Consider the following 72,089-nt stretch of genomic DNA (forward strand, 5'->3'; position numbering starts at 1 on the left):
CTCTCCAACACACACAGATGCCTTAATGTGCTCCTGCCAGCACGACGAGCGTCAAAACAAGCCATGGCGTCAAGCGAGCTAATACAAAAGCGTAGCGTTTGACTGGAACAAAGGGTTGTGTTTCAAGTACAGGAGGGAGGTTTAACCAACTCCTTTCACTTTGTTCCACTGAGTCAGCACCTCCCAGAGAGAGAGGGAAAGAGATGGAGACAGATAAAGCTGTTGGGGCCGGGCAAAGACAGGGACCTTTGTCTGTGCGTGGAGACTCTAGGAGATGTTTCTTTTGAACACACTTTGTTTTCTCTATCACACATGCATTCACACACACACACAAGGATGATTCAGTTCTCAGACAGTGTGATAATATGCTGGTGGGGCACCGTGTCCCCTGAACAGTGGGTAGGAGTGTGTCTCTGTAATCAGACAGACAGTCTGTGCTGGTCCTGAGGCTGGAGGGAAGGACAGTTCTTGGCTGGTGCATGTTTGCACGTTCTGAGGCAGAGTCAGATCTTTTTTTTAACACATTACACTGCATCTCTCTTGTCCTTGAGGTGAACCTTACTATCACATATCTGATTACATGATGTAATCACCACACAGGCACATTACAATAGCGCGCCCTGACCTACAATACATAGAACAATTTACAAATAAACAATTCCAATATTTTATTTCCATGGCCTTTGAAAGTCCAATCAGTGTTTGGGAGCATGAGCTTCTCCCTCTCAAAGAGAAACGAGTGAAGTAAGTCTCAAACTTGTGATGTCATAGGGCAGTGGTTTTCAAACTTTCTGTGCCCAAGCCAAACCCTCAAGGCACACCTGTATTTATATCTGTGCACAATAGCTTCTTTAATGTGTGTTATCACTCTCATCACAACGTAAGTCAATACAAATAAGAAAAAATACTGACTTCGTCTCTTTTCTTTCTGTGCCAGGTCGTCTTCACTGGTGCTGTGTTGTAATTTGCTCCGTACAATAAAGCGACCTATTGTTCCATCACGACTTTCTCCTTTTAAACGTTAACCGTCACACTGGCTGCCAATCAGGGCTTCTGATGTGTCACACACTCTCATCACAACTTTTACAAATAGGTTCCTCATGAATGTTTTTTTTTTATTAAATTAAATTAAATTAAATTGCATTTTAGCTAGACTTTGCCTCTGTATTAGGAAATGGGTGCACACTACACACTGATACATTCATTCATTTCCATATCCACTTATCCTGGTAGGGGTCGTGGGGGTGCTGGAGCCTATCCCAGCTGACATTGGGCAAGAGGCAGGGTACACCCTGGACAGGTCACCAGACTATCACAGGGCTGACACATAGAGACAGACAACCATTCACACTCACATACACATCTACGGACTATTTAGAGTCACCAATTAACCTGCATGTCTTTGGACTGTGGGAGGAAGCTGGAGTACCTGCAGAAAACCCACGCTGACACGGGGAGAACATGCAAACATTGCTCAGCTTCCATGTCAGATTCCAGCCTGCTTCTCCAAACTGAGGGCATGCCGAATGCCATCTGCTGTATGCAATATGCTGTCTACATGCTGTAGGACCCCATACAGCCCCACTTTCTCTGAACTATCCCTTTAAGTTACCTCCTGCCTAACAAACTTTTTACAAATCTTGTGTCTTGGCAAGAGGGTTCAACCAGTTTTGTGCTGATGCTGCTGGTTGACAGTATTTTGCAGTGTTTGACATCTTTAAATACGACCACAATACGTATTTATTGTTTAGTCAGAGAACTGAATTCTGGTCAGGGTGAAAATAGGGCACTCACTGTTTAACTTGCTCCTGAATCCTGGCACATCTTAGCCTCCACAGGAGCATCACTATCAGGGGTGCAAAGTCACCTAATGGGGGGTTTGGACCCTTTGGTGGGCAGGCTCTGGCCTTATTTTTGCCACCACTGGAATAAAGTATGGGAAAGTGTATAATAGGTTACAATTACCTCGACCAGCTGCAACTTGAATTGCCTTGCTACCAAAATACTGAACAGGAGATTCGCACCATGGATGTGCAGCCGTATAATCTGCAGCAACTGTGTGATGCTATCATGTCGATATGGACCAAAATATCTGAGGAATGTTTCCAGCACATTGTTGAATATATGCCACAAAGAACTGAGACAGGTCTGAAGGCAAAATGAGGCCCAATCCAGTACTAGCAAGGTGTACCTAATAAAGTGGCCAGTGAATGTGCAATGTACAGTCCCTGTTTTGAATAAGCCTATAAATGAAGATTGGAATGCTTACTTTTTAATGTAGGCTAATTCATATAGTGGTATCTCCTCTATATACATAGAATTATCATTTTTATTGTTATTTACATGGTATGAATGAATGAATGACGTTATTTTGAACCAAAATAAAAAACAAACAAGACAAAGATAACTGTGCAAAAAGGAGTAGGTAGAAGTAAAACATATATGTCCCTTTCCCTTTCTTACATTTCTTCTTTTAACTCATATATTATTTCAACAAATTCCCAAATGTATTTACAACTAATATGCAACTATCCCCAGTCTGTTTACCACCCAAATAAATAAATTAGCAATAAACACAGTTTATTTACAGTCCAAGGACCACACAGTGTTACAAAATAAATATGCACTCCCCTAACACAACCTTTGCTCTTCTATATATCTGCCAAAAATATCTTTTTTGCCTGGAAGCTAATTATTTCTCACATTAAACATGATTATTGCAGTTTTAAATTAGACCAGATCTAAAAATTTCAATGCATGTGACTTTAAAAAGTGTGTGTGTGTGTTCCCTGTACGCCACATTGTGAACTGTCCTGATTGCTCTCTTTTAAAGGATGTATAATGGCTGTAAGTTGCTTTTGCCCCAGATTTCCACACAGTGTATCCACTCCCAGGGACAACAGATGAAAATTAGCATTGTGCTATATCTAGTATAACACATATTGCACAGTCCCTGTTTTAAATAAAGCTATAAATGAAATGAATGCATACTTTAATATAGGCTAACTCATATTCACTCTATATACTTCTTCATGTTGTATAATAACACAACAGTTGTGTGTGAACAGTGACGTTACAGGACAGGCTTTGCTACCAAAATATGGAGCTGGAGATTACAGCTGACAAATCTGCAGCAACTGTGTGATGCTATCATGTCGATAAGGACCGAAATCTTTGAGGAATGTTTCCAGCACATTGCTGAATCTATGCCACCAAGAATTAAAGGAGAAGTCCGGTATTTTGCACTTTGAAACTTCCATGGTGTTTGTTGATTTCTGACATAAAAATTGTAGCAAGCTGTGGTTTCCATCCTTGTTTTCGCTATTCATCTCGATTGTGGAACTATTTTTTCAGCTGCCTCACACCCGTGTGTAAACTTCCGCTTGATCGTTCATTTGACCCTGAAGCGTTATACACTCCAGCCCACTTGATGGCAATAATGATCTTTTACGTGGGTGTCGCCAACCAGCAGGAAACCATTGCAATGTAATGGGACACAGAGAAGAAGCAGAAGAAGAAGGTTGGCGTTGTGTTCAAAGGCAATCGTACTCGTGCAGTTGTTTAAACTTATTACAAAACTTTTTCGTTTGTTCTCGTTCACAGCACTGTCGAGCTGGCACTTTCGCTGAGCTAAAAGACAACAATGACTACAACTTTGTCGTAAACAACCCCCCGTCCGTTTCCGGAGGTGGATTACTACCAACGGACAATGAGGCTTCTATAGGAAACCAATGGATTACACAAAATGTCAAATAAATCATCACAGAAACCACAGTTTGCTACGATTTTTATGTCAGAACATCAACGAACACCACTGTCCACTCAGTGAGTTTCATGGCTTTGAAAACCAACGTTTAGGGTGGTTTTTGGATCGATATACACATGGCCATAGGCAGCAGTGTTAAGCCAGGCAGGAGAAAGCCCAATTCTCTGAAAATGAGCAGTCTTCACTATTTTGGTCCTAACCACTCTATTTCATCATAAACAACCCAGAAATGGGGCTCAAAGTGCAAAATATCGGACTTCTCCTAGAAGGCAGCTGTGAAGACAAAAGGGGTCCAACCTGGTACTTGCAAGGTGCACCTAATAAAGTGGCTGGTGGGTGTCAGCCAATAGCTAAAATGAAGATTGGAATGCATACTTTTAAATGTAGGCTTAACATATTGTGGTATCTCTACACAGAATTATCATTTTTATGTTGTTATGCACAGTATATCCACACACAGGGACAACAGATGCAAATTAGCATTGTGCTTTGTCTAGTATAATACATATTTAACAGTCTGTTTGAAATAAATTAATAAATGAAATGAATGCATACTTAAATGTTGGCTAATTCATATTGTTGTATCTCCTCTATACACTTCTTCATGCTGAATAAAAATACAACAGTTGTGTGTGAACAGTGATGTTACAGGACAGGCTTTGCTACCAAAATATGGAGCTGGAGATTACAGCTGACAAATCTGCAGCAACTGTGTGATGCTATCATGCTGATAAGGACCGAAATCTCTGAGGAATGTTTCCAGAACATTGTTGAATATATGCCACCAAGAATTAAGGCAGCTCTGATGACAAATGGGGTCCAACCTGGCACTTGAAAGGTGTACCTAATAAAGCGGCAGGTGGGTGTCAGCCAATAGCTAAAATGGAGATTGGAATGCATACTTTTTGATGTAGGCTAATTCATATTGTGGTATTTCTTTTATATAAAGACAATTAAAAAAATGTTGATGTTGTTATGTACAAAGTACATCCACACACAGGGACAGCAGATGTAAATTAGCATTGTGGTTTAAATAGTGTAATACATATTTAACCGTCTGTTTTAAATAAATTCATGCATACATTAATGTAGGCTAATTCATATTGTTGTACTTCTTTTATATACTTATTCATGTTAATTGAAAATACAACAGTTGCATGTGAAAAGTGAAGTTACAGGAGACAGGCTTTGCTACCAAAATCTGTGATTTTACTTGATTTTGACAAATGCCCATAAATTTTCCCAACATGTCTTTAACACAGTTGTATTTCCCCAAACACTGCAACACAACATGCCAGAAAACTTTTGTTTATCGGTGTACGTGCCCTCCGTCTCTATGGAGCCTGTTTACCTGCTCTGTTGCCCGGTGACATTTCTCCCTTATGTCGTCAGAGCGTGGCAACACCCCTCATATCGCCACAGCCTTCGCCTCATTAACGGTTTGTTAAGGAGGCAGACAACAGGCTGCTATTTCGCGTGCGCTGCTATTTCGGTGCGTTGCGCCATTAAAAGCCTTCAGTGGCGTCCAGGGAGCCGCTGCACTGACACACTTGGATATCTGCTGGCGGCTTTGCGTGGGCGCATTCTTTCCCAGCGACGGGAACACGTTGGACATGAGAGGCGGTTACAAGCCAAGCGGGGCCACCTTAAATCACACGCTGACATAACAAGAACTCTACTCTCCACCCATATCCGAGAAGAGTGTGTTAAGAGGTGTCTCACCTTCCCGACTGTACTCTTATTACCAAGAAAGACGCCGGTGTGCTGACAACACACCGAGGCATCTTAGGACATTACTGCAGCTCCTTATTGGTCAGGAGTCGCGAGGTCCGCTGCGTAGAAACGTCGCGCGCTGGACACGCACGGGCCTGTTGGAGAGGAAAAAGAAAACTTGTGGATACCGAAGTGGATTTATCTGAGAGCTTTTATCACGGTTTGGGTTTGTTTTACATGCCAAAGCTGGGGGAACAGACTGGAACACAGCACGCTGCTGAGCGAGGCTTCACAGTTTTCGCCACAATTATTGGTGAGTACACTTGAATGTGTGTGTGTCATTTGGACACTGAAAGAATTGATTGGAGGCGAGCAGTCAATCACGGGTCGATAAAATGTTGCTGCATGTTGTCAAGTGATTGGATGAGCCACCTTCCATGTAAATACCGGGGACATGATTAAGTTAATAAGGCTGGTATCGACGACAGGAGAATGTCACTGTTACTGTAAATTAGTATTAGCGGCTGACAGTAAGTCGTTGCTGATGTTGTCTGTTATAGAAGCACAATAACAACATAGTGACGGTATTGTGTAGCAGTGGCACTCATTATAACTATATTAAAGCACATTTATGATTAAAAAGAAGCCAGTTAATATCTCTAATGTGTAAAAAAAAAAAATGCTGTAAAATCCAAACGTGAATGTCTGCCTTTGTTAGACACAAGTAAACTATGAATCAGTTGCAAGTTTTCATGGTCAGTACCTTCCTTGGCCACTGGGGGGCGACCGAGTATCTCCTTTATCATCTCAAAGCCCTGACCTGTATTGGAAGAAGCTGTGTAGCTGTGTAGTGTTTTTAAAATCCTCACGCAGCCCCTCTTTGTTTGCAAGTTTCATCTTAGTTTTGTTGTGACAAGATGGACAAAATGGACGCCTGCATCACCACTTATGCACGCAACCATGCTGCATATGTATCACTTGCTTTTGCACAGTGGTTTCTGTCCCTTGCATGTTGTTCCCGATGGGAATATATCACGTCTAGTGTTTAATTTGCGTGCCATTCACGTCCACTTTAATAGTTTCTGCATTTGTGCTGAGATCAGGAGAAAGAGGGTGACGTCAGCACTATTTGTGCCCATCTGATAATTCAACATTTACTAGAGTAGAGGCTTGAACGATATCTACAAATAAACTAGAGCTGCTGATCGCAAGGCTTCACTGGATATCTCATTGGATAAGATGGTTGTTTTGGGTGATTAATAGTGAATAAATTAGTATGAGTGACCCTTAAAGCTCAGTGCATGCTCCTGTGATATGGCCCCATATTTTGTTCTATGCTGTAATTTATTATGAATGGCCTAAACTCTCCTGCCCTCCACGTGGGTGTGGATCTCTTCCTCCCATTGGCTGACACCAGCAGCGTCCTGAAGGAGCTCTACCGCCATTGGCTGCACCGGCTGTGGGCTGTGGGCGTATTTATCGATGGTGGAAGTGGGATACTTTGTGACAATGTTCATTGTCGATATTTCAGTGGAGCTGCCGTGGGTACGAGTGCGCAGCGCAGCGGAGAGCCTCTCGCCACTAACCCGTATGAGGCTTTGCAGCTCACGGACCGTGTGTTTTCTCATCTGAAGCTTGCAAAGGCTGACAGAAACACCGGGAGGAATTTATATTCTTTGTTTTTTTTATTATTGTTAGACGTGAGAGTTTTTTGTTTTAAAGGTAACTGCCTGCGTAAGTGTGCGTCCATGGCATTTTCTGCTGACAACATCGCGTCTCTGCCTGGCATTTACTCATCTATGTAGCACATAGGAAGACTTTTGGTGCACGTTGGAGAGGGCAACAAAGAGAGAGATCAAACAAAGAGAAAAAGCCTTATGTAGTTGAGTTTCCTGTGGGGAATATTCTCATGATATCGACCTCAGAGGAGACAGAGCGGGTTTTATTCTGACTCTCGGAGAGCGAGAGAAAGAAAGAAAAGAAAAGCTCCCTGAATGCTGCCTTTGATTTGCAAGCAGAACAAGGGACGGTAAGCCGAAGCGACGGATCGGCTTCACCATCCTCCTCCTACTCCTCCTCACCCCCGCTTCATCCCCGGCTCTGCTCGTCTTGTCTCCCCCCTTCTCTGACCACAGGTTATCGGATGGACCAGCACCCCAGCGCCCGGAGCTGCACCAGTCGCGGTGCTTCGTCCTGCGAGGCCGTCCCGACTGAGCCCTCCATGAATCTGTACATCCACTCCACCACCGGCACACGCTTCGAGCTCTCCCTGCCCCAGGAGGAGACCGTGGATGGACTGAAGAGGAGGCTGTCACAAAGACTCAAAGTACCAAGAGAGAGACTCGCTCTGCTGCACAAAGAAACGTGAGTAAACCTCTTGTAACTACTATGATGTGTCTACAAGAAAATGTGCATGAACATTATTTTACGCTTTGTCCTAAAAGGCCTGCCCCTATCTGTACCATGCGCTGACATCATGAGCCGTAATGTCTAGGCTGTTCCGCATTTAAATGTGAGTTTAGGTGCGTTCACCCTCGGGCCTGCAGCGATATGCTTTAATCTATACTTCGGATTTATGCGTGGCCCGAGCTCACAGGAGCCTCAGAGACAACCTTGGCTGCTTTGGTCATCAATACATTCAAGGAAACCACTGACCATCGGGACGCACGGTATTGGAATTACGCATAGGGGACGCACCGGTCACTGGAACAGTATCGACGAGGCGATCTGCAGACTTGCATTGATTCACTCCTCCTTCATTATAAATACTGAAGCCTGACTGAATTACTAATGCTCTGGGAGTCAAACATGTTAAACATTAATGAGGAAAGTCACAGGGACTGTGGTAGCCTGTAATTTATTTACTCTGCTGCTGCACAAGCACATATATGTGCATGTTGTTACTGTGTAATGGAAGGTGAATGTGTGCTGTAGTTGCTGCATGGTGATAGCCAGTAGAAGCAGGGCAACTCCTTAATGGTTTCAGTGGGTTTCTTATGGGTGGGCCAGCACTGTATGGACGAGAGAGTTAAAGCCTTTATTATTTAAAACAAACCGAAACCTACAGTATGAGGCGGTTCCCGAATGAATCATGCCCAGGTTAAATGAGCCAGCAGTTGTGCAGGTGGTGTTATGCAAAAAGAGAAAGGGATGCTTTAGTGCATGCAAACAGTCAGCATTGTTTTCCAGTCCCCTGTCCCCTCCCACCCATTGTAATCACCCAATAAATCACATCATCCTTTAAAACCTGAAACCCCCTTTTTAATCCCCTCCTGCTCCTCAAACTGTAGACCTACAGCAAGTCAGCGCTGAGGGCCTTTGTTCAGCTGCATGGGGTGAGATTTGGGTCATGCCTGTACAGCAGGCTGTCCTGAACACCCTTCACTAAACTAACTAAAGGAGGCAGAGACTGTGTGCGAGTGGTTCTAGTGCATCGTGACCTGAAAGAAAAGACAGTTTCCTCATTGTGGGAGCAGACACTCCTGCTCTGCACCAAACATTAAATAGTAAAGCCCCGGGAATGTATTATGTATCAGATTTCTTCGGAATGACAGAGACAGCAATCATAATACACGTCAATTAGGATCTTGAAATGTCAGTGATAAGTGCATGTCATGCTGTTTATCTTTTCTCATAACTATTAAAAGGGTTGTGGTTTTGGTTTCAGAGTTAGTTTCTGCTCCCCGTTTGTACGACTCAAAAATGGCAAAAGAAAAATACTTACCTCCACTTAGGCAAGTGGCAGTGGTGCCAGATATCCACTGCGAGCGGTTGTCAAGCTCCACTATACTCGAAATTGAAATATGACAGGCCAATCAATACTTCTCTTTCATGGCGCTTTTCACCCACGGCTCTTTTCCAAACTAGTTTTGAATTCTGTCTGCCCCCCTCCCCTGGCTGAAGGCTGTTTGTGTGTCTGAAGAGAGAAGATATTGTCAGCACAGTCTAATTATCTTGTTCTCTCTAACCCTGCAGGCGACTAAGTTCAGGCAAACTCCAGGATCTGGGCATCTCGGATGGGAGCAAGTTAACACTTGTACCAACAGTCGAAGCAGGATTAATGGTGAGGCTCACCTGGCTGTGATTTTATGTAGTGTGCAGTCCTGATATCAATAACAAATACAGTGCATGACTGTTTCTTGAATATTTATTACTGTGTGTAATTAATTACTGCTCATTTTTAGTCAGTTTAAATTATTATTTTTTAAATATTCTCACCTTTTTTTTGCAGTCTCAAGCATCAAGACCCGAGCAGTCCGTAATGCAAGCCTTGGAGAGTTTAACAGAAACTCAGGTAAGAGGCTGTTCCTCCGTGTTGACACTGCAACAATGCAACAAACTTAGCATCCTATCATGGTTGCTGTCTAAACCGAGCTTTGGACCTTTTGTGTGTGTGTTTGCACGGGGGGGATATGGGAGGCTGTAGCCTTGGTTAAGTGCAGAGCAACACCCAGATATAACACAGAGAAAGAGATGAGATGAGATGAGCAGGCTGCACAAGCACAAGCCTCTTTGCTTGTCTAATCTCAGCCTCTTAAACAAGCCGAGCCAAACTAGACATCCAGTGTGAGCTGTTAGGATATAATAAGCAGCAACACCCCTTGTATCCTAGTAACATCTGTGATAGCATGTGTGTTTGCATATGTGTGTGTGTGCGTGTGCGTGCACGCCACTGCAGGAAGCCAGGGCGAACACCACACAAGAAAGGCTTTTTTGTGAGCTGCTGAGAGGACCAGCACATAACACTCACTTTCACCTTTCTGTTTATACCTTTATCTGTAATCTCTCTCCACTCCTCCTGTATTTCATGCTCACACACACACACACACATACACACGCGTGCACACACAGACACATACATACATGTACAGGCAAGTTTCCAGGAAGTGTGCTGTGGCTGCATGGAGATTGAGTGTATTCTCACGCACTCATACACATAGTGCTGGATCATCAGATGACAGCCTTCTCACTCAGTATTAGCATAGGGTTCCTGGAAACCTAGCATGCACGCACAGCCCGAGTGGGGCCTACTCCCCGTACTTACAGTGAAACAGCTCTGTAGACCTGCTTAAATACAGTATGCATTTGAGTCAGTGTGGCATGACTCACCAAAGTGATCAATAGTGAGAGTAAAGTGAAAAAAAGGCAAAGAGTTCTCCGCACTGGCCGCAGAGAGAGGCGCGAGCGAGAAGAGAGGCGATAAGGCTGAATGCACACAGGCAACAGTGTGACGTATGAAACACTCTGCAGCTGACTGACTGACTCAGACCTACTTCCTTTTGTAGTGTTGGGTAACACTGAGATGTACGTAAGCGCATCAGTGATGCGCCGCTGACTGATGTCAAAACAGTACAAGATGGTGAAATGAATGATGCGTTTGTCCAAGAACGACACTGTACATTAAGTAGAATTTTTATCAGAGGATGTGGGCCGATTGGAGATAGCGGAGTGCGGTTCGCCGTGGCTGCATTCCCTGCTGATAATTTTCTGGTGGAAATCCTGGCTCTTGTTGTGTGTGTGAACTCAGCGTGCGTCTCGTAGCGCTGACAGCAGATGACTGCGTGTGTGTAGGTGTGTGTAAGTGAAAGTGTGCACGTCTGTTACTGGATGTGTGTGAGAGTGGTAGTGGGCTGGAAGGGAGCCTTGCCCATCATGTGGTACGCCTTTGCTGGGCAGCCATGAGTGACCGTCATTTTCACCAGAGGCAGATGATAATTCAGCAGCCGACCCGGCGCAGAAGACTTCTCACTTTGCCTTTCTTCCTGTATCTCTATTACTCTTTGACTCATTATGAGTCAGGCACTTGCATTTTTCTCAAGAATCGCTTACAGTACATTACCATTGCATTCATGTTTATGTAATTGTAATCCCGCAGTGGGGGCAGAGAGAATAAAGGGCACAGTAAGGCGGAGAGCGGGGTAAAAGGTTAAAAAAATGCGTAAAGCTGCTTTAGTGTGTTTTTATCCCGAGAAATTGATTCCTCTTTATAATTCATGAAGCGGAATGGAATGATATAGATTGCAGAGAGATTAAGGATCTGAGTAAGATTAGAAAATAGGAACACAAAAGCTTTCCCTCATTTCCTTTCTCCCCCCCTCCCCTAACTCTGGGGCTATCAAAAATCAATCAATGCACTTAGCTCTTAAAAGTGTCTGACATGATAACTGATATGCCCATACACCCAAAAATAGCCTCAGGGAAATGTGGGGTGGTTGTTAGCCGTGGTAGAAGAAGCGGGTATGAACCCCCGGACCTCCTCTAACCTCTCACCATGGGCGGATTAAGAGATAATGGGCCCTCGGGCACAGATATGAAAAGTGCACCAGCACATCTCCTACATAGGCGCGAGACACTCTTTTGCATCTCTTTGTAGCTGCTATGCATCTTTGTGTGGGTTTGTGGTGATCTTGTGGCTGTTTTGTTATTTCGAGTCTCCTGGGCGTTATGTGTTAATTTGACATTTGACATTTTGCAAGTGAAAGCCAGGGAGCCCCCCGACACTTCAGGCCCGTGGTCTTGTGCCTGGTGGGCCCGTTCAGTAATCCACCTGCTTGTATTTTGGTCATTTGAGGTCTCATTTCCTGATTGGGTGTTTTGCCATGAAGCGTGTGGAAGACGGGGCCGATCGGATCCCCTCATGTCTTCTCTGCTTTATCAGGATTCTGGGGGAGTTCACAGCTAGCAGCTAGCTAGCCAACCATCCGAGCAGAACATGACAGCTTCCAGGGCTGTTTCAGACTTTGCGGAGCGAGTTAGATAGAAAATGTTTTATGGAAACGGAGCCCTGGCAATTATCGAAATGGGATTTTTTTCTTACCCTCCTTCCTTTCCTCCGTCTCCCCCTTTTCCCTCCTTCTTCTCCCTCTCTTGTTTCTGCTTAACAGCTCTCCCAGGGCCCTATAATTTAAATGTGCTGTGGTTTGCAAGTCCGGCTAGCTGCCTCGGCCTGACCGTGATGGCTGGCTTCTTTAGCAAGGACAATCCTGGGCCGCCTTAATTCCTCCTCTGGCATCTCACTAGACTTTTTGCATGACATCTAAGCTGTATTAAGCTACTGCCTCCTGACAGCCCATCAAAATACAGTTGCCTGCACTAGTCTCTTCTCATTCTGTCTGCTAAATAGAGGTTGTGTGTTCAGCTTACATATGCAGCCATGCACGGACACACACACTCACACCAGAATTGAAAGGATATATTTAAGAGGATTGAGTTCAGAGAATGAGAAAATGTCTGATCCTGGTAGTAAAATGAATGTACACTTACAAGACAAGCAGTGAAAGGGAAGTGAAAGCAATATTCACGATTTCTGGGCATATGTAGACAGTGACATCAGCTCCCCATCTATCGATCTGGGTATTTGACAGAAAGAGAAGGATTATGTGTCCCTCTCAGCACACAGGGACTATTTGCTCATTGATGTTAGAATAAAAGCCAACCAGGCAGGCAGGCATCACCCTCACCATCCCCCCATTGCCCTTCCCCCATGCAGCCACCTCTTTGTTCCTGTCTTAAAGCACGAGCTCCGAACCTGCCCAGCTGACAAACCCCTCAAACACACAACAATGATTGAGGGTCACTCTTTAAGTTCACCCCCCACACAATCCCGTTTCATCCTCCATCCATACGTCCATATACGTCCATATCGAGTGCAGCTACAGTGGTGCATACTGGTTTCAAAATCAATGCACGGCCCAGCTGGAGCGAGGCTCAGCAGGCTGCAGATTGACAAATTTCGCCTTGAACACTAACACAGATTGCTTTGGGAGGAGGCTGTGTGTTGCCATCCCATATGTCCCAGCGGAATACGCCGTTACGTATCTGCTCTACTTTTCTTGCTCCCGCCGACAAGCACCTCCTGTCCTCATCCAATCCCCTCCTCCTCCTCTTCCACGAGGAACGATATGGCACAGTTTTGTCATTGTGTCTAGAAGCAGACAGATGCAAACTAGTAAGGATCTAACAATCTGTGGTGGTGTGTGTGTGTGTGTGTGTGTGTGTGGGGGGGGGGGGGTCACCTCTGGGTCACCCTCACCTCGTCTCCTCCACTCTGCCTCCCTCGGGGTGTGCCACGGTGGGCCAGACAGGTGGAGGAGAAAAGAAAGGGAGCTTTGCACAAGTTATTTTGTAACATGTCAAGTCAGTGTGCGTGTTCGAGTTCGGTAGGTCGGAGCTAATTGGGAGGGTGAGCTCATGTGCTTGGGTAACTCACAGATGAAGAAATGCAGGCAGGAGTCTAATGGAAGGAAGGGAATCAGAACAGAAGAGGCTTACTACTAGACAGATTTTTGGAGAGTGTATATGGACAATGAACTGTTCATGCTGGTGTACCTGCACATGTGTTTACATCAGCTCAATGGAGATGGTCAGTTTATTTTTTTCCCGTCCCCCACCTTATCTAGATGCTAGCTAATCAGCAGGATTGACACCACTGGAAATCATTGGAGAGTAATTGTATTGAGGATTTGGGAGTGCGAGGAGTTGAAAAATGACTTGAGTCACTTTGTTGGTCAACACGAGAGGATCCTCCCCCTTTTTTATAGCACGCAGCTCCCTCTGTCCTTCCCACTGCCATTGAAATGAAGGCTTTTTATATGCATGCGGGATGAGCGAGGGAGTCTTTGCTCTTTAGAATGGTAATTTTTTTTGTTACCTAAATGAAAGCTACAGAAATTAATTTGTTGCTGTCTGTGTATATCAAATTGTGTATGGAAGACAAGACAATGGTGATCTAAAGGCCTATTCAGTCCGCTGCTCGTGTAAATCCTGGCCTTGAAAATTGCATTAATAAGCTGTTCGCGCAGTATTTTTGCACCTGTGTAATCCCCTTTGTGATGCTTAAATGCACAGAGGGAGGGGGAACGCTGGGAGGGGTGGAGGGAATCAAGGTGTGTTGTTTGGCAATCAAGGGATAGATGGATTTTGCAGTGGATGTCATTGTCCTATTGTGTATATGCATCTAGTCGCGTTTGTGTGTGTGTGTGTGGCAGCATCCATTTGTAATGTCTGTGTCTTTGCGGGTTCCTCTCGCTCGGCGGTCCAGGGGTGTCTTATTTCTCCATATTTGAGTCGTGACCGTCATATCTTCCCATTCCCTGGCGACACTGAGCTTTTGTGATTCAAGTAGCAGGCATCGTGACTAGTGGGGCTACTGTGTGGGAGGACGGAGGCCGGGAATGTCACGTCTGATAGCCACCACCAAGTCTAATGAAGTCAATTAGGCATATGCTGCTGGTGAAACAGAGAGGCAGGGGTCAAAATACCCAGGTCGATCCACAAAGTCATACAAAAAACATACTGAATTAAAGGGAAGTGGAGATATTATTTGCCGCTCTGCTTGTCATGTTTCCTCTTGCCTCCCCTTGATTTGCCTGTACTTCTCAAATAGATGAGATGCTGTTTCCTCAGTCTTGTTTTGCTGGTGGTAATGTTGTTGCTAAAAATTTCTCTTGCTGGGTACAGAAACTGCTCATCTTTAAGTGATGCTCCTCTCCACCAACACAGGATCCTGCTTTAATCATATTAATCTGCAGGTATGAAATGCATTCAGTGGAGTGTGAGCAGCAAGCAAACTAGTGAAAACTGGGATACACAAGGGCTGTGGAGGCCTGCATGTGCATGTGAATCGGCTCAGTGTCTCTGGTCAGTTGTCAGAGGAGTGGCTTTAGCTTGGAACCCGATCGTCCTGAACTTTGCCATTCTGATCTCTCTTTTTACTTAGCCGGTCAAATTCAGTGACGGCCAGCTGGTCCTCTCTTGCTCCTTCCAGCCCCCTCTGTTTCTTATCAGGCAGCATTACAGGCGCCTGTCTTTCTAATGGGGCCTTTGAAGAGCCCCCCGGCTGCTTTTAGGATTTGGGGCATGATGCAAGTCATTGATTTTTTTTTTGCCTTCTCTTTTGAGAGGCTGTTATTGCATCTTTAGCCGGTGTGTGTCTGCACAGAGACTATCAATAGTGTCCTGGTGCGATCAAAACATCTAGGTCGATAGGCGGGTTAATAAGCGGGTTTTTGAACCGTACCCTTCGCCTAGCGGTTCGACAGGTGAGCTGCTGCGATGGAAGCAGAATGGCTTCCTCCTCTCAAGGCTTCCCTCTCTCCACCCTCCTGTCCCGCCCTCCAATCCTCTATCCTCTTTTCTCTGGCACAAAGCTGCTCAGTTGTTCATGAATGTCAGCTCAGTGCTGCCAGCGCTCTCTATCTTTCCCTCCCTCTTCCTTCTCGCCCTCCCTCAGCCTCTCAGCCTCTCTCTTCCTCCCTCACTCCTTATCTCCCTCCCTTAGTTCGCTTAGTGTGCAAAGGAAGAACGACTGCAAATGAGTTCCTTGAACCACAGGGACCCCAATAAATAAAACTGTCAGCCAGAGATGTCGAAAGAAAAAAAAAGAGGGAAGGAGCCAGAGGCACACTCTCACTGAATATTTCATCACCCACCACCACTCTGACACCCTACCCCCATTGCCCGCATACCCCATCCCCCCTTCACCATCCTTTCTCCCTTCCTCTCTCATGCCACCCACCCCCCTTTTTTCCTCTATCTTTTCCCCACCCCTCCTCCCCTGGCTGCCCCTTATCATATTCTCCCCCATCACTGCATAGCAACCAAAGCTCCTGCTAAACAAAATACCACCTCCTGGACCCCGGCTACTAAAACAAAATGGTTGATGGCGCCGGCTCTGGGGTCACTTGTTAAAGAGGAGCAATTAAGTGGAACAGCTCTGTATCAACACCTGTATGTCACTGAGTGGACTCTGTCATGGCACTGTCCATCAAATTTCTGTGGAATAAAGTCGCCCGCTGCATGTTGTTCCCGGCAGACACACACACACCTTGTTCTTCAGGCATGAGCTCCTCTTCTCTTTGCATACCACCGCTGCTGCATCAGAGAGAGAACAATGACTGGCTGGTTTCTCTCCGTCTGCCTAAATACAACAAAAGTGGGGCCCTCCACTCTCCCTGTCTTGTGCCTCTCATAACAAACCACCACAGACGGCCATAAGAAAGCTCGCTCCTCTCACGGGCTAATTTGTAGCCTGCCATGTGGTGTTGGGAGCTCAGTAGGAGTACATGAATTTCATCTTGGTGGTTTTGAATAATCCACACTAGTCATTATAAGGGTAATCAAGCCTCCTCTCTGTTTCTCCTGCTGTCACTCACTGTCGGCCTTTTTCTCTCACTTTCTCTCTCACGTGCTCACACACACACATACACACACAGAAACTGCGTGGTGAAGCAAGGTTCCTGCTCAAACTTGACATTAAAGGGTAATCAACCTGGGCCCAAATTTTGTATGTTTTTGTGTCTAAGTCTCAATGGTTTTGGGGGAATTTGTCCAAATCTGAACAAGAGTGCTGCAGCCAGCAGCTGCGATACTGGCTATAATGTAAATGTGTCCATTAAAAGTGTTTGTTTTTGCCACTGATAGGCTCATATTATTTTAAGTGTGTGAAAACATGGAAAGGATCCTTACAGAGATAGACCTTTATGTTAAAGAGTAAAATTCTTTGTGTTTAAACAGAAACCGCCACAAAATCGCTATTGCCAAACCCAACCAGACTCCATTTAAATAACCAGCAATTTTAGCGTGTATTGAACCAGCATGTTTTTACATCTAACTATGTGAATTTAGAGTTTATTTCAACCAAACCAGAGCTGGTGATTGTTGGAACAATGGAAAGATGAATCACAGCAGTTTAAGTGAGGTTTATTTTGTTTCTGTCGACTCTGAATGAAGTGTGTTTTACAATGATAAAATGACTGTTTATTTAAATGGAGTCTGGTGGCTGTGGAAATAGCGATTTTTATGGCTGTTTATGGTTAAACAAAAAGAACATTACTCTCTGACAAAATGGTCTATCTCTGTAGGTATCCTTTCCATAATGTTTTCAGACAAACAAGCACTTTTATTCGACTTAAATTTACAGTGCCCATATGCCCCAAGTGGTTACATTGCAGCCTGTTTGGCAGCTGCCGCCTGCAGCCCTCTGGCCCAATAATGGACCAATTTCAGAATTCGCTGTTCCCATTAGTCACTTACACACAAAAAGATTGGAAAATAGGGCCCAGGTTGAAAAATGCCCAAGATACCCTTTAAATGGCATCTTGGATGATTCCTCGGGATTCAGCATATACTACAGTGTGAACACAAATGTGTCCCTGACCATATTTAGCTAAGCAGTTTTCTGACACATGGTTCATCTGCCTCCTCCAAATAACTCCGACAATGTGTAGAAGTACCCAAATAGCCACTGCAGTCTTCTTTTCTCGCTGTGTGACTGAGCACAAACACTTCTGTTTAGCAGCAGTCGCAGTTTCTTCACAGATAAAAATCAAATGTGAGCAGGGAAGTGAAATCCGATCACAGACAGTCACTCGGGGCAGATTCTGATGCCGGGTGTGAACTGTAACCTGTCTCTACTGGACGCTGGCGCAGTCTGGATATACAGCATGTGGATACAAGATGGGAGAGCAGCACCATAGACAAACACACACTCACTTCCCAGGGGTGCCCTCCCCTCAATCTTCCTCCCTCCCTTTAACTAAACACTGGGTTGATGGTCCCCCTCGGGGCCTCTGACTTTGTATGCATGTTCGTTTGTGTGTGTGTTGTGGGTTGGCAAACTGTCGACTCAGTCTCTTGACAGCTGTCAGTCACACACAGTCAGCGTCTCCTCCTCTGCCTGCTTTTCTCTTTGTTTCTCCCCCCACCCACTCTCAGGATCCCGCCTCCCCCCTGAGGTCTCAAACAGACACACACACACACACACACACACACACACACACACATCTAGCAGGTGACCTTTGTACACGGAGTTTCCTAGAGCCATCTCAGGTAGCACCCTGCCCTGTTCTCCTCCTCACTTCACACCCCTCCCTGCTGACTTTATTGTCTTACCACTACAGGGTAATCATGGGTGCGGACTAGACTATCAACAAGCCATTAGTGGCTGGGTTTACCCTCCTAAAAGGCTGAGTTTCTGTTTATCTTGCAGCAGCCTTTATGCTGATTTTTTGCTGCAATAGCTGTTGATTATTTACATGTTGAAATGCAGCCATCAGATCATCCCAACCCCCTTCGTCCTTTCACCTGCCTTTCCTCTCCCTCTATCCTCTTTTCCACGCCATGTCAATACCAATGTGCAAAGGTCACCCTGGCAACAGAGAGGCAGCGGTCGATAAAGAAATAAATAAGCAGAAGAAAAGGGAGAGAAGTGATGGAGGGCAGAGCCTGGCAATTCACAGGGTTAACTACAGGCCAGCATCTCACAAGCACACTCCAAAGGCTGCAGGGTCTGGGGGGAGTGAGGCCTCCGCTCTCTTTTGCTGTCTTTGTATGTATGTCTCTATTACTTGTTTTGCTCTGCTTTGTCATTATTCTTTCTCTCCATCTCCCGGCCTCTTTGTGCTCTCTCCTCCCCTTGTGCAGCTTTTTCGGCACTGCTTCTGTCTTCCTGTTTCCCCCTCCCTCCGTGCCTCTGGGGACTGAAAGCACACAGGCAGTAGGGGTTGTTGAAACCTTTTTGGACAGAGACGTCACTTTGTGTTTGCCGGCGCTGCTTGTTTCTGTTTGCTTCTATTTGGGGAGAACCTGAGATGTCATTGCTACTGAGTCTTCAAGACCCAAAGAAGCTTTCTGACCCCCGAATGACTCTCACTAGAAAATAAACACGCTCTCACGCACCTCCACACTTGCACAGACTCGAGCAGAGAGTGGCAATACACAGCAACGGAGCCGCAGGCATGCGGGGGGGGGGGGACGACGACAAGAGAACTTTTGTTGTTTAGTGTGAATCCTCCAGCCAAGTCGTGACAACTCCGTGTTTGTGTGCGTCCATCCGGGCCACGGGTGGGACAGTGAAGGCCTCCACACTTGGCTCCTATTAGTCGTTGCCAGAGCTCCAAAAATGGGCAGCCCTTCCAGATCCGCCGCGGACAATCGGCCATTCTGTGTTTGAGAGGCAGGCGGGGTGTATTTCCTGGACGTGGGACTGATTTTTCAGGCCCGGGGCCAGACAGAAGGGTGGCCTCTGTCTCTGAGCTGAATGACACTGCTGACTAAGAACGGACTGAGGGGCAGTGGGAGGCAGGCGAGAGTGGGCTCTATTTGTGTGTGTTTTCCAATAGGTCTCCTCATCCACCGCTCCCCAGCAGATGTAAATAGGCCAGTGTTACAGAATAGTGATTGATTGCATGATGGGCTAATGTGGTGTGTCTGTATCTCTATGAGAGGGGGAGCTCAAAGCTCTGTTGTGTGCATTTTAACTGCCATCCATGGTGCAGACTGTTCATTTACAAAGGAGGAAGTCAATATGCGTGGGGGAGTTTTTCTCTTTTTGAAAGGCTTTGGCTTTCAGCACATAATCTGGGTGCAGACTTAGTTTGCAAATACCGCTGCACCAATAAATCACACTTATTGTGTTTGATTTTGGCAAAGCTGCGCTGGTGATCTTTCAGTAGACGTATATGAACTCAAATCCTCTTTTGTCCTCCTGCAGGTCAGTGACTTCCTGTCCGGCCGCTCTCCTCTCACCCTGGCGCTGCGCGTCGGTGACCACATGATGTTCGTCCAGCTCCAGTTGGCGGCGCAGCAGTCCGGCGGCCCCCAGCTCCAGCACAGACACCTCATCACCCGGGGCAATGCAGACACTGCAATGGGACAGCCCACGGGGCAGCCCCGTGTTCCCCACCCTCACCCACACTCCCACCACCACCCCCATCATCCACACAGTCACCCCAGCTCCCACTTGTCCCAACCTCACCTGGCCCCTTCTTCCCCCTCTTCCCCGGGCTCCCCGTCCTTCCCCCTGCCCTCCACGCACCACCAGCCGCTCCCTCCCATGTACCACCAGTCGCCCTCCTCCTCTCACTGTAGCCCCCCTACTCCCCCTCCTCCGCCCCACTCCCCTCGCCCCTCCCACGTCCCTGGAGGTCTTTTCCGCTCTCCAGCACATCATCATCATCACCATCACCACTACCACCAGCCTTCCTCAAGCCAACCCAGCCACGACATTGGCCAGGCCAGCCCCGTAGCCCCGGTCATCTGCCCTGAAGTAAGTACACTGCATATCGTTTATGTATTTAGTACTGCTGCAACATCTTCGTCATGAGCCCCGGTTTAGTGAGGAGACAAACATGCAAAATACCTGAAATATTATCATTATAATATAAGGTGCGACTGATGAAGTGGTAAAATAGCTTCACTTTTACATAACTGATGTCATCAGAGGCACTTGGCCCTCTCATGAATGAACAATGGAGGGGATGGGTTATGGCTGTTTGACCTGAGTGGCATGCACACAACTAAATCACCCTCCATTAAATTGATTAGATTAGCGGGATATCCCAGCAGCATGAGGGCAAACCCGTGGTTTACTCAGGTCTGCAGAAGGTTCGTGATATGTGTGCTTCCAAACCACAGTGCACTTAGTCATCACCAGAGTGCAATCTGCTTCCCAATACATGCAAACAGGCCAACACACACACGAGCCAGGCATCCCGATGACCTCATCCTGCCCATTGAGACGTACGGGGAAAAGGGGGGGAAGATAAACAGCTTGAGAGGATGAGATTAAAAAAAAGAGAGGCTGATTTAATGAATCGGAGTTGGTTTTTCATGTCAGGACTGATCATTAACCTCAGTGTTGTCAGCCATTTATCATTAACCTTTACAACCGTTTATTTTTATTGGGATAACTCTAAGAACAGCTGCACACACACACACACACAAGCACGAACGCGCTTGTCTTCACCAACCAAAGTTGCTGTTTATGCTTTCTCTACCTCCCCGAGCTCCAGCCTATGGAAAGCGAATAAGAACCAGATGTCAGTGGACTATGTGGGAGAGATGGCGCACAACAAGAAAAACAGAGAGGCGGGCCAGTTTAGCAGTGAGAAAACGGAAACGGCTATTCCTCATTAGGCTTTCACATGTGTAACACACACAAAAACAAGACAAGCGCGCAAACACAGAGACCTTTGCCTGGGTTTCAGTTTCATTTTCAAATGTCAGTCGAGCGATCCAAGTCGAGCTGAGGTGAAGTAACAGGGTTGCAAAGTTTGTTCTTTCTGAGTATTGAGGTAAAAAGATGTGCTGGCTGTTTTGGGGCTGTAGCGTGGCAGAAAGCTCGAGTTTCCTGCTTTCTTGAGTTTCTCGTCACCTTCGCTGCAAAGGTTACTTACATAGTGCAAATAGTATTTACAACACCCTGAAGTAAAGGCCAAAGAACTTAGTGAGGTATTCTCAAGACAGAACTTACGTCATATGGTATATTTAAGGTGTACGCGCGAGAGCACGATTTCAACATTTCACAGCTCACAAGTTATGCATGAATTTCATTTGATGTGTATGTTAGCACAGTATGTGATGTGATTCTGCACAGATGTGTTCTTTCACACCGTTTCTCCATGCCCTGAAGCCTCACTTTATGCTATTTAATATTTCTCCAGGCTAACTGCAGCACCAACAGCCCCAGCAGTGGCAGCAGTCCCTCAACACGCTCCCGTAAACCCGGCGCCATCATTGAGAGCTTTGTGAACCACGCTCCCGGAGTCTTCTCAGGGACCTTTTCAGGTGAGAGGACACGGAGCCGCCTTAAAGATTTATTGCTCCTTGAAGCAATAACTCTGCACACAGTGAGATCCAGCTGAATGCCTCTTTTATGAGAGTATGCGTCACAAAAAATACCCAGAACATTAACACATTACCTTCTGTCAGGTCTTAGCGTCTGTTGCAGGCATGTGTATGTAATAGGGATGTCAACGGTTAACGTTATCCGTTAAGTGGTTAACCGCCAAGTCTTCCTGGTCGCCCCGGTTAGTAAGTGGCTCAATTTTAAGTGGTAAACCCCCTCTACATTGTCAAGTATGTTGCCACAGTTAGCTGTGTTAGTGCCGTTAGCTGTGTTAGCTCATGGTGCTATTATAGTTTACAATGCTAAAGGGGCTTTGCAACTCAAAATGAAGCCACTTGCTCATCAGGGAAACTGGAGTGTGACCACAATGTTTCCACAGCAACGTTAGCTATCGGCTATCTAGCTCTTACCCAACCTGCGTCGGACTAAAAGGAAAGGCCTCTTGTATTTCACGTTCTTCTGCATTTTTTTCAGGCTATCAAAACCAAAATTGAAATGAAATTGAAATCCTTAGTATGTAGGAATGACCTTTTCTATCTTCTCTGCTTCCTCTCTCAGGCACTTTGCACCCTAACTGCCAGGACAGCAGCGGGCGTCCCAGACGAGACATCGGTACCATCTTGCAGATCCTCAACGACCTCCTGAGCGCCACGCGCCACTACCAGGGCATGCCCCCCTCCCTCACCCAGCTCCGCTACCAAACCCAGTGTGGTTCACCCACTTCCCCATCCCCCTCGCCGCCTCCTTCGCCCCAGGTTGCCGGCATGACGGGCCTCTCTGCCAAAGCTACCTCTGTGCCCGCCAGCAGCCCCAGCAGCCCTCCGCCGACTCTTCATCCGCTGGTGCAGTGCCAGAGTCAGATCCGCATGTGCAAACCCCCTGGTGAGTGACTCCACGCCCTGCACGCCTTCTGCTCATGCAAGCATGTCAGGAGCACAAACAGAAACACACACACACACACACACACAAAGTTGTTGTGCATCCCTTGAGGCAGATGTTGCAGTTGCTACAGCTTTGCAGTGAGCGTGTGTGTCTGTGTGTGTGTTTGTGAAATGACTGCAGTCTAGAACCTGTCATTTTACTGAGATCTGCTCTTGCATTGTAACCTACTAAAGAATTCATTGTCATCTTTGTCTGTTCTGTTGCTGTTCTCATTGCACATCATGGTTAGCTATCAGTTCTGCTGGGGTGATTTTGCATCATTGCCTTGTTCAAGTGCTTATTTTCATCTTTAAAATACTGACAAAGCAAGAACAGAAAAGTCAGATTAAAGAACAAAAGCAGTCACACATATATCTCTCTTGGGTTTCGAGGCAGAGGAGAAGAGGAAGAGACGGGAGGAAGTGGGGTGGGGGGAGGTCTCCTTGGTAATGCAATACAAGCTTCTCCAGGCCTGTTCAGTCAGGCTTCACTTGTCAGGCAGCGGAGTTGGCTTTGTTTTTGTGCGCCAAGGAGATAGGTTTACCCCTTCAAGCCTGGGCTGGGCTATGTTTAGATTAGATTAGGCTTTGGGTGATTTAACCTGCCTCTTAAAGAAGGGCTGCAGCTGGGGCATGTGTGGGCTGCGGCCGGACAAACCTCGACATACCCATGCCCAAGGGCTGGGCTGGGGCAGGTGCTGGAGCTCAGATGATACCGTTTAAAGGGACTCGAGTGTTTTAAAAAAACCTCCTTTCCTTGCAGAGACACAGGATGTTGAGTGTCAGACAGATGTCCAGGACTGATAACATTCAGTCAATATTGTAAGGTTAGACTGGCTGTGCTGAGAGAAACAGCATTGTCCTCTGGTGCCTCCTTATCTCCTGTTGAGGAAATCGAGCCAGCCTCTGGTGAGCTGCTGGTAAATTTTGTTGAATAGTCTGGCAGGGAGGGTCCTGGGGTGTAGGGCTTTATGTTTAATGTTTTCTTTTGTTAAATAAAAAGCAAGAGCGTACATTTCTATTGTCATTCTCTGGCTTTGTCCTGTTTCATGACCTTCAGTTGCAACAGAATAGAGTGTTGTAGTTTCGCAACTGAATACAGATTGACCGGGAATGTCCAGTATTCCTTTGCGTCACCCTGGGTGCCCTTACAAGTGTTCAGTGAACAGTTGGAATAACACAGCCTTATTTTCCTAACTCAGGGAAGACCTTTCCTTCACTTCCCCCACCTACATATTCCCCCCCCCCGCCCTTCTCCTCCTCTCCCACTCTTGTCATCTCTCCTCGTCTACAGCCCACGCCGCTGTTTCCCCCATTTGCTGTCCAAAAACAGCCTCGTCTGTAAAATCCATCTCTCCATGTCTTCCTCCCTCTCTTTCCACGTCTGTGTTGTGCATCAATACATTGTCTGTGTTCATTTGGCCTTTAAATAGAAAGATTTATTCCGAAATGCAGCTCTGAAAAGAATTTGCTTTGTGAAGTAGAGGGCAGTGAGAGGAGGAGGAGGAGGCCGCGGAAGAGGGGGGTTGTTAAAACCACAACACTAAGCCTCCATTCATCATATGGGTGTTTATATCCTGTCCATCAGTCTACCAACTGCCCACTGATTAACCAAGGGCAAAGCAAAAAAAGAATGGGTGAAAGAATAGTCTGTCTGGTGTCCTTTTCGGACTTCGCTGCCTCCGTCCAACTTCCTGCTCCCAGTGTACACTTCCAGAAAGCGCCGTGAACGGGCAGCCCGTCCAGCCAAGCGCAGTCTAGCTCGCTGAGACAATGAATGTGTGTTTGTGTGGACGGAGGCTGCGTGCCTGCTTTGAATCCCGTTCCACATGGTGTCCTAAGGAAGCCGATGACTAAGCGCTCTCAGGCAGTCTTATCAGCCGACACCTGATGGAAGACTTACTGGACTTAACACCGCGGCTTAACTCTGCTTCACAGAAACCTGCCTTCATTCAGCTACAGGAATAACCCGCGCTTCACCCAACTGCCTGAACGTGTGTGTGCGCACAGTCAAACTCGGGTTGAAACGGCCTCTTGAAAATGTCACATAGCTAGGCTGTCTCCTGAGAGCCTTTACCCTTTCCACTGCAAGTTCATGTGCGAGGCGGAGAAGACAAGCGTAAATAAAAAGCTCCAACATACTCACATGCACACACACACACACACACACTCAACCACAAATGCCTGGTTAAAGTCTTTGGCGACTGGCTTGGTTTCATAGCTTTGCTGTATAGTATTGCTGAGTGTGGGGATTTGTCAGCCCTGGACTCGTGTTGGATTTGAACAGGAGGGCTTTAGCATGGCCTGGCAGGCTGATTGTTAGCTAAATTCCTTTACTGAGTAGGGTGGACCTCCCCGGCACCCCCTCCCGCCTCCAGCCCTTCAGCCCCCTGCCCAGCCAAACTCATTGTGCAGGGGCCGGGGACAGGGGCTGCATACAGGGCACCAGGCTGAGCCATTGTGGGGCAGAGGAGGGGAGGGCTGTGGGATTATAGGGCTGCCTTTTAGTCCCACTCCCACTGCAGCTGCCTTAGTTCAACACAGGCACACAGAGAGGGGCAAAGCAGGGGCAAAGTTAGTGCTGAAAGCTTCTCCAGCACCCCCTTCCTCTCTTCCACATCCCTTCACCCCCTCCCGTCCCCTTTCAATTTGTCAGGTCATGTTAGCTTCGTGCTGGCTGGGACCGGGCAAGCCAAAGGAGGCAGGGAGGGAGCGAGGGAGGGAGAAGAGAGACACACAGAGAAAGATCCTACGCCCTTAACCTCATTGAGTCCTGTATTTAAGCCCTGACCTGCTTGGCTGAGGCACCGCACGTTATCCACCGGTAGGCTTTTGCTCCTCTCTCGTCACACTCACGGGGGTTTTGGCGTGACACACGTGCGCCGGTAACTTCGGCGAACGCCCTGGCGACGCAGCGCAGCACAGAGCTATCTAGCAAAGCCAGCCAAGCACATCAGGTGCCCTTTCATTGTCGACAAGGAGAGCAGGAGGGAGAGAGAGAGAATGCAAATGAAGTCTAAAAGTCATTGAAGAGCTTGTGTCCCCGCAGGGCTGTCAATGCCCTTTCACTGGCTGTCAAAATGCTCATATTAGCTCGCATTTGATTGGTTGCTTCAGTTTGTGTCTGATTAGTTGGTTTAGAGTTTTTTTCTAGCGTTGAACTTAAGTGCTCTGCTTTTTCTGGACAAGTCGGGCTGACCTGATTTGTTGCCGGACTGTGCTACAGAGGGGTTTCTCACAGAGCTGTTTACCTTGACATTGAGCTACTGGACCCTAAACTTCAAATTAAAGGAACAGTTCACCTCTGAATCAAAAGTACATAGCTCAGCTGAGCTTTGTGGCTAGCTTTCAGGCTTTGGGGCGCTTCATGGCACTTGCACCTCTTGTCTTAACTCTTGGTACTACCAGCGAAATTAAACTAAAGAGTTTGGTAGCCTACTTAAGTAAACTGTCCCTTTAACCTCTGGACTCAATGTCATGGCCACAACATTGACATTTCGTTACATGATTATGAATGCTACTGCAGCTATTGTCACATACCAATATCTAAAATACTGTGATAATTATCGTAGTATTAATTTTGCCCATATCTTGAACCCATAGAGTGGGGGCAGAGTGATACCAGAGGAAACCGAGGCTGACTTTGCTGCAATGTGATATTCGTTCCTCTTCTTCCTCTCTCCCCTTCACTTTCTCTTCCTCTCCGTCCACCCCTCCCTCTTTCCCCTGGTTCCCTGGATGCTGAGCAAACACAATGTTCTCTCTGCAAGATCACAAGACTTATCAAGGCAAACAAACAAACAACAGCACTAAGACAACTGCAAATGAAGGCCAATCTTTATACAATCAATAAAAGGAGAAGCTCCTTTAATCTCCCCGTGCGTCCTGCACACTGCAGCCCTCCTCCCTTTTTCTCTACCTCCATCCTTGTGCCTCTCCTCCCCTCCCTCCCTACCTCCCACCCACCCACTCCTCCTCCCACCCTCCCGTGTGCTCCCTATCTCAGTCCTTGCTGTGTTGCTGGGCTGGGCTCAAAGGCAAGGAAAACTGACTGACGCATCGATTATTCATAGATCACCCCTTCTTTCTCTCTCTCTGTCTGTTTTTCTCCGGCTTTCTCTGCAGCGCTCGGTGTATTTACAGGGCCTGTGTCAAAGTCTTCAGAGAGGAGAGTTTTGGGGATGGAAAAATGTGCTGCTCAGGATTGAGTTTTGGTTGTGATTGGCAGGAAGGGGGAAAGAGAGACAGGAGGAAAAGGAGACTGGCGTTTCCTTCCTCTCTGTGCCCTTGACCTGTCTTCTGTTTGATATCTTCCACCGCGCGTTTCCGGAAAAAAGATCGGTTGTCTTTCTCTGTGTCATGTAGGGTTGTATATGAACTTGGCTTCCCTCTCATTCATCGCCTCTGTCTCTTATCCACCTCTCTGTGGGTCCTCCAAGGTTATTGTGCTCACGTCAAACCCTAGTCTCTGCATCCAGGCTTTGTGTCAGCCTGTGTATATCAGTGTGTGTGTGTATAGTCTGTCCTTCTTAGCCAGCCCTAATAATAGCCCTACTGTCATAAACATAGTCTGGAGATCCTTGCGGCCAGCTGTGTCCGGCCCAGCCGCCCAGGGCTCCGGTAGTGACGCTGATGAATGGCCACACACACATGCACGCACACAGCAAGTTCGGTGTAGCTCCACATTCTCGGAGATCTTGCCAAACTAAAGGCCAAGACCTAAAGCACCACCAAACTACGCTTAATGCTGAGTGTGTGTAGCTATTCTTATATATTTGAGTTATCCGAGTAAATGAAAAGAAGCAGGAGAAGAAGAGAGGAGAGAAGAAGAGAATTTAAACGGAGACACTCTGAAGGCAAACTGTACCAGACAAACAGATTTTGTATGTAGGCATGTGTTGGCTTCATGCCGTTTCATTGTGTACAGCCATATTTCGACACAGCCGAGGGGCGGTTTCGCTTGTAGCTAGTGAGAGCAGGGGAATAAGGGGAAGAGGGAGGACCGGAGGGGGAACAAAGCCTTGCGGCAGCGTATGTGGATGTCACATGGAGCTGAGGCAGCGGAACAATGGCTCTAATGTAGGAGAACCCCCCTCTTTTTGGTATACCCCCTGTTCTCCAGAGATGGCACGCTGCCCTCACACACAGCAGCGTGTACGACATCTGGATGCACACACATGTATCAGGACAGAACACATTGGCAGGAAGTGGAAAAACCCCAGTCTGTGCATGTGGCTGAGGGTGATGTGAAGAAGTATTCTTTTCGGTTAACTCGGTGTCACTGTTAACATCCTTTCTGCTCTCAGAAAGCAGCATGGAGACTGCTTGATGGCAGTTTAGTCCTTTAGTATGCACTGCCAGACAGTGGTGAATATTTATAGCTGGAGAAAAGGCTCTGCGCTGCTCGATCCGATAAGCAAATGAGGGAAAGAGGTAAATTAAGCCCACACAGAGTCCGGAATTCATTCCGATGGGGGGGAAGAGCAGAGGAGGGCACAATCGATTCGGAAAACTGCCACCTACGGCTGATCCTTTACCCTCCACCCTCTTCCTTCGTCCTTTTTTTTTCTATCCCCCTCGCCCCTGGGGGAGGAATTCCTTAACCCACACCGCCCGCCCGTCTTCCCCCTCCTCCTCCTCCTCTCGCCTCCTGCTTCCCCTTCTTCACACTGCCCCACCTAGCTGTCTCAGGGGAGACAAGGGGCAAGAGCTGGGGGAGGGAGGAGTGTGTGTGAGGGGTGAAAGGGGTGGAAGTGAGACCGAGAGAGAAGGGGGTGTGGGGTGTTGGGTCAATGAGCTGAGAGTGGGAAGCTACAGCCATAATAAAGAAAAAAAATAGCAGAAAAAAAACCCAATCTCTCCCCCGTCTCCCTCTCTCTCTCTCTCTCTCTCTCTCTCTCTCTCTCTCTCCGCTTACAATTTCCATTCGCTTGCATTTTCTATTGAAAGCCAATAGCGTTGTCCTGGGCCTGAGATGGATGGCTGCACTAGAGCTAAGGTTTAATCAATAGGTCTTTTTAATTTGCCATCGATCCACGTTAAAAGCTACTGCGGCTGTTGCTGCTGCTGCTGTGTGTGTGTGTGCGTGCCCGCACTGGCGAGCCGTGTGTTTGTGCATATACGTGCACGAGTCAAGTTGTGTGTGTGTGTGTGTGTGTGTGTGTGTGTGTGTGTGTGTGTGTGTGTGTGTGTGTGATTTTGTGTGAATACATGATGTACTCGAATGCGGATTTGAGTCTCTCTGTGTGTTTGTGTGTGTTGGGGTGTGCAGCAGAGGCAGAGATGGCCGCTGTGCTTCGGTTTATTGACATTCTAGCCCATTATTTAATTATTTAATTCCCAGACAGATACTAATGGAGCTGGCTAATAGATTGTGGTTGCCTTCCCTTCCTTCCAAGCCCCCTGAATATACGTATAAATGGAATTAGGCTCGACTTGGCCACTGTAGGAAAGCATTCACAGTGCGATGCGAGGCCGCTCCCTCGAGACCAGATCCTCCTATAGGCACATCAACAGCTAGAAATGCACTTAGCAGCACATCAGCCACTGAGGCATGTCATCTGCAATTATGTGCGCGGATATCATAGGCAGCTATCCCAATGTGTCGTCTCTGGCTTTTGTTTGTGTGTTTTTGGCCTTGCTATTGGTTCTCAAGGAGATTCAGGTCTAAGAAGATCTCCCCACTCAGCGATAAGGGGATGAAATGGCACTGAGGGGGCTAATGATGCTCAGTGGGGGAGGTTAAGCAGCAAATTCCACATTGTGCACATGGTGTGTGTGTGCGTGTGTCAGAGCCAAGGGAATGTCAAGGCTGTGGTGCTTTATCTGCTGCCTGCTAAACACAAACACACACTAAAGCACACATATTCCGAGCTCATTTTGTAGTTAGTGTTAATTCTGGTCTGTGTAAACAAGCTGGTCAACATGCAAAGAGAAACACTCGACTGACCATCTCTCCCGTCTCTTTCCCTTTGTCCAGGTGACCGAATTCGTCAGACCGAGAACCGTGCAACTCGCTGCAAGGTGGAGCGCCTGCAGCTGTTGATGCAGCAGAAGCGCCTGCGCAGGAAGGCCAGGCGGGACCAGCGCGCCCCGTACCAGTGGCTGCCCAACCGGAAGGCGGGACGCAGCAACAGCAACAGCAGCATGTCCAGCGAGGGCTCCCTGGACCTGGACTTTGACGACTCAGTGTGGAAGCCCGACGTCAAGGCTGACTTGAAGTCTGAGTTCGTCATGGCCTGAACACGTCTGATCCCACACGCGGGGGGATAGATTCAAAGATGTGCGAAACATTGCTTGGGATTTACTTAGAGATATATTTTGAGGGAGTGGATTGGCAGGAGGTGACACAGAACTGTGCAAAGAGGAAATCAAAAGGTTGTCCTCGTGACTGCCGTCTGTCACACGACACACACGGCTCCCCTGCAGACTTTAATCCCATTTTGTCCTTCACAGTTGTGAAAAAACAGCAAGAGAACTTTGTTTTGATGCTTGGATTAGGACAGGCAACAACCGGACATAACAGTGTACAAGACTTTTTAACGGTGTGATTACAGAGACCATACCTGAACTTGAGCATAGCAGAATTCATTGGGTGGTGGCGGTGGTGGTGGTGGTGGTATTTTCAGATTTTTTTTTTCTAAGATTTGTTTTTTAACTCGCACTCTGGACAGCAATGAAGAGATCCACACTGGACTTTTAAACAGGACAGGAGCACCAGAGGCCTCAGTGTTTCCTATTCACAAGATGGCAGAACTGCCAAACTATGGATTATTCCAACGGGCATTCTTATCGATCTCAAAACTCACCAACCAGAGTCTAGTTTTTACCTGTTACGGGGTGGTTAAACTCTTTTTTTTTTCCATTTTGAAACATATTATTATATTTTATAAACAAAAAATATGTAGCATTGTTCACAAAGCATTCAGGTTTTCATATAACAGTTCAAAGTAGTTGTTGATTTGCACATTTTCTTGATTTATAACAGCTGGTCAATGTGTGCAAGAAGGAGGAGGTGGGGCCTGAAATTAAAAAAAAAATGAATATGGAAGTATTGATATCAACCTCAGTGACATAGGGTATCGATAGGAATGATTAATGAGTAAACAAAAATGAATTAATATTAACAGAAAGTGCTTTAGAGGATTTTAAAATCTTTAAAATGTATATGGAAAAAATCTATTTTTTATTTCTCTTCCTATCTGCTGTTTTCAAAAAACAGCAGCCCTCTGTGGCTTCAGTCAAGTCGTTGACTACCGACAAGTACATCCATTCAATCATTCATTAGCTCATTCATGAATTATAGCCACAACAGATAATACGGAAAGATAAAATTTCATCCAGCCCGCCTCATGTCTTACAGACCTGAAAGGACTTGTTGAGGGTTTGTATTAGTTTGTGTACATAAATGTGACAATTGGCAAAGGTTTATGAGGGTGTGTGTGTATGTTTGACTTAAGTGTAAATTGATTTAGACTCCCCCATGTTTTTGTCTTTTCCCGAACGACCCCATAGTTTCTCCAAGATCCTGAAGATCAGCTGCAGTGAATGCATGGGTCACTACTTTATATCACCACAGGATAAAAAAACATCAAATTCTGAGTTCCTTTACAAGTCCTCATAATAATGACTCTATTTTTTTATTGGCAAAAAGAGGGAGAAGAAGTGGGATCTGTATCCAGCATCATTATCTAGTGCCTCCACCAGTACATCCGTTGACATATCAGGTTAGGCCTTTCACAGTTTTGCTGCTACACACGGGGACTTCAAATGACAAAAAAAAAAAAAACAAAAAAACAGAAAGCGAGAGGGGAAACTTTTCTTTGCATGCAGAAGTGTGAATTACACTGATCTTTTTTCTATTGATGGAAGAAAAAAAAGAAACTGGTGCTGTGGGAATGAAGGTTAACAACATGCATGAAATTGTGAAGAAAATAAACAATGCTGCTTTTGTTGGTTAGGTTTTTTTGTAACTTTTTATTTTCCAATGTTAGAGCAACAGTGTCCTGCTAAAGTATTACAACGCAAAACCAAAACAGATGAAGCTAAAGTGTGGACTTCGCGTCTTGCTCAGCACTGAACATTCCTGTTGTGTGACAATGAAGATGATGATGATGAGCAAAAGAGCAACTGACTCTCTCTCGACTCCCCCGAGCGCTGGTTTTACCCCCCATGACTCTCAAGGACCCAGACAGCCCCCTATGAACTGTTCAGCCACCTCCCCTCCTCCCAGCCCGAACGCCAACCGAGGCTCGCATGGACGTACTCTGGCAGGGAACTAACAGACCAGCGGATTTACAGTACTGTCCGTCGAACTCGAGAGAAGCACCTGGTCTGTCTCTTTATCTGTCTGTCTGTCTGATCGATCGACCACCCTACCACAATTGCACTCCCAGAGATTGCAGTGAGAGATTACCTTTTTGGTGAACCTCATCTTTTTTTTAAGTGGCCTTACCTTTCACTAAAAAAATGAGACACTTGGGGACAATGGGGGCGGGAATGTTTTTTTTTTTTTCTTTTGGGTTTTGAAACTTTCTGTGTGCATCGTTGTCGGACTTGTTGTCATCAAGGCGCCATTTTTTGTCACTGAGGACACTGGGCATCTGTCGTTTAGTGCTTTTAGCTGGTGGAGTCTCTATTATGTCAAGGCTTCTGTGCCTTAAAAATGTTGCCCTTGCTGTGTCAGTGTCAGATTTAAGCTTGTTTTTATTGGTTGATAACACAGGACTGTAGTATTCGCAGCCATGAGCGTCGTAGATTTTAGGGGTGGAGCTTGTTTGAGTGAATCAATTCAAAAAAAGTTGGTGTTGTTCCTCAAATATTGTCTTTGTCCCATTTCTTCATTGTGTTGCCATGCTTGTTGGTCTCCGTTGTCCGAAAACCTCACATCCCTCTTAACTCAGTCCTCCCACCAACAAGCTGCAAAAAGCTGCAAATCTGTGTAACTTATGTTAAACTGAGGAAGTTTACACCATAGTACTTAGGTGGCAAGAAACAGCCCTGATTCAGAATAAGAAAAAAGGTCCTCTGAGGACTCCAGACTACATGCACTTCCTGTTTCCTTGGATACAACATTATTAAAGGACAATTTATCCCCTGCCCCTCCCAAATTTTATTTAATTTTGTTTTGTATATGTATGAACTATACTCTGTGTGTGCCTCACTTCTGTGTGAAACTCAAAAAGATGAAACAAAAACAAAAAAGATGACAAAAGCATTACAGAGAGGATAAAAAACAGTATGTTGGTGGAATTCTGATCACGTCATTTAAGTTGCCTGTTCTTTCTTGTAGCCAACTATTGAAAATAACAGGATTCAAGAATACAATTTACAATGTTCTAGCTCTAGACCGGTGTAGCACATGTGTGACTGTATTAATTTATGAAACCAAAATGGTAACTGTGAATTATGTATTTCTTTGTGCATTTTTTTTTTTTTTTAAAGCGGGGGAGAAGGTTGTCGGGACACGGCAGCAGCTGATGCTCGTGTCTGAAAAAAACTTTTTGGTTTTTTTTTTTTGGTTTTTTTTGTTTTGTTTTTTTTTGGTGGAATATAATGGAAACGAAACAATGTTTCCGAAAAAAGAAAAAAAATGAAAAAAATGCCCAAAAAAAGAGAAAAAAATGAAAAAATATATGAATATATTTTTTTTCTTAAGCAATACATTTCAGTGTGACTTGTGATAGAACATTTTCTTTTTTTAGGTAATAAATAAATAAAAAACAAAATGAGTACGTCAGGTTGTGTCCGTGAGTATTCATTACTGACCCATTCGATAACATTGAGTGAAAGCTGCTATTTGGTCTAATATTTCATGTGAGAATCTATTTCATGAGGTAACGTGATATAAGTGGGGAATGAAAAACTAGAGAGGCTTGGAATTGCATTGATAAAATATTGCCTTACTCGATATCAAAAGCTAATGTAATTGGTGATTGGACTGAACCATCTCAACTGGCTGAGGGGTGGACAGAGCCATATTGGATATGGATTATTATGGGTATACTGGATAGAGGCCCAGGGGTCTGGGGGCCGCCTACCCAGAGCCAAAGGACAAATGAAAGTCAAAGAGATCAGTCACAAATATGGGTGACCTGATCCTGATCATTTTGCTTTGAGTATCTTAATGTTGAGTCCAGTCAAATACATAAAATCAAATGGCGCTGAGCAATGGTTGCCTCAATTGCTTAGTTTTTAGCCACCGAAAAAGGCCCACCTAAAAAAATCACCATCATGTATATCATGTGTATATTTTATTTAAAATATTTTCACTGCTTTACCTTACAGTCAGAGTTGCTGGTCTACCACTGCCTCCATCAGTTAGTGTGTAAGGTAAAGTGGAAGAAGCCAGCAAAGCAACATAGTATGAGCACAGCAGACACGTCAGATTGGACCGCCGTGTTTGACTGTATTTCAATCAGGAGAGACTCATTCCGAGAGAAAATAATATTTATTTACATGTGCCCATACGTGTTAGAAATGTGAAAAGTCTTTGACGATTAGACACCATTGTGATGTCATATATTCCAGGATGGTGGTAAAGACATAGTAGATTAGGGATCCCCCCCCTATGGAGTCTAGACGCTGGCAGTGGTCATGGTGGTGAAGGGGGAGCTGAGGCTCTGGATGGGAAGAGGAGTGGGCTTTTGATGAGCTGGTCCTGGGCTATGGATAAGGTGACTGGAGGTGCATGGGGTGGAGGAGGGTGCAAAGATTCCACCTAAAATGACAGCTGACAGGAGCAGAGAGGAAAATGGATTTTAAGTTTGGTAGCAACATGACAAAGAGATAGTGGCAAAGTTTGGTGAACTAGGAGAGGGAACACCCATAGCTCAATGGTGGAAGTGGTGAGAAAATTGTGAATGGATACAGCATGATGAAAGTCTTCCCGATTGAACTTAAGCTGACTTTCATATCTATAAACATTAAAATGATGGCTGAATAAGACAAAGGACATAAACGAGTTACACATATCTCAGTAATTCAAAATAAAGCCCTAGTTCAGTACACTTTTATTGCGTTAATGAAAAGTTGTGGATGGTACCGATGGAACCGTTCTGTACCATCCCCATGTTTGGTCACCCCTCTGTTGGGGTACCTAGCACACAGATCTGGTACTAAAAGGTGGAGCTGTGAACACTGCAGTCTGTTGACTGGTCAGTAGAGGACGGTCACTCTGCTCAGGGCTGAGTTGTGGCTGGTTTTGAAGCTCATGTACCCACTGTTCATACCATGGAGAGTTTTATTAGTAAACTGTAACTATAAAATGAAAGGGTGTTTTGCTGCCTCTCACAGCAGCTGGAGTCTGAGAAAAAATAACTTAATTCATTGTGCCGACTGCTGGCGACTTTTAAGGTGGAACGTTAACTTGTAACGTTACTCAATGCATGAGTTGAGTATGAGTGACAACAACCCCGGCCACATTTTAGGCAACTGTTTGCAGTGGAAACACTAGGGTCTAAGAACCATGTCTGAAGAGTTACTTTTGGTTCCAAAGGTACCATACCGAAAGTGTTTGGTGGAAACAGGGCTTCATAGAGCTTTATCACAGTGGACAGTTTGGCTCATCATAGCAGGAAAAGCACAGGTGTAATTGATGACATTAAAAATGATTATCATTCCATTTACTTCCAGGTTGCTGGTATTGTCCACACTGGCTTACTGTCATGGCTCACTGGGACATTTGATTGAACTGAACCATCATTAATGAAATTAGTTTCACCTGTGTTTTTCCTTAAAATGTCTGCCTTGGAAAAGGTCCATTGCCAGTTGTCTTCCTGGAAGTGTTGGCGCAACATCACGGTGATTCTGTCAATAACTTTGCACAGAACACTGAATTTCAGGTGCAGTTTTTAACCATCAACAGTAGTTTAAACTTTTGGTTAACCTGCAAAATGTTACTGAAAAGACCCAGGGACCGAGGGTGTGTGTGTGTGTGGGTGGATGAAGGCTGAAGGGGGGCAGTGAGGGGGGAGCAGTTCACTGAGCGAGCCAGCAGAAATGTTCTCCACATCTGTGAGTGCAGCCCCGGCTCAAGATGAGACAGAATATGGAAGTGGAGTGACAGATTGGAGAAGGAGAAAGAGCTGTGCCTCATGTGAAGCCCCGCTTCCTGACACATGTACTTACAGCAAAAGGTGTTTTGAAGCAGCACTTGTAGCTCCCCGGCTTTTGTAACCAGCGAGGCTGAGAACAGAGCTTGACTTGGAGCATCAAGAAATAGCTGAAAGAGGATTGAACATGAAAGAGCGGAGCTACTGTATGTCAAAGCATGTCTCAGGCAGGGATGCCAATAACAGTGCATGCACACTGTGAGAAGCTGTAACATAGCAAGACAACAGACAACTCTGCACTCACAGTCTACGCAGGCAGACGGACTATTACACCTAACAAGGTAGAAAGCATCTGACTTATTCAGCTCAGACCTATTTCGTTGCTAATGTGTGTTAATTTGCAGGCTTTTGTTGTAAAATTGAAGGTAATTCCACATTAAAATGTGTAGGAGCCCGACAGGCCAGATGCCTCGTGTTGTTTACACCTTCATCCTGATAATGGCCAAGGACTCAAAATGTGTCCCTTGGCCTTTTCTCATGCCTGGCCTGCCTTCCTTTTTCTGCAGAGATGATTCTGGTAATGAAAGCCTCCTACACAGTGGCCTTCTGCACATAAGCAAACATGCCTCCTCCCCGTCCGTGGCCTTTGGTGAACGCGGGGCCAGCAAAGTTTGATAAGGGAAGCCAGATGAAAGGGGAACATCGATGAGAGCTCATTGATTAGCTCACCAATAGCAAATGGTTGCACATTTCCCTGAAGCCACAGGGACAGATAGAAAAACATGCTAAATATGGAGCAAAGGAAGCTACTTTATCAGCTTCAGTTTCGGTAAGGTAAACCCAAACTCTCTCAGGTTAACAGCTGTCACTTTGTTATTCAACCTGGTTTAATGTTGGGCAGCAGCTTCTGTCCACAGTCACCACGATTATTTTAACATTGAAAGCTTTTTTGGCATTGAGCTACACACGTATATCTGAAGTGGAATTTTAACACAGATATGGACTGAAATGTTAAGGTTGAATATAAATAACTGAAGGAGATTTGTTTTGAGCCTTTTTTTCTTAAATACTTGGCAGAAGATTTTGAGATCTTTGTATTAATTCACATTGATCTTTCATCATTTTTCATGTATTACTTACAATGGTGTTTTAATGGGGTCTGCTGGGATAAGTCTGGCATTATTCTATAATTTTCTAATTGTCAACAAACCAAAACACAATGCATTAGTCTGTCTCTCTTCTTTTAAACTGTCTGTTGCTACCAGCCTGATTTATTTCTACTTAAGATGTAGATCTTAAAAAACAAGTAATAAATATACAGTTTGATTTAAAAAAAAAAGGCTCAGTTGTATCCTAAGACACCTGGGCACTGTAGTTTTCAGCTAACATCACTCAAACAGGAGTAAATAGTGCGTTTGTTGAGGACTACTTTCAGCTGCAGATTAATACACACTTGGTGCTCTCATAAATATTTACAGCAGCCACGACTGTGTATGTGGGACTGATTAAATTAATTACACTAATACACTTTTTAAAAGCTGTAGGTGAGGATAATAACAAAAAGACTTGAGTCTTGTTGACACCAAGCAGTCAGTTTAGTTCGGTTTGTGAGACATTCGAAAGGTTATTTTTGCGTTTCAGTTGTTAAATTGTTGGTGGTACCATTAAGCCCTGTTTCCACCAAACACTCAGTATGGTACCTTTGGAACCACATGGTACCTAGACCCTAGCGTTTCCCCCACAAACAGTACCCTTAAATGTGGGCGGGGTTGTTGTCACTCACTGCTTCGTCCAGCACTCACTGTATTTCCTCCTTTATCAGTCTGCAACTTGTTTATCGTCCACAGAACGTGACTGCATGCCAACATTTTCAGAACGAAATAAAACAGGCTGCAGTGAGAGTCTCTCCCCATGGGATATTTAAAAATAGCAGGTCTGTGCATTTAGTCCTTCTCAGGCAAGCTCAGGGGTTTAATGTTGATGTAACCCACAGGAATGACGCTCCACAACGCCTTTTTTTTCTCTAAGCAAGGATTGGAATACATGCAGTGCACATAATCCAGTCGAAATTAACATATATTTTTAAATGCTCGAAGATCCACTCATTACTAAAAGTGTCTATCATCCAAGAGAAACAAAAAAGTAAAGTAAAGGTCAGTGTTGTCACATTGAATTTAAAGTGTCACGTCGTCAATTGAGAAACACCTTAAAAGTCTCCTGCAGTCGGCCCAGTGGATTAAGTTATGTTTTCTCCAACTTCAGCTGCTGCAAGAGGCAGCAAAACATCCTTCATTTTATAGTTACACTTTACTGACATATGTGAAACTCTCAATGGCATGAATGGTGGTTGCGTAAGCCTAAAAACCAGCCACAACTCTGCCTTGAGCAAGAGTGACCTTCCGCTATTGGCCAATCAACTGACTGGCACACTGATCCTATAGTAAAAGCTGGAGCTACAAACACTGCAGCCTGTTGATTAGTCAAGAGAGAATTGTCACTCTTGCTCAACAAAAATGAATGCACAAAACCACTATTTTTAAATGCCCCATTGATTGCAACAGAGACTTTGACCTCTCCAGCCTGTTCTTTTTGCTCTGAAAATGTTGGCATACAACACTGCTACATGCACAATCAACGAGGAGTGCATCGTCAGTGAAGAGGAAATACAGCGAGAGGTCGATGGAGCGACCCACCTACATGAAAGAGTACTATCTGCAGTTGAAATGCCAAACAAATGGAAGGTTTAGGTACATGTCTGTACGGGTTATGTAAAGGTTTGAAGGGTACTACACCAAAAGTGTTAGCTGGAAATGTTAGTGGCAGCTTTATATGGGGTGCCGTTTGTAAAGTGTCTCACGCTGAAAATAACAACATATTGCCACATTTAGCTTTTTACAGCAATATTTGTTAACTTAGAAATATATTAAATAGTTAAATCTAAATATTAAATGTGGCACCTAATGTTAAATGGGGAAGGGACACTAACAACTCAAAGTACACATCAAATAAAATTTCTCCAAACACGTTTCTTGTTATTTTAGGTAGTTATTATCACGCTAATGTATGTTCAAGTGTCCATTTCCCCCGATAAGTTGGTTTTAATTCGTTATTTGATTCTATAAACACAGTCTGAGCATCTCGAGCTTTTATTTTGGTACTTCCGGTGACCGGCAGTGTGAATTTGCATATTAGCTAAATATTTAGTTTCACCCAGAACATTTAGATTTAACATTTAACATTTAGATTTATATTTAGCATTTAGATTTAGATTTAATATTTAGATTTAACATTTATATTTATATTTAGCATTTAGATTTAACATTTAGATTTAGATTTAATATTTAGATTTATATTGTTAAATCTAGGTGCCACATTTAATATTTAGATTTAACTATTTAATATATTTCTAAGTTAACAAATATTGCTGTAAATGTGGTAAAAGGTGACGTTAAAAAATCCACAACACTTTTTTAAACATTGTTTGAAGCTAAATGTGGCAAAATGTTGATGTTATTTTCAGCATGAGCCACTTTGCAAACGGCACCCCATAGCTTTAGCTACAGATGTGTAACCGCAGCAACATCAACAGTAACAGATAAATAGATGTTCGAGTTGGGTGGTTCTCAGTCTGTTTGTGATCCATTACAATCATGGAAGGCACAAGTTGTCCGGATTTATCCCTTGGATAAACTACGGTGCCCATGTTTATAGTACTGAAGGAACATGTCACCCAGTGTGGCTTATTAATGTGTTTTTGGGGCTTTTGGTGTAATTTGTTCATCAGATCAATTCAGTGTTGGTTTGGGTCTTTTCGTGGAAATTGCAGCTTTTAATTGCAGACATGTTTTGTTTTTAGTTTTCCCTCAGTTTTGACATTTAAAAACCAAAAACACAAATGAGAAAGAAACTTCATTGCTCCCATGTTAAGGTTTCTCCCTCATATGTCAGTTAGGTGAGACTCACACAAAACAAACCACAAGTGAGAAGTTTGACACATATTTACATGAAGTGCAGGTGTACATAGCAGACTGCTCTAATACTGATTCTGTCCTGTCTGACTGTTTACTGTTTGCAGCTTTACATTTTACTGGATATAACCTGAGCAAGAAAAGCGCAGCTGATAGATTCTCAGGGCTTCCAGTCATACTGCAACTATCAGGAGCCTCTTCTGAGAAGTCACTGCCTATTTCTGACTGCATCTGACTGTCAGTCTCAGCCTCCACACTTATCTGCTGCTTTCCGCAAGCTTGCCGTCTGTGGATGTAACTGCCTTTAGAGACAGACGAGAACAGAGAGATGGAGAGGAGAGAGAGAGTGAGTGAGAGAGAGAGAGAGAGAGAGAGAGAGAGAGAGAGAGAGAGGCTCAGCTGCCACCGCAAACTGAAACCCTGTGGCTCCAGGATCGAGAGGAGTTCCGCAGAGTTGGGGTTTCACACGTTGTTGTGTGATCTAAGATAAGACACGCTCAGCTGTATCCTCCCTCCGCTTAAAAATATACACACGTACACACACACACACAGTATAACGGAAAATATTCCAGGATGTCACCCTGCACAACAGCGAGTATCGTATGCCCTCCTGTAATAATGAAAGTTCATGGCATAGATGTGTGCTTATCTGCATTTGTGTGTGTGGGGGGTGCATGGGTTATGTGCATTAACTCTTATAAGTTGAATCTGGTGAGAGAAACAGAAAAAATAGACGCATTTACTGTAAAAAGATGTTTTACCTGAACATCTCAAAATCACCACCACAGACTGCGGGGAAATATTAAAAGTAAATCCCCTGTTTCATGTAATGTCACCCATTAATGAAACTCTTGAAATAATAGTTTGACATTTTGGGGAATAATTTAACATGCTTTCTTGCTGAGAGTTACATGAGAGGATCGATATCACTCTATACATGTTTGTATAAAGCTCCAGCCCTGAGACAGTCATACTTGCCAACCTTGAGACCTCAAAAATAGGGAGGATTTTGACGGAGCAGTGAGTGACAACAACCCCGCCCACATTTAAGAGTACTGTTTGCTGTGGAAACTCTAGGGTCTAGGTACCATGTCTGAAGGGTTACTTTTGGTTCCAAAGGTACCATACCGAAAGTGTTTGGTGGACACGGGGCTTAGGCTTGTCCCACAGCTGGCTGTCCTCCCTGCACACACACCACTGGGTCCTGGATGCCTAAGCAAGGCGGAACAAGAGGCTCACAGTGTCTGGAAGACAGCTGAATACACCACTGTGACGGAGGAGTGCAAGCACCCCCCCCAACCCCTGAGGCACCCCTCAGACCCAGAACGGTCCTGTCATGCACACATAACGCAGTCACTGGTGAGCACAGAGACAAGGTGTCCGCCTGACTCATGTGGGTCTGGTGGGCACTCCTCTCTGGCCTTGGAGTGTCAGAGCAGGAGGGGGAACTGCCAACTGCTAAGAAAGAGTGCAGTTTTAGAGTAGATTAATACATGCTGAACAGTGCCAGAAACTGTTGTGATAACAAAAGGTGGAAACAAAACGGTGTGGATTTTTGTCATGAATTGGGATAAATATGGGAGAATTGTGACCCTGGGAGGGAAACAGGAGACGGCAATGAAAACATGAGTCTCCCAGGTGAATCGAGAAGGTTGGCAAGTATAGCGACAGTTAGCTTAGCTTAGCACAAAGACTGGAAACAGAGGGAAACAGCTAGCCTGACTGTCCAAAAGGTAGCAAAGTCTCCCAGTAGCTCCTGTAGTATCTCATTTGTTTGAGTCATACAAAAACAGAAGAATTAATTTAACCAGCTGCTTGCAGTATTCTCATATTTCCAAAAATGTGAGACTATTCCTTTAAGAAATTTATTTTGCCTTATACATACATTTTAAGGTTAAAATTTGCTGTAATTTTCAGTTCTAGTTCTTCAAACCCCTTCCTTTCCTCTTTTCCTACATTTTGCATTCATGCATTTTTGGCCTTCTCTTTAAGTACATGCTTTTATCATTTTACATAAGGACAACAAACAACCTCTGTGCTCTGATGAAAGCCCCATCTGCACAAGAGAGTAATGAAGCGAACACACTGAAGATGCATTTTCTTCAGGTCAGGGCATAAACATCAGAGCTCACAGCCTCACAGCCTGCTCCTCTGCGAGACCCAGGGCTGTTTGCACGGTCAGCAGGGACCTTGTTGTCTTTTGTCTATTTTTGTTTATTCCCTGCACAGTTGAAAGAGAAGAATGGCTTTCTGTTTGAAACATTACCTGATGGATATTTATGCAGCTGTGAGGCTGTGAAGAGAACCTTTGATATCTTTTTCCGGCTACACACACACACACACACACACACACATACACACAATTCCTCTGTGAAACCCTAAACAAGCCATCAGTGGGCCACTGCAGGACAAGTGAACACACACATGCACACATTACACTCAAAGGTGCTCAGCTGTCTATCCCCACCAGTGTGGAGCCGACCTCGGAGCTTGACCCCGTGACCCCGGGGGAAATGGCACAGAGGTCATGGTTAAAATAAACCCTGGACACTGGGTAAACAGGATGTGTACACCCACCCAGACATATGGCACTCACTAATCAAAGACCACTGAGCTGGGTGACGAAGAAGAAGAGGAAATCATCTCTGTGCAAGCCGCGCGCTCGCAGCACTAGTACAAACCTACTGTACTGTAATATAAATGGATCAAGCTGCTTAGCAACAAAAACAGCTTCTGGAGCTTAGAGAGCATTCTCTCATCAAATGTACAGTAATTTATTTTAAGACTTGGACAAATACCTCTGAGAGGGAATTGTAAATGTCAAAGTATTACATACAGCGAGTGGAGTTCCCTGTCACCAATCACAGACAACCATGACGCACTGATAATGAGACAAGGGGTCTGAGTAAGTAAGTAGGCTTTAACATCAACGACAGGAGCCTCAGTGCACTTGACCCCCAACGTCCAGTGTAGCCAGCAGGGTTAGTGTACATATAATGTGGTGGAGTGCACAGGAAATGAATTTCTTTAAGCAATTACAGATCCAATCATCACTAAAGCGTATATCATGAAAGAGAGCCAATAAAACCAAGTGGATTGATCAGCGTTGTCATGTTGACATGTAAGGTGTGTTGAGTGATTCAGGACGCCATCTCATGTATTCAGTAAGGGACTGTTGATTATATGTGAGAGGGGCGAGGGTGGTGCAAAATGGGGGAGGCACTTTAAATAATTTTTTAACCACTGGGAAGGTTTGTTTTTTAATTATTATTTGGCTTTGGCTCAGGAGAGGGACATTCAACTTTAGCTGGCTGTATTTTGTATATTTTCAGAAACCCAAAGCCCACAAGTGGGTTTAAAGAGCATGTTGACACTATTTATCATAGTGAAAACATACATTTTGACAATGTCAGCTGATTAAGTAATTATCAGTAATCTACCAACATGATGCAGATTACTCACGGTCAACATTTTTGTGTGTGGCCCATGTGGGTAGTAAATGGGCTGAAAAATGGGCCCTATATGGGACTGTCCACAAGTTCCATATTGGCCCCATGGCAAATGTCCACATGGGTTGGTTTACCCAAGTGAGCCCCATATAAGATGCCCATTTCAGACCAATACTCACTTTGTGCCCAGGTAGCCCCAGCATGTCCCATGTGGGCAAACCCACCCGTGTGAGCAGTTGGCATGGGGCCAATATGGAACATGAGGACTATTCAATATAGGGCCCATTTGTCAACCCATTTACTACCCACATGGGCCAAACATACAAATGTTGAATGGGTTGTTGTCGCTGCTTCGGCTGCAGCTCTGTGGTCTCATAAAACAATGCGTAGGCTCCATGTTAAAAAAATACATATGGACAAAAGCCAAAAATGGCATGCACCAAAAAGTAATCCAACAATTTCTACCATCAGGCTTCCACCTCACCATCTGCGTTGCCAATGTTCTATCTCCAAAATGTTAATAAGCATGGGTCAAAATTTCTCCCATCAAGTCTGTTTTTATACATCACAATTGTTGTGTGGGAAGTGCCGAAAGTGTCAGGCCTCGTTTTGTATACATGCAGTGTTTATAAATGAGACCTGGTGCTCGATTACAGCTTTGGATTGTGAGCACAAGCAACAGGACGCTGACTGCCGTTCACTTGACGACCTCAGCAAGAGGTGTCACTGATAAGAATGGTTTTCTGAAAGTTACATGCAAAAAAATTAAGTAATTAGCCATTTTGTTTTTGGGGATAACTCCCTCTATGCTATTTCATACCTACATTTGATGTGACTACAAAAAGTGTGGTTATTTATGGTGGGAGGAAGGGTCATGTATCTTCCCCCAGTCATGCAAGGAGGCTCAAGGAAAAATATCTGTAGCTCCAGGATAGGTCAAAATAAAAAAACAAAATAGGAGCAAACAAAATAAATAAATACTAAGTCATACATTAACCACCCCTCCTCTGATAAGTTAAGTACAGTCCCTAACGTGCAAGAAACCTTAAAAGTTGCCGGTTGCGCAGACACGTTAACTTAAATTATTTTTCCTTAGTCTATAGCTAACTGTTAACAAGTACAGATGAAAAGACAGCAACACATATTTTCAATCAACAATGCAAATTATTTGCATAGAAGCTTATAATTACAGCAAACTGTGTTCCGCCCGGACTGTTATTACTGTGACACAATGCCTCACCTCTGAGGACAGGTGCGGTAAAGAAGAGACCCCAAAATAGCATTCATGCTCAAAATAGAAGACCTAATGTGATGGCGCAGATTGGCTCTAGTCCACGGAGCAGACCACACAAGGTAACATTGACATTAGCATTAGCATTAATGTTAGCTTCCCTCCAGGCTGCCAGTGCCCGGAGCTCCTCGCTCATCCACCCGCAAACGGGCGCCAGATGCCGGGCAACCCGGGGACCCCCACCGGCGGATGAGCGTGGAGCTCCGGGCAGCAGCAGTGAATCCAGCCGGACACCTTTCATCTGCATACACTGCCCACACTGTGGTGAGGCTGGGTTTACTTTCACAAACTGACTGCAGCTTTTTATTGTCTGTGTTTATTTCCTTGAGCCAAACCTCTAACCAACATGGAGACATGACCACAGTAAATAAAATGCTGGCATCAATTTGTGAAAGCCTGAACTTCATTCATGTTACTGTTATGATAATCACACACACACACACACACACACACACACACCTACAGTGCTCCCCTCACAGCGGTGCATGCAGTCCATATATCAGGTGGTGTGAGGTGCAGTTTGAGCCTAATTATTGTCACCGTTTAAACAAGTAAATGTTGGTTCTTCTGTAAAGGAAGCCAATTAGTTGTTCATTTAAGAGAGCTGTGTTATTTTCTCCTTTGTACATTTAATAAGGAAAAGTGTATCTTATCTGATTACTTTATAATTTTTGGCAACAATTAAATCGTAGGCAACTGGACTTTGATTTTGTCTAGAAGACGTTTCGCCTCTCATCCAAGCGGCTTCATCAGTTCTCAACGCATCGGTCTGACTAGTCCTCACTAGTCTGACAAACAGTGGAGTAAGACTCAGGTTTTTAACCTCTGTGGAGGTGTACACCCACCACCTTCATAAGACTAAAAAAGGGGATTGTCTTATGAGGGTGGTGGGTGTACACCTCCACATGTGACATAGATGATTATGCAAGTGTACCTGGGAACATAACATTACTAACGTGAAATAGGGCTGTAAAGATTAGTCGACCAATCAATGACTAATTGACTATTAAAATAATCAGTGACTATTTTAGTAGTCGACTAATCGGTTTGAGTCAAGTACTATAAAAGTACCCCAAAATACTCTTATTGCAGCTTCTTATGCTCAGATATTGGCAGCTTTACACACTCTCCCATGATGGTGAACTAAAACATGAGTGGCGTGAGTACAAAATAAGACATTAGATGACATAATCTTGGGGTTTGGGAGAGACAGACCGACATTTTTCAACATTTTAACACATTTTCTGATAAAATGATTAGTCGACTAATCGAAGAAATAATCGACAGGTTAGCCGACAATGAAAATAATCGTTAGTTGCAGCCCTAATGTGAAAGCTGTGCGGCAGGGAGTGAAAACTGGGGCAATCGTAATCAATCGTACCAAATATAAAAATGCCCCCAAAGTCAAGCTTGACCTCTACCTCTGTTTGTGCCCATAGAAATCTATGCTAACGCATTGTTTTGTTGCAAGTTGCCAAATTTTACTCTCTCTATTATTATTTCAAACAACATCAAGTTTGAGCGCAAGGTTCATTCTTGACCTTGCAACCTTGTGACTCAACTGGCGGCTGTGGCTCACACTTGATGCTTGTCGTCCACTAATCGGTTTGATCCCCGGCTCCTCCAGTCCATGTTGAAGTATTCTTGGTCAAGATACTGAACCCCAAATTGCTCCAAATGGCTGTTCCATTGGTGTGTGAGAGTGTGTGAATGGTAACTGAGTAGCAGGTGGCACTATAGGCTATATGATAGCCTGACCACAAGTGTTTGACTGTGTGTGAATGGGTGAATGTGACATGTAGTGTAAAAGCACATTGAGTGGTTGGAAGACTAGAAAAGCGCTGTACAGGTGCAGTGGATTTTCCATTTGTTGAAATAAATAGAAATTTATTTTGAGCTGAAAATATTTAAACACGTACTGTAGGATAGGAGAAAGTAACAGTAACGTTTGTCTTCTTGCCGCTCATTATAAATGTGGATCACTTGCTGTAGGAGTGCTGTCAAACTTTCCGCTGTCCTTGTGCTCTGGGCCTCTGCACTTTGAGTGTTGCTGTTACTCACAGATTTAGCACTTGGGAGGTTTCTGGCAACTGTCATAATGTCAAATGCTCTTTTTGTTGGTGTCCTCCACCTCTCCCTCTCTCTCTTTTCTCTGAGAGGAAGATCAGGTACCTTTCAGCAGTTGCTCCGGTGACCTTTAGCAGCTGTGGGGGTGAAATTGGCTGAGCCTCCCTCACCTCATCCTGGTTCTCTCACTTGCTATTTCTGCATCTCTCTCCTCATCTCACGTACGAACACGCTCCCCTGATATACAGGGCTGCCATGTTATGAATTCACTTTTTTTTTTTTTTTTGAAAGCTGGTGTGTGGTGTGTTTTACAGCCTTGGAGCTTTGCATGAAAAAGATTGTAGCCTGAATGGTGTAAAGGGAATGCAGTAAGAAGTGAGCTATATTATTTTCCGTTAATCTCCCCTTGACAGCCTCTGTAGGTCGCTGCGCAAAAGAGCCCTGACAATAAAAACATCCATCTTGTCCGATATATAATTACACAGTACAGCCTGATACGGCAACATGCAGCAACCCAGGGCTGTTAATGGCGAACTGACCTGGACAGTCCAACGTTAACAAAGTACAAACCTGGTCTCATCTATAACGTGGCACAGTTTGGAGTCTCCAGAGCCTTACCTACAGTAGATACTCAGGCTTGTTTCCTAATTAGGCCTGTGTCTGAGTTAATTGTGAGAGGTGTAGTGTTGCCGCTCCGTGCTGACCATGCTCCTTGTACAAACGATGTGATTCCTCGTCCTAAGCACTCAATGAAAAGGGCAGGCCAGCGGTTTGGATGCCCTCCAACAGGTATTCACGGCAGCCAGAGCATGCAGGGCGTGAGGGCAGGAGGGAGCAGGAGATAGCATTCCTCCCTGCCATCCCTGCTCATCTCCTCCATCCCTCTCGCCCCAGATACTCAGCAACCCCTCCATCCATCCATCCACCCTTACCCCCCTCCACATAAGTGAATGTGGCTGTGTGAGTTGTGGAATGGCTTTACAGTGTGCTGAAACAGCTGAGGTCATGGATACAGACAGATTGCACGCAAGCCTCGCGCGCTGAATGCAAACGAGCTGGCCTTTCTCCAGCCGGGGAGCTGAGCCGAGCCGTGCGTGATCTTGTCTGCCCCTCCCTCGGAGACGCCAGGCAGGGCAGGGATCCTGCTAATCAGCCCAAAGTATGTGGGACAGTAGTCAGTGTTTAGAAGAGGACAGAGATCCTTTTGAGGGAGCCAAACATGCAGCTCCCTAAACACGAAACAACGCAGCCATCTCTCATGCTCTCTTGTGAGTCTTAGGGCTCTCTCTCAGTCTTTCCCCCTCTTTCTTGTCGAGCACGCAACGAGGAAACACCGGCTGCATGCGTGGGTTTGACATAGTTTCCACTCAGAAAAGGTGAATTTCAAAACCTGCTGCAAAAAAAAAAAAGGGGAGGCAAACTGAACTGCAAGAGAGACAGAAAAGATAAAAAATGTCTCTGATAATGGTTGTTTGTGGATCTTGTTAGCAACAGAAAAATAGGTTGCTCTCATGCTGTATTGTGCGGTGCATAAAAACCCCAGCATAATTAACATTAAGATCAAAATAACAGACTCCAACCTAACCTGCTTTATGCTTTCTCCTTTGTTCCACAGTCCCTTGAATTCCCATGTCAAGTAGCACACACATTTACATTCCATTTAACTGTAAGTGGAGATAATTGTGTGCAAATGGGTGAAGTTACGAATGGCTGATAAAGAGCATGGCACAGAGGTGTGTGTGTGTGTGTGTGTGTGTTTGTGTGTGTGAACCGACTGTGTGTGGATACCATTAATGGTGTTTATATGTCTATGGGGGAAGCCCTGTGCCCATTGTTCATAAAACCCCATATATGGTAATGTAAACACGGCCCTTCGTAACTCCTCTGGAGCGTGCACACAAAAATGAATGAACACAGGAAGACCCACTCTGGCAGGAAGTGGCAGCTGCTGCCATGGTAACAAACTGAAACCCGAAGCAGCGCGGGGAGAGAGAGACACTCGCCTTTCTCACTGTCTTGACGTCATTTCTAGTACGCTACGACTAAAAGGCAGCAGCTGCAGAGCACACGCACAGCAAACAAAGATACAGGGAAGTTTCGAGCACTTACAGAAAAATGAAGAGAGACCCGATAAGTGTTTTTGGTCCTTTCAAGAAAATCATTGCACTGGAAAATCCCCATATGTTCACAACTATCAAGGACAATGATTTAAAAGCAGCAGTGACAGCATTAACAGTAATACAGGCGTATTATCAAAAGTGTGACTGATGAATATGCAAATTGCCTCTGTGTTAATGCCAAATTAGCAATATGTTCGCAACACATTTTTAAACTCTAGCAGTGTCGCTTTTACAGCTTAGTGGCGTGTGAAACAAGCGCAGTTTTATTGTTTACACAACCACTGGTTTAGTAAATCTGTGTTTCTCAGTTCTGGCTGAGAAACCACACCAGTGTGATGCCAGCAGGACTTTACCGAAAATGATGAGAGAGAATGTGGGGAGCAATCAGATCATTTTGTGAAACTATGTCGCGTGGCTTCGGAGGACGAAATACGACGGAACAAAGCAATTATCACCACCAGCTGGGAGGGTGTTGAAGATGGTGCAAACTGGGGAATGGAGGACTGTGGGCAGACATGCATGCATGCATTAGGGATGGAGAAGAAAAAATGCCAGAAGCGTGCATCTCATGCTGTCAAATTTTTAGGTCATGGCTCAAATAGGGTATGTCATAGCCCTTGATGCCTTCAGGGCTGAAGCAGTTTAACTTATTCCTCTAACTATCTCTGCAGGAAAGCTTTATCCAAATTATTTATAGCACGTGTTACCTAGAAAGTAGCTTTTCTTCCCTTGCCTAAATATGTTTTGCTTCTATTAGTCACTGCGCTGACCCATTTAGGGTGAACAGTCGTTGCTGCAAATATAAAAACATCATAGAATTCAATAAAGAGAGTCAACAAAGCAGCGCATTTTCACCCACGACCCAACCAGGTGATTTGTAGTCAGTCAGAGAGTAAAGTGTCCTGGGCCAAGAAAATGACTCCCTCGTGGCCTGGCTCATCTTTCCCCTCGCCTTTCACCCCCTTGCCACCTAATTAAAAAACTCTGTATCCATACAGATTTATCCCGCTCCGTCTCCACAGCAGTCCCCCACTCATTAGCCACGGCCTTATCCTTTGTAATTAGCTGTTGCTTCTGAATGCTGCTGTATATTAGAATTGAGGTTTTTAAGAAAAGAGGGTCAGGTTTGGTTTGGCCCTCAAGGCTAAATCCATAGACAGCAACCTCTTAAATGGGGGTAGGGTAGGGGATATAAGTGTGTGCATCTGTGTGTGTTGAATGAGGCACGTGCAAGAGGATCGGGGGCTTAAGAGGAGGTGTGTAGGCCTATGCATGCAGATAGGGGAGGGTTGGGGGTAAATCCTGAGCCCACCAACACCCACTCTGATCTTGTGTGGCTTGTGTGATGGGAGTCTCGGCTCCAGTTACACACACACCTACGGACAAACAAATTATTTTTTTTGGCCCTATAATCATCCAGACAGACACCCCCCCCCCCCAGCATCCCTCTCTCTCTACAACGCTGTGAAAGGCGAGGGACAGGTGCTGCTGCAGCCTCGTGGGTTTTAAGCTCCTCAGAAATGGTCTTCCACTCATTAGCCTCCTGCACACACCCCACAAACACACACACACACACACACACAGACACACGCTGATGGAGACGCTGGATTGTTATTCCATGTCTGTCAGTAGTTATGATTTATGATCGTAAATCTCTCAGAAGGGCCATACGTTGAAACATCTGTGTCTGTGGCAGTAAATGGGATTCTGAGGTGTCAGCAGTTGCGTTGCCAAGTCGTGTTTTTGTTGGAAGCATTTTACTCAATCTGTTAAGTCAGTTTTAGTCAAAAGACACAACTATGTAAGATTAGAACATTTATGTTGTGTATGTATGTGTACGTTAGGTATGTCAGTCTTGATTAGTTTTGCTTTTGATAGCCTGACACACAGTTTTAAGGAAAAGAAACCCCCAAGAAAGCCCAAAATGACTTAAAATACAAGAGGCCTTTCTTTAGTCCAGTGCTCTGTAATGCAGCACTTAAGCTCACAGAGTTAAAGGAGACTCCATTGAGTCAGTGAGCTTTAGTGCTGCATTTCAAAGCGCTATCCATTCACAGGTGGTGAAACTTTAATGTTAAGGGATGTAAATGTCATGCCTTGTGTTTTATTTTCTGTTGGCCGACTAACTGTGTTAACATGCAAATGCTGGCCCGCTGCCCTCCAGTCTCCACTGTTTAGCCAATGTTAGCCTTGGCTGCTCCACACTAGGAGCTAGCTAGCGGTGCCGCTCCTTTGGCTATTTCAGCTGGTGACGTTGTCCCCGTGGTGGGACAGCATTGCTGTGGAAACATAGTGGCCACCCTCAGGTCTTCCTGCAGTAGCCCTGGCTTCATTTTGACCACATTATTAACTATGTTAGCACCAATAGCCATGTTAGCACCAATGGCCATGCAGACACTGCTAACAATGCGAACAGAGGTAATGTTTTACAAAATGGTTTTACTCCCTGGGGTGACCTGGTAGGTGACCAGAGAGTAGGTACAATGTTTCCACAGCCAGCTTCCACCAGACCCAGGTGGTGCACAGTTCAGTAAACAGAGGAGTAGCAAAATTAACCTACAGACCATCATTCTTAACTGTTTAAAAATATTCTCAGTGGCTACACAAATAAAGCGGGATTTTTACTAGCCTACACACATCGCCCACGCCACTATGAGCATTTACTGTATATTTGTGCAGTGGTGTGTCTGTGTCACTCTGTTACGCCTCCAACACACTAGTCGGTGTCGGGGTTTCTGTGAAGTGCTGTAAAGTTTAGTTGATTCAAAACACACATTAAACACACATTAGACATGGCTTAATAGAGACAATTTCAAACACAAGTACACAAATCAGCTTCACTATAACTCGCAGCATTCACAGACAAACCATTTGTCTTTATCTGGACACATTTTCCCCACAAATACAACATGCTAATGTTATTAGCACAAGCCTATGGCATTTTACATTGTATAAATTAGCCTAGCGGCTAGTAGACTTTTCCTCTACTCATATTAAGCCAGGATAAATCACACACAAGACTTAAAATGCTATTTTTGTGGAGGCATTATTGTCTTCATAATTTATTGTTTATTATCTCTGAGATTAAAGTAAATAAAAGCTTTGTTTCCACTGAGGGAAATGGTTTCAGCTTACAAAAATAGACATGAGGTCTGCGTCACCACGGCGTGTAGTTTCTAGGGAGGAGCACATCAGGCCACTGCATAGGTAGTATAAAGTTTAAATCCCCATCAACAGTTAACCCTTGACATCACTAGTATGTAGGTTTTATATAAATGTTAGGGTCAGTAAACCAAGTACAAGCAAGAGCCAGGGTTGTGGCTTTCACTGAGGATACTAACAGCTTTAAAAGTTCTTGTTTACCAACTACATGCAAATTATATAAGGTGTTTTTCATGTTATCACTATTCAGTGATTTAAATCAGTGTATCAGCAGCCATATCTCCTACAAAATAGGATTATGTGCTGCTCATTTCCTTTGACAAAATATGTTTTGGAGGAAATATAATAGCTGTCTAGATTGCATTCAATGGCAGTGTCCTTTTTTTTCCCCATCCAGGAAATATGATTTATACTGAGGTCATATAGAGAAGATTGCTGGCTGGGTAAACAGATCTCTTTTATTTAAATAATAATTGCTCTTTTTTTAGACATTATTTCCATTTTTTTCAACCTCTAAAAAAAAAGGAGTTTTTGCAATTTAAGCCCAACAATGCTATGCAAACCATGATCACGATCTCGCCCTAAGCTAAGCCAAGAGCCTTGAGTTGACTAAATATAATCATGAGTTACAGCTAGGCGTGCACAGGCATGAGTTTTTAAAATAAATACTGTAAAATATGGTCATTGCCATTTTTTGTTCTGCATTATTGATGTAGTTTATATGTCAGGGTTGTCCATAACAAAGGAGCGGTGAGTGACACATCACCAGCCCTCCAGTAGATACCACTGAGTGTGATCCAATTGTCCATGGTGGGATCAGTGGATCATCCGGGACCCTCCTGCTAGGCTGCCCTCCCTCCCCTCCTCCCCCAAAACAGCGAGGGGCCTCTGGTACATCAGGGGGGCGATGATCAATAGGGATTTTGTGTGTTTGATTGTCTGTGTGTATATGTGTGTCTGCTGTGCTTGTTTAGTGTGTGTGTTTCCCAGTCTGTGTGTGTGTGTGTGTGTCCATCTGTGTGTGTGTTTAAGTGAGGTGAGGAGGGGGTGAGGTGTCTTTTAGTTCAGTGCTATGGTTGTGACTGATAGGGTGGCGGGCCCCAGCGTGTGGGGGCCCAGGGGACTGGCTCTGTATTGGCGGACTCTGTAGAGAGGCTTTCTGTTCCCCCATCGATCCCAACATGTCAATTAGACAGATTCAAATAAATGTGCCCTCAGCCTCAGCAGGCCGGCCGTATGCAGAGCCTCCCATGTAAACGACACCCACACATCAGCCCCCGTGTCACCGGAGCCGAGGCGATACCAAAAGGGCCTTCTGGGTTGGAATTGACCGAGAGCTTTTCCGCTGCACAGATTGTTTTTCACTTTGACCCCGGCCTTTGCTCGCGAGCAGTCAGACAATGTGTGTGTGACACTGCAGACATCGTGTAGGTGAATTACCTTTTATGGCTCTGACTTTCCCTTTGGTTTCTCTGAAAACCAACTGCCATTTACGAAAATGAAAGCAAGAGAACAGTGTGCCCCAAGCTTGTTTTTGTTTTGAGAAAAAAAATGATAATTTGCTGAATAATAGCGTGAAACCCAGGTTGTTTGCGCCTGTGAAAATCACTTTCGAGAGTGTCTCAGAAAAAATAGGTGTTGGTGCTGCAAAAGGCGGTCTTTTAGGGTAAATTGCACATCATTGCAGAGGAGAAAAGACCCTTTCATTAGAATAGTTCTTATACTTTATTAGTTGATGTTCATGGAGCACAAACGTGTAGAAGAGTTCATATTATACTCTGGATAGATAGATGGATAGATAGATAGAAGGTACGTACAAACACATGATACAATACACAAAAAATTTACAAATACACAGTATACAAGCAAAAATAATGCAAATATGCAGGTAGCAGCAATAAATTATAAATAATAAAAGGGAGCATATCTTATAAAACAACAGCGTACAGCGTGATGCAATCATTCTGTTTTCAGCACCTGTATGGTACAGGGTAACAATCATAATCACAGTATATTACACACATAGGCATTGTACTGTTTACATTTAAAACAGTAGTTTGACATTTTGGGAATTGCGCTAATGGGCTGTTTGGTGGAGAGAAAGTTAGTTAGAAAAGACTGATACAATTTTCATTGTGCAGGTGATATGTGACTGGAGCCTGCAGCTCGTTAGTTTAGCTTAGCACAAAGACTGGAGACAGTGGGAAACAGCTAGCCTGGCTCTGTCTGAAGGTAAACAACCTACTGACACCTCTGAAGCTCACCAAAACTTATCTTTTTGTTAAATGCATATGCAAAACATATGTAAGGACAACAAATTTGTGCTTTACAGGTTGTGTACAGGACTATTTCGTGGTGGAGACCACTCCAGTCTAGTTACACAACCCCACAAAAAAACAACAGACAACAACAACAACAAAAAAAAGAATAATTGTCATTTTTGCACTATATACTATGACGAGCTTTAGAGGTGCTGTTGTGTAATTTGTCCCCTTTGTTTGCCCTGTTTTTAATGCTAAGCTAAGCTAACCAAATGCTGGCTATGAGGCCAGACACACCAACACGACACCAAAGAACTAGAATCCGTAAAAAACAACTGGTGTGGTGCCTCATGTTGCCCGTGTCTCCTCCAAATAGTTGCGCATGAATACACTGCAAAGACTACAGCCAACGTCTAACTAGCACATATGCAAAACTAGGGGGGCAGACGCTCACCGACATTGACCGACAGCTGACCCTTGGCTTGGCTTGTCAGGGCCCTTGTGTTGAACAGACATACATGAAAATGGTATCTTGTCATCTGACGTACCACCAGACAGTGAATTAACTTATATGCCAAAATGGCAATCTTTAAGCTCGTCTGAAATACAAGATTATTGCTCTGTTGTATCTGAACGCGCATGCCTGGACTCACACAGACGCAAATAGACATTTGAAGAGCCCAGATGAGACTATAAAATTGACTGTGTCCAAACAAGCCCACCATTATAGAGACAGATTGGGGGTGAAGCCTCTTGAAGATAATGACAGGCAGAAGTGAGTGACCCCGACTGGAGGTGATAAACCGATACTACCTCCATCTCTTCCCCTCACTCCATCACCCCCTCCTGCTCCACATTCCCTCCTCTCCATCAGCCCTCTAAACCCAACTCTTCACGCCTCCTTCCCCTGAGCAGACACCCTTGTGAGAGGACGCCCCACCCTCCTTCCACCCCCTCCTCTGTACCCTCCGTACTGATCAGCAGGATTTACTGTGCACTCGTCCACAGTTCTCAGCCGGTCACACACGCCCTCTGGGTCGATCCAGGTCGAATTCAATTTGTAAGATATTATGTATTGATCTCTGTGCTCTGTCCTGGCCCCCTCCCCACCCTCTGCGCAGCCCTGGCAGGCACTCATTGACCCACATGCACGATTCTTTGGATCATCATCATCATCATCACAGAAGTGTGGCAGTCTGAGCCAGTATTAGGGTCGGTGGCCTTAGGCCTTTAGTGGCGACCCTCCTTTACATCTGCTGCCCGAGATCTTCTCCTCCACAACACCTAATGCTCTAAAGGAGGAGCGCGCCTCTGATGAAGGTGCAGAAAAAATACAACCCCAAATGTGTTGTGACAGCTTTGTCAATGCTCAAGAGGCGTCTTTTATGAACATTTGTCAGCGTGAAATGTTTGGTTGAATTAGTCCAGTTTTCTTGGCCTTTGGTGAAAGTATATTTTGAGAAATGACTTAAAAGGAAAACAGATGGATTTAGCCCCTGTTCTACCTCTTCATATAACTCCGCTTTGCATGTATTTATGAAGACGAGATAACCAGACCCCCCAACGCTTCCACTAACCATCTCATGCTGCCATTTAGCTTAGCCAACAGGCTCTAAATCTCTCAGATCAATAGTTGCTCCCCAGTCTCTCCATCAAACCCACAAGTAAATAATTCAAATGAGATAGTTAAGCCCCTCAGAATATAAATTGTGGAAGGGAAAAAAATCCTCATTGTGATTTGGACCTGCGATTTACGGGCATAACATTCGCTGTGGTGCGAACAGGAAGGGGCCGTCTATAAATTTGCAGGTTAAATCAATGACTTTGACTGGATAAATTGAGATCTGAAAAGCTTTTATGACTTTCCTATTACATTAACATCAAATATTCAGGAGGCTCCGGATCACTTTCCCATTAGGCGGATCGCGGTATTACACTGTTGTCAAAACAAAACGGCAACCGCATGTCCAACCCGGTGCCTAAACACACACACACATGCATGTCAGCATTGCGAAGCCTCAGACCCAGATTCCACCTTACATATTTTTGTGCACCACAAATGACTGACACATAAACAGATGAGAGGAGGTCCTGCATGGCTGCCACAGATAAGAGAAATAAGGTCACATGCTAACAGGGGAGAAAGCGCTACGCCAAGGTGAGCAATGGCTATGACATTTCACAAACTAGGCTAATTCCTCTGAAAATTTAGAAAGGGCACGTTGCACGTTATTGCATCACGATGGTGATCATGTTCAAAGCATATCAGAGTTGCTTTTTTTTCACCCCCCTCGCAGCTCCTTTTTTTTCCTGTGCCCAGTATTGTCAAAGAGACATAAGCCATCACTACAAGCACACACATGAATTACCACGCTTCATGCTGTGCATTCTAAAACAAAGTTACTGAATGGAACAAAGCAAAAATCTTTAAAGAGGAAATGCGATTTAAATTCTTATCTCTGCCAGACGCTGCATAGAAATCCTTTGTCTCAAACTGAGGACATAAGGGGACCCCGTGCATGCACATGTGGACTTAAGTGGGCAGTAATGCATCCATGCATGTATGTGTCAGTGTGTGTGTGTGTGGGGGGGGGGGGGGGAGAAAGAGAGTCCCTGCGGTGTGAGTGTAGGACGGCACTGTGGAGTTTCCTCGTCAGCATGTGGGATTCCCTCTGTTTACCCCTCCACTTCCTGTCCCAGCAAGGAAGCATGAAACACTCTCCGACTCCCCTGGCAGGAAACACGAGCTCGTTCGGCTTTGTGACTCACATCATGACCTTCAGCCAAACCCTGTTCGCATGACAGTTTTAGAGTTGCCCAGGGGGAAATTTAAATGCTCTAAGAATACAAGCGTGCATGCTGACAGTGTATTTATATGGATCTCTCAGTGTGCTGTTTGTCTTTTGCCAAGGCCCTTTAACAATAACACATTATTCTGGGGTAAATTTATCCGCTGCAGAAAATATCTCCAACATTAATCTCGTGTTGGGACTTGTCTGTTTCAAATGACAGAGGTCGTAGTCAGGAAATGTGGGTACGTGTGCAGTTGAAAGAGTTTCCACTAAGTTCGTCTACAGTACTCCACTGTGTCATGTTGCATTTGAGGTTTATACCATTTCCTTGGAAATTTGGTTTTTCTATTTAAAGATTGAGATGTTTTGTGTGTATAACTCTTGTGTCCCGTCGACAGCTCAGTGCAGTGTAATTACTACACCTGTGACACATTATACTGTGACTCAGTGGTATAAGAAGTATCAAGATTTTTTACAAGTGCCATTCAGAATAACAGTACTGTAACAGTTAAGGGTTAAGGGGATTTCCTTATCTACTGTGACGGTCCAAGGACAGAGGTAAAGCCCTCTGAGACAAATTGTGATTTGTGAAATTGGGCTTTATAAATAAAATTGAATTAAATTGAAATACAGTTTAGGGTTGTGTTGAAAGTTTGCACTGTCCACCAGCACCGCAGCCCCCAGCAGATGCTCGGAAGTGCAGTCAAAAAGTCCCATTAGAATAACACTGATGATGATAATTGTTGTCTGATTTGTGCCCTGAAAAAACAGTGAATTCACCGCAGTAAGTGCCATATTGCTGTTTCCCAAACTACTGTGGCTGCAACCATTGCTGTGAAAACAGATTAATGTTATTTATGACTATTAACCACACCCCAATTCTCTGTTTAAGAAAGAATGTTAAATATTAAACAGGAAGTAAAACTGGCTAGAGGGAGGCTTTAACTTTTGATGCAGAATGACCTTTGTCAGTGTTATGGTACTGAATTATTAATACATCACCATGTATGCAGGATTTTATGTTGTAGCTAGTCAAAGTAAAGCTAATTTTTGCTATTTAATATACCATTGACAATGAATCTTAAACATGCAAAAAAAAAAAAAAATAGTGGAATTAAAAAGCACAGTATTTTCCTTGTAGGAGTATAAAGTAGCATATAATGTTAATACTATACTAATACTTAATACTGAAATACTAAATAAAGTAAAGTACCTAAAAATTAGCAATAGCTTAATGTACCTCATCATGACTTTCCAACACAGCTATATAGACTTAGCAAGATGTAAAACGTCACATTCACATTCACTCCAATAATTGTGTAGTTTTACTTGAATTTTGACAACAGTCAGTAGTGTGATGATGATGTTCAAATTTATTCCCATTTTGCTCCTGGCCGAATGAGAAGACTGATATCTCTTTCTGACATCTGTGCGGTGGATGCAAAGCTACAGCCAGTGGCCGGTTAGCTTAGTTGAGCGTAAAGAAAAAGAACAAGAAACAGCTTCCACAAGTATATATTTATATTCGCAAGCCCCTGGCAAGTATTAAAACATAATTTTGTACTCATCTCTTATTATTATTATTATTCACTTCAAAATAATATTATTACTCTGTGAGATGGCTAATTCCTTTCACTTCTTGTAATATTTCTTTTTCATAATGCCCCGATGGTGGCAATTTAACGCTCATTAAAAACTGGGATAATTCAGTGGCAAAATGGCTGTAATGATATTTATCATATAAACTGATTAAATCTAAGCATTGAGCCTGTCAAAGGTAACTTTTCTGCAGGTAGCCTGTATGGTGCAAAAGAATTGAATCACTGAGGTTATTTAGACATTACTGTAATAAAAGTATGAGCAATATGTTTGATATAAAACTTGTTCTGAGTTACTTCAGCATTAACAAATTCCCAACAAAATAACACTTGGAGCATTCAGCATTCTTAAGCCCAGTTCAGACCAAACCCAGCAAGCAATAGTCGTGATTTAAACGTATTGGCTATATTTAGCTCCGATTTAGTCTAGCTACATGTAACCCAAATCTAGCTGATTTAATTTTGAAACTGATTAAATTTAATTTTCGCCATTGCAGATGGCGTGCGGTATGATATTCAATCACGTATGGAGAGTCAACAGTAATTAAAATATGTTTTTTGGACATGGTCTCTACTTTGGCTATGGTTAGATGTCTACCAAATTTTCACTGACAGCCCAAATTCAGCCATGATTTAGCCTAGACGTCAGGTCTTCATGTAGACGGCTATTAGACGTTTTTTTTAAACCAAAAAATGCTTGCTGGGAAGGGTCGCAACAAGACGAAACCGTTTTAGAACATCGCAGAGAGAAGTTGCAGCGGTGTGAACTGACTGTTTCAGCTCGACTGAAGCCGGCTGATAATGTCAACTGGTCAAATCATCAGCGGCTGGTTTTATAGTGTAAGACACATCATCTGTTTCTACAGCCGATCGGCTTGTAGTGAAGTCCGCTGGTCAAGTCAAAATTACTGCAGGTGACATGTCTGCTTGCTGCGGCAGGTGCTCCGTCTCTGCCGAGCCCTCTGTTTCCGTCCTCATGTGTGTTTGTTTTTCACCATTTCATCACTACTACAAATGCAGCTGTAGCCAGTATCTCACAATCACTATTCTCATTCATGTTTTAAGAAGCTACCAATTATATTCAGCCACAAAATAAGCCTGAAAAGCTGCAAATCAGAACGAAAGTATAGAGAGTTGTTGCATAGAGATGATACACCATCTCATGTAGTTGCATTAGTGTGAACTGACAGGCTTATAGAACGTTGCAGAACTTTTCAAGTAGTTGCATGTTTCAGCTTGTATCTTCTCGAATGTTTGGTCTGAACTGGGCTTTGAAATGCTTAATCTGACAATGCTAATATGCTAATATGGTCATGCTAAGAAGGTATAATATTTGCCATGTTCACTAGGTTAGTTTAGCATGTTAGCATGCTAACATTTTACACAAATTACAGCTGAGGCTGATGGGAATATGTAGACGTTTAGTTTAAACCAAAGTACTGGGCATATAATTTAACTTGATAATCTGGCTAGATGAAAAGTTACAGGATCATCAAAGCTACAGCAAGTTACCCTGAAGAAACATGAACATCTGCACCAAAATCAAATTAATCTTTCTGATAGACAAACACAAACATTAACCTCATGTTTGAACTATGGTAAAGTCAAGGGATCACCAAAGTCATTGGAGTTCATCCTCTGGGCACCATGACTGGTTGTATCAAACTTTGTACCAATCCATGTTGTAGTTGGTGAAATATTTAACAGGATAAGTGAAAGATTTGACCCGCTGCTGCTACAGGAAAAGTCAAGGATCACCAGAGCCACTGTCTGAATATTTGGAGCAAATTTCAGTCAGTCCATCTGATAGTTATTTATATGTTTCGGTTTGAATCATATTTTTGGACGGAGACTGCCATCCCTCGAGCTGCTGCCATGGCTAAAAAGCAATGATTTATAAAAATGTGACTTCTTTTAATAGGAAGAAACATTTCTATTTTTGGAAGTGGCAAAGGCACCAAATTTATTTCCACTCTATCAATATTCTGCTTTTCTTCTTTCCACCAAAAACAACCCGCCAAAACCCTTGATCTATGTCACAATGTATCAGCTCTGACTGAGTGATGACTGGCTGTTGTTTTTCTTTCTGAGTTGACTGTCTTGGAAGTGTGTTTCCTTCCTTCCTGCCCTCCAGATTTCAGCTCTGTCTGAGTTTGGTGTCATGGGCCAACAGACAGAGACGGGGCCGGCGGTGAGCCTGGACTACATCAAACACACGCCAGACGCTGCAGCCGGAAGACAGGCAGGAACCGTGAAGCTCTGCTCGGCTCTGTCACTGTCTATCATCAGAAAAACTGACCTAGAACGGAGCAGCGCTGCATAGGTGGGGGTGTGAGGCAGGTGGGGAGGGATGCAAGCCAACATTCAGTCTGCTTTTTGTCAGCGTGTTCTCGTGTTCAGCCTCGTCTGAACTTTGTGTGCAGGGGGGGAGAGAAAATGAGAATATCAGAGCTGATGTCAAGTGGCGACTGTATCCTCATTCATCTGAGATCCCTTCTCTTGGTGCAGGGCAATTACAAAACGTGGTACATGCCAGTTTTTTCAAGGGAAAAGGTTATTTTCAGAAGATGAAGATAGACTTTCCACTTGACCTGTGTATAATCAAAGAGCATAACAATGAAACCAGGTTCTCTCTGTGGTTTCCCCCCTGCAGCTTTCTGACATTTAGCAGAGCTGTCTTCTGAGTTAATGACTTGTGAATGAAGAGAGGGAAAATGTAACATGTGCTATTGTTGTTGCATCTGATCCATGCAGCCATTTATCATTCTGTTGCAGAGTTCTAAGTTTAGAACAGACATGTAGAATAAATTAATGGGTTTCGTCCAAAAAATGAAGGAAAACCTGCTCGCAAGGAAGAAAAGCAGAATATTTCTAATGATAATATACAAGAAATTGACGTTTCTGCGTGCTCTCACAAGTCTTTTTGAAATATTGATTGATGAATTGGAATCTGCATTTGTTCACAAACTGTATAACATTTCAACCTGAAATCCTAACATGTCAAACCTGAACAAGACCAGACAGGACTTAAACAAACCAAGCTAAACTAAGCCGATCCATGACCAGAGGAAGCTCCAGCACAGGCTGGACCGGATCAGAGCCGTCAGATGTCCGTCAGTCTGCACAGATCGTCTCAGCCAGTCTGGAGGTATTGATCTCTCCGATTGATCCGAGGCTCTGTCCATCTGCCTGATCCAGACTTTTAATGCCACAGAGTACACAGGACGGAGAGGTGGGGAGGCTGGGAAAGGAGAGGAGAGATAAACAGATAAGAGCACAGATAGGATGGTGCATCAGGAACTGTAGGCAGAGTAGGAGGGGATGGAGAGTCTCGCCAGTCTAGTCTGGACAGCTGGTGTTGATAACCAATCTGCCCATTGCTGGCGCTTTTTGTAAAACATGAAACCCGGCAACCTGATAGCATGAATTAATAAATGAACAATTTCTTCTACAATGGGGCCCCCTGTTCCATAGGGGTTTCTTTACACAGACACAATAGATGCTTAGAGGGGCCCACAGGGGTGTTCATTCCCTCAAGTACTAACTACACAGACCACTGCATGACTGAGAACCACTTGATCAAATAATGACACCGAGAGCTGATATCCTCGCCCATGTAGCCGTCGGAGTAATACGCAGTGTGGGATCTGTGAATAGCATTTGGGAGGGAACCGACTGCCGCTTCTCTGTTTCTTTTTTCGGTTATTTAGAGCAGGCCTAATAAGCAGTGTGGGTGGTGAATGAGGAACCATTAGCTCAATAGCTGAATGAAGCGCAGCTCTGCCTCCTCTTTGCTTCTTTGCTTTTCACCCCTGGCAATGGGAACACCTGCACAGAGACATGGGAACGGTGGGAGGGGTGGAGGGGCAGAGTGAAAAGGGTGTCAGGGTTTATAGGTGAAAAGGCTTAGGTGAGGCGCAGAAAGAAAGAAGGAAGAAAAAAAGATGCTTTTTTTTTTGGCATGCACAGAGTTAGATGACAAGATTAATATCACTCTTATACTTGTCTCTTAAATAGCTTAAGTCTCTTAAAAGAATGTGGTGACAGACATGTGCTTGTTTTTCCCGAGAAGTCACTATGCTTGAATAATTGTTGTTTTATTGTGGATTTTTGTATTATAATGTTGTATTTGTTGCATTTTAAACATGTTTTAATTGGCTGCTACCTTGTACAAGTCTGCCTTGTAAAAGAGATTCAATCTCAATGGGACTTTCTGGTTCAATAGAATAAATAAATAAATAAATGTAAGGCTACAGTCTGCAGCTGGTTAGCTTAGCTTAGCATAATGACTGGAAACAGGGGGAAACAGCTAGCCTAGCTCTACCCAGGGCTATAAAATCTGACTTTTTAAAGGAACAGTGCGTAGCATTTAGTGGCATCTAGAGATGAGGATTGCAGATTGCAACCAGCTGAAACTTCTCATGTGTGCAAAGCTTGAACTCCAGGGAAGGATTCCCTTACTATTCATCGTTCAGTAGGTTTTTCCCAGGAGCTGAATTATTTACAGAGGTCTTATCATCTCTAATACACATGCACCAGGTGGTTAAAACTGGTTAAAACACTTTGCTGCTGCTCCCTCTGACTTAGGCTTTCCATGTAGGCACATGGAAGGGCAGGGAGTTTTGCTCTCTCCGCCTTAAAGGGATAGTGCACCCAAAAATGAAAATTCAGCCATTATCTCCTCACCCATATGCCGATGGAGGCCCTGGTGAAGTTTTAGAGTGCTCACATCCCTTGCGGAGATCAGCGGGGGGAGCGGCTAGCACACTTAATGGCAGACGGCGCCCCAGACTAACGTCCAAGAACACAAAATTTAATCCACAGAGTACCTCCATACTGCTCATCCGTAGTGATCCAAGTGTGCTGCAGCCCCGACATAAAAAGTTGTTTCGAAAAACGTCATATGAACTCTGTTTTTAGCCTCACTGTAGCCTGTAGCTCTGACTGCTTCTCTGTGCTCCGCGTTCACGTGTGCGCACCTGCACGAGACCAGCGAAAGCATGAGCTTTGCTCATCCTTGTTTACATCATGTGACACGTGCACCGCAGGGAGAGACAACAGTAACCACAGAGCTAAAAGATAATTTGCACTACGGTTTTTTAGCAAAGGACAGCCCAACATGTCTGAAGACTTTGAAATTGAGGAGGAACAGCATTTCTTTGTTGAGCCGTATTTGTTTGAGCCCGAGTATACGCACGGAACTCAGGGTACTTCGTCCAGTACCCTGAGTTCCGTGCGTATACTCAGCCGCCGCAGCTCATGAGCCTAACCCTCAGCCAGCCGCAGAATATTGGAGTCGAGCACTAGAAACCTGGTGGTGTAGTTGTTTCAAATGCAAAGCAATGCCAACGGATGAGGAAAGTCTTTGCTGCTCAGACTGGGAATTGGCGATGCCTGCACTTGAGAATCTGGACATCAGTACTGACGAGACTGCTGCTCTTCAGAGATCACCGATCACCCTGAGCGCGCACACGGAGCACAGAGAAGCAGTCAGAGCTACAGGCTACAGTGAGGCTAAAAACAGAGTTCATATGATGTTTTTCGATTTTTCAAAACAACTTTTTATATCGGGGCTGCAGCACACTTGGATCACTATGGATGAGCAGTATGGAGACACTTTGTGGTTTTAATTTTGTGTTCTTGGACATTAGTCTGGGGCGCCGTCTGCCATTAGGTGTGCTAGCCACTCCCCCTGCTGATATCCACAAGGGATGTGAGGACTCTAAAACTTCACCAGGGCCTCCATCCTTCATTTTTGGGTGCACTATCCCTTAAAGGCTTTCCACATAGGTGCTTGGAAGGGCGGATAGGTGTGCCCTCTTTGGTGGCTGACACGAAAATGCAAAAGCAAAAACTTCCCATCTAGAGCCAGTATTTGGTTTATCTGTTCTGGGCTACTGTAGAAACATGGCAGTGCAACATGGCGGACTCCGTGGATGAGGACTCTTTTGTACATATAAATGGCTCATTCCAAGGAATTTAAAACACAACAATTCTTATTTTTAGGTTATCATACACTAAAGAAAACATACTTATTACAATATATTCCATTTCTGCCAATAAATCCCCCTAAATCCTACACACTGGACCTTTAACGGTGATATCTCAGTTTATTTTTTTATTTTTGTAACTCTTTTTTTATCTGCCTTTGGACAGAGATAGAGTCAGACTTGCTTTTCCCTAATGTTTCCTTAATGTCTTTATGCTAAGATAAACTAACCTGCTGCAGGCTGTAGCCTTATAGATATATAAGAGACATATAAGACTGGTAACAATGTTCTTATGTAACTGTCTGCAAGAACGCAAATAAGCCTGTTTCCCATAATGTCAAAGTATCCCTGTAAGTGCACATTGTTTGTTTGTTCTCACTTCCCGGAAAGAACCCTCATACTCGATGTCTGTTTTGCAATTGACAGCTGCAATTGATGAAACTGATGACGAAAGGTGAAAAGAATGAGACCAAGGCATTGTGGGTGCTGAGTGAGCCTGTCAGAAGGCTGATGTATGGCAGGGCAGATGCAGCGAGGGGGAGGGAGCTTTGGGGAGGTTATAGGCTTGGCTGAGGTAAGCTGGCAGGCGGGGCACAGAGGAGAAAGAGAACAGAGAGACAGAGAGAGGGAGAGAAGAGGAGCAGGCATGCAAGCTATGTGATGATTATCAGAAAACACAGGGGCCGTCTGTTCTCCACCCTGCCTGGGCTGGGAGGCACAGGGCTGGGTCCCTGAGCAGGTGTGCAGAGGGGGGGGGGGGGGGGGTAGACACAGGGAAGGAATGGAGGAGGGGCTGAGAGACAGCCAGGGAGATAGAAACTATAGTGGAAGTGAGAAGAAAAGACAAATTGGAGAAAGACAGAGGTGAGTATTGATAAAAAGACTGAAAGACAGACATGAGGCCTTGATGACATCGTGGCCGCCAGCGATCGTACGTAAGATGAGAACAGGGGTCAAGACAGGTGGAGGAGAACGGCACGCAGGCTCACTGGGAGCCATCCTGGTCATTAGCGTCTCTCGCACGGCTCAATAAAGAGCTCAGACACTGGAAGACTGTATGCCTTCCAGCATTCGTCTGTATGGTTAGACGTCAATATAGAAACAGCAGTGTATCAGAGGAATCGCGGGGATCAATGGAGAGAAAAGGTGAGCGTAACTGGATCACTGTGACCCTCAGCTGACCCTTCATCACCAGGACACACACACACACACAATGTCACCTGTCCCCCAGACGCACACTTAACCCTCTCTCTGTCTCCTCACAAATGCAAATGCACGCACATAATCGACCTCTCACCTCATTGGTTTATTATCACAGCAGCTCTTTATTTATTATTATAATATTATTTCTTTTAGTCAGGGCACATTGCTCTGATGTGTATATAGAGAGAAGCCTTTATATTTATATTAAAAGTCAAAATGATAAAGGCAGTAGTGGCGCCCTCCGATATTTTTCATAGGGGTGGCCAGATGGAGCCACTGAAAATCTTGCAGTGCACACCAAAACCAAAAGCTATAACTGAATTTCAGAAGCTCTATTATGCTGTTGAAGTAGACAGGCTAGTGTGAGAAAGACAGTTAACATTTTGACTTCCGCAACAGTCCTGTTTCAATGTATGCACCTATAAACGTTGGGCTATTCGTTGTTCTTTAAATAGGCTGGTTGTCCTTTTCCTTAAAAAGACAAGAGCTTTCATTTGAAGGACTACATTGATTGTAAGGAACAAAACATTCTCTGGGAACAAGCCCTCGAGAGACTTGAGGGTACCCATTGTCAAGGAACCCATTGTCATCCAGGTATCTTGAGGTGAGAGTTCAAAGGACCCCTTTGAAAATGGCCATGCCAGTTTTTCCCCCACAAAAATGTAGTCCACATTTGGAGCATTATTTAGCCCCCTTCCTGACAAGTTATGTAAACATGTTTGCCTTAGGGTGTCTAGTTTTATGAGATACTAGAAAATTGGCACTACTGTTTAAAAAAAACCCATTACGTCCCCTGACTGCCCTTCAGTGGCTGAGATTACTGCCCTTCAGAAGCTGTGGGGCGACCTCTAGCTCACCCGGTGGAACATGCGCCCCATATCCAGCTGTGTTCTCACATGAGGACATCACATTTTGGGTTTACTTGACCTTATACTTCATTCTACTCAACTTAGGGCTGTTGTCCATGTTCGTGGACACTTTTTTGTGGCATCTAGTGGTAGTAAAAGCACAGTACATCAATCCATGTACAAACAAGATGGCAGCCATCTTTGCAAAGTCAGTCTGCAGCAGACCCTGACACAAAAGAGGACAATATCTAAAACCTGATCACATTTTATGGTTGAAACTTGTTTATGATTAATAATGTTTGTAGTTTGATATGGCAACAAATTTGACCAACAGTAACAAGCTAAGACACTGTTAATTTGGAAGTACTCAGCTGAAGACATTGGGTCTTTACTCTTGTCTTGTTTGGGACTTAATTATCATTGACAATATTTAGTTTTTTATATTCACTGGGGCCTACTGATCCCAAATAGCTAGGAGCAGCAGACCAGGTTTGATCCCTTTGCAGGTGATCGGGTTTAATTCCAACCCATGGTCCGTTGCCATGTGTCATCCCACCTCTCTCTAACTCCTTTCACTGAGCACAGCGTTCAGCTCACATCCCAGCTACATCAGCTGATCTCTTTGCTAGGGCTTGCATGGAAGGGCAGGGAGGTTTACTTTCTCTGCCTCAGGCTTTCCTCGTTTGCGCATGGAAGGGCAGAGAGGTGTACTCTCTCTGCCTTAGGCTTTCCATGCAGACATGCCGAGGGGTGTGCTCTTTCAGCCTTAAGCCTCCTTGTTTGCGCGTGGAAGGGTGGAGAGGTGTGCTCTCTCCGCTTTAGGCTTTCCATGTAGGTCTAAGAAAGGCAAAGAGGCTCAGAACAGAGCACTGCCAAATATATTTAGTTTTTGACTAAAGCGGTCCTGACAAAATTGTCATTTCACAACTGACCTGTCAAAGAAAAGGCAAAAACTGCAAAAAAAAATCTAAGGCATCTACTGGAACCAACCATGTCTACATAACTTGTCAGGAAGGGGGCTAAATAGTGCTCCAGTGTTAGGCTAAATTTTGGCGAGGGAAAGACTGTCATGGCCATTTTCAAAGGGTCCTTTGAACTCACACCTCAAGATATCTGAATGAAAATGGGTTCTATGGGTACCCACAAGTTTCCCCTAAACTTCAGGAGGCTTGTTCCCAGCAAATGTTTTGTTTCTTACAATCAATGTAGTCCTTCAAATTAAAGCTCTATATTTGTCTTTTTAAGGAAAAGGACAACCAGCGTAGTTAAAGAACAATGAATCGCTCAGCATGTGTAGAGACAGAACACATTAAAACAGAAATGTTGTGGAACGCAAAATGTAAACTATGCTAGCGTTAGTCTGTGCACATCAAATAATTAGTACTATTAACTGGACAATATGAAATCAATGCATCAGTATGCATTTAATTTACTCTTATATTGCAACTTATCAGTTTGTATGATATCCTACGTATTAGTGCCCCACAAAGACATTGCATATTTAATGTAAATTTACATGCTTAAAGTATAGTTATGTTGGTCAGGTTTAGGAAAAGAAACATGGCAACAACATATCTTAAAATGACTCAAAGTTCACTCAGAGTTCACACACTTCCTAACACACGGCTCCTGAGAAACGTCCTGTGTTTTGTGACCCATCCAACACCACAACCTGCCTCAAGGGACCGCTTCCTTCTCTACTCCTACAGCACATTGGTCAGGTGATCGCAGCTTTCCCAAATACGTGGGTTACGCACAAATTACTGGCACATGATTACGTAGGATAAGTACAAATTTCGGTGCATTACTTTTTGTAGGAAACATATCAACAGTGCATGAGAACAGCCTGCATATGAACATAGTTTCAACTAGCCTATGTGCTTTAACAGCGTAGTAGAATCCCTGGAATTCAGTTATGTCTTTTGGTCTTGGTGAGCCACCCCAAGATTTTCAGTTGCTGACTCTATGAGAAATAAATAATATGAGAAATGGGGGCACAACTGATTTAAAATCCGCCCTTGAGCAGAATTGAATGTCAGTAGGGCTGTTCTACTTTTGTACCACCCACAGTATATACTAAAATCATAACTATGAATAAAGGTTCTCTCGTGGTGTATCTGTGTACCTGGGACAGCACATCTATGTACTTTAGCTGTGCTAAAAATGTGCCTCTCTTGTACTTCTCTTTCTGAGTATGTTCTAAAGCTTTGAAAAGGCAAATAATTGGCTTGTGACTCCACAGCACAACATAATTAAGCACAGATAAATCAGCAGAGACCAGCGTAGGCCCTGCCTGTCTGTGTACACACACGCACGCACACACATGCACAGTCACTGTTGCCTTGTCAGCTGCTGCTGCTTCTGGTAAAGAGCGCAGGCTGTGGGAGTGTAGGGACATTTCTCGCTAAGGGAAGTGGTGGGTTTTTGTGGTCTCGTTTTAGCCCTGCGTGTTGAGAAATGGCCGAACGTTGCTTTCATTTTGAGCCGAGAGGCTAGCAATTACACTCTGCAGGGTCACGTGACATGAGATGCATGGCTTTTTACTGCACCACCGAGGCCCTCCAAGGCTGATATGCCAAGAATGAAAAATAAAGAGTCGACCCCCCTCCACCCCCTCCACCACTCTGATCCTCCCCCTTGCACACACTAAAATAAACACACACACACACGCACACAGTCGGTCTCTTGCCCTCTGAATGGCTTCCAGGCCCATATGTGCATGCAGCTCATCTTTGCATTTATCAGACTCACGGTATAATGAATACCTTGCGCTGGATTGAATGGATTCGCCAATAACGCTCCAAATGTTCTTGAGCTAACATGGCCTCAGCCCATAATGCTCTTATTGTTCTCTGTTGTATTTGCTCCATTGAAATAAAGATCAATATCCAGAGACAATAGATGACCAGCAGCATCAGATGAAAACAGCAAACACTCATTTAATTGGTGGAGAGTTGTCATTAATCTACACTAGTGTGTGTGTGTGTTTTTTGCATGTGTGTTTGTCCCTCATTGTCTGTGTACCCTCTTACTTTGTTTCAAAGTGCTAGATTCTTTTTTTTCTCCCTCTCCCAACGACAGGCAGCGCATCTTTTTCTGGTCAAGGAGGACGTTGATGAATTGCTGCGAGGCGAGCCGGAGAGGCACAATTAAGATTCCATCAGGATAAAGGTAAAGGTAAATTATTTACATTAACAAGAAGGCTCAGCTCCACCAAACATTCCTCCACAAATGGAGCAGAGGAAAAAAAAAAAGAAAAGCCCCCTATACCTCTGGAAGCTGGAGGAGCCAGCTTCCGTAAATTGTTTGTGCTTTTAATTAATGAGCCGGGCAAATGTTTGTTTATGTGTGAGTGTGTGTTAGGTGTGTTATGGTGGGGTGAGAGCACTGAGGGGAGCTAAGGAGGAATGATGTGGTGGGTGGCAGAGGAAGGAGTTTACTTATTATAACGGTCAGTGAGGCACCGGCTGCCTGCTCCTGTTTTAAGTTTTTCTATGTGTTAGACTTCACTCTTAAGCTTGAGATTCAGAAACAATGAAATGATGATTTACCAAAAAAAATGTGTTAGCCTAAAAAGTATAAATTTACTCATCTTTATATCAAGAGGTGCTACCTTTTTGGGGCCACCTCCACCTCACCTGGTAGAATGTGCACCTCATGTAGGCTAAGATCTTGGCAGCGGGTTTGATTGCACCTGAGACCCTTTGCTGCATGACATCCCCTCTTTTCACCCCTTTCCTTTGACTGCCTAGCTAATCTATAATGATTGCACTAAAAGCCTAAAAAAAGAGGCCATGGACCCCCATATTAAAATGCCCAACTCGAGAGCTCAAGGCTTCAAAACGTGAATCCACAAACCAATGGATGACGTCACGGTAGCTACGTCCATTATTTCACAGTCTATGCCACTACCTTATCAGACATTATTACACCTGTTAGCATGGTGTTTCCCGTAATGCCCGGACTAATCGACTAAATTGATTAAAAGAAAAATACTAACGGAGGTCTGAGGCCATGGTTCTCTGCCAGAAAACAGTGCATTGCCCCCTACAGTTGGGAGTGAGTTACTACCCCAAGCGAGGGGTAAGTATCTTGTTCTCGAGTGAGGGTAGAATGGAGCGCGAGATGGATTGGTGGCTTGGTGTAGCATCTGCAGTGATGGGGGCGCTGTGCCAGGCCGTTATGGTGAAGACAAAGCTGAGCCGGAAGGCAAAATTCTCAATTTACTCGTCTGTCTGCATCCCAACCCTCACCTATGGTCATGAGCTCTGGGTAATGACTGAAAGAAAGAGGTCGCGGATACAAGCGGCCGAGTTTCCTCAGAAGGGTGGCTGGGCTCAGTCTTTGAGATAGGGTAAGGAGCTCAGACATCCACAGGGAGTTCGGATTAGAGCCGCTGCTACTACTTGGAACGGGGTCAGTTGGAGTGGTTCGGGCATCTGATCAGGATCAGGATGCCTCCTGGGCGCCTCCTGTTAGAGGTGCTCCAGGCATGTCCAACTGGTAGGAGGCCTCAGGGCAGACCCAGAACACGCTGGAGGGATTACATATCTTGTCTGGCCAGGAAACACCTTGGGGTCCCCCAGGAGGAGCTGGAAAGCGTTGCTGGGGAGAAGGACGTCTGGAATACTTTGCTCAGCCTGCTGCCCCCACAACCTGGCTTTGGATAAGCGGTTGAAAATGGATGGATGGACGTTTACTTTCAACAGATGGATGGACATTTACTTCAATAACTAACCAGCATGCGAGACATATGAAAATAGTGGGTTTTAAACTCGTGCATGAGGCCAAATTGAATCCATGTTGCTAGCCATGCTAATAGTAGCACAAGTAGAAATACTAACTAGTAGTAACTAGTAACTAGTAACTAGTCAAAGTCTGATCACCAGTTGTGTGATTGGCCACCGCAGTGTGACATTGGCTTGCATTTCTCCATAAGCTGATTCTGTTTTAACTTTTCACTGTAGGTCTCTGCATTTTTTTTCATTATCCCTGTGGCTCCATCACCGCAGCCTAGACGCACTACCCACATTCAAACATTTAAATAAATGGGAGGACCAGGGGTTTTGCCACAATGCCTGATTTGGTGTGAATGCAGCCTTACACACTCAGCAGTTACACCATCATTTATGAATGTAGGTCCAATACTCTCTGTCCTGTGAGCTCTGTCTTTTGTCTCCACAAACTCCTGGGTTAAATATCTGTCTCTTAGCTGCTGAATGCCCCACTATGATCACCAGCTGGTTACTAACTTTGTCTGTT

At 44.5% G+C, this 72,089-nt stretch overlaps 1 protein-coding gene across 1 annotated transcript; it reads left to right on the forward strand.

Annotated features, from left to right (window-relative positions):
* The first annotated feature begins 5,196 nt into the window (after positions 1–5,196).
* On the forward strand, positions 5,197–33,764 carry midn (midnolin). The gene is made up of 8 exons (XM_049586922.1): positions 5,197–5,792; positions 7,615–7,843; positions 9,455–9,542; positions 9,711–9,773; positions 19,971–20,525; positions 21,922–22,045; positions 22,665–22,988; positions 30,006–33,764. The coding sequence occupies exons 1-8, from the start codon at positions 5,717–5,719 to the stop codon at positions 30,266–30,268; spliced, it is 1,722 nt and encodes a 573-aa protein (XP_049442879.1). The 5' UTR covers positions 5,197–5,716; the 3' UTR covers positions 30,269–33,764.
* Positions 33,765–72,089: the final 38,325 nt, after the last annotated feature.

This window comes from Epinephelus fuscoguttatus, linkage group LG10, assembly GCF_011397635.1.
Source record: "Epinephelus fuscoguttatus linkage group LG10, E.fuscoguttatus.final_Chr_v1".
In the NCBI taxonomy this organism is placed as follows: domain Eukaryota; kingdom Metazoa; phylum Chordata; class Actinopteri; order Perciformes; family Serranidae; genus Epinephelus; species Epinephelus fuscoguttatus.

Coding starts and splice junctions, on each gene's coding strand:
- midn (XM_049586922.1), top strand. CDS start 5,717: ATGCCAAAGCTGGGGGAACAGACTGGAACACAGCACGCTGCTGAGCGA. Junction 9,774..19,970: donor AGAGTTTAACAGAAACTCAG/GTAAGAGGCTGT, acceptor GTCCTCCTGCAG/GTCAGTGACTTCCTGTCCGG. Junction 20,526..21,921: donor CCCCGGTCATCTGCCCTGAA/GTAAGTACACTG, acceptor ATATTTCTCCAG/GCTAACTGCAGCACCAACAG.